The following is a 60948-nucleotide window of genomic DNA, read 5'->3' as shown; positions in this document are numbered from 1 at the left end:
GTGGCATAAAAGCCTAGTCACGAGGACGTTATTATAATATTAGCCGAGATTTCAGAGAATCAAGGTATGAAGGTTTGAACCGTAGTTCTTTTACCCCCTTCTGACAGGGAGTCTGGAAGACCCAGCATATAAAACCAGATTTATATACATAAAAACCTTGCATTTAATGTCAAAATGTTGACTTAACAAAAACTTTCATCATTTTAATCCAAACTAGACACCACAAACATGTACAATTCTTACAAAATCATAACCAAGACATTAACTACAATAGTTTACATGGTTTTTAGAACAAAAGATTATATGCGGAAGCGTTTGCTAGAGTGTTCGGTTCGAATTGTCATGCTTGATCTTCATCCTTCACTTGGGTACCTGAAAGCTAATGTGTTTAACAAGCATTAGAGTTATTAACTATGATAGAACACGTAATTGGATTAGATTCGAAAACTTATTCAAAACAAGAAATAAATTTTCTTCAACAAGGCTCCACCGTAATTTACGGTATCACCGTAAATTACGGTGGCTTCTGAACGTTTGGGGGTCTACCGTAACTCAGTAGGTATCCACCGTAACAGAGTTGCAGGTCACCGTAAATTACGGTACCACCGTAATTTACGGAAATTACGGTACCACCGTAATTTACGGTAGACTCTGCACATGACTCCTTTGTTTAAAATGCAGGATTTTGCTGGTTCATTATGTGACAAAACAGCATACTTTCGCATAAATTGTTAAATGGCTGGTCTAGTTCTTCATATCTGTATTTCGGTTATCACATTGCTCATTTATAACTTAATTGGGCATGTAACGGAAATTAACAATCACGCTAAATTACAAGATTTCTAATAGATCTTTTGTACGATGATCATGCATTCAAACCAAAACGTAGCGTCTAAAATAAGAACAAGGTTTATAAGTTTGTCTTATGGTATTCGCTACACGGCCTACACCTCATGTATTATTTGCACATTATAATAAAGTCATGCTTCATGTTTATTCTCAAAACTTGTTTGACCCGTTTAGGTGCATTGTGTAAGCACCTTACGGACACTAGACATCATGTTTATAACATGTTTAGGGCAATAGCCAATTTCATGACATAATGATAATTCTCAGTCATCATGCTTTTATTCCTCTTTAACCAACTCATAAAGCTATCGATATGCATAATGTAATGAAACGATAAATTTCATACCTTTAAAGCGCGCCTTTTCCCCGTGAATTCTCTCCGGCTTGTCCGCTTGATGATCCGGACTCTTTGCCTAATAAATTCAGTTTTTAACTTGTTTAGAATTCTTTTCACGACCATAATCACATCATTTATAAGACATGGTCAAATTCTGCGTTTTCATCAAATTTAGCATAAAAACCCTCACTTAGGCATTTCAACAAACACCTAACGGGTCAGATTTTCCTACCATCATTTCCAAGTTCATGACTTGCAATTAAACCTCAAATTTCACTTTAATTAGTAAACCTTGCACACATCTTAGCATCAATTTCACAGGAATTTCTTCCTATAATGAAGTTTATACTAGAATTATCATTCTAATCCTAGTGTTCATCATCATCTTATAAAACCCATAACCTAGCTTCCATGGATTCATGAAATTTCCTGAATTTGGGCATAAATTCACATGTAGTTGTCTAGGTTTTACTCCTAGACACTATATCATCATTAATCTAACTAATTTACTATCATGCATCAACAAATTTCAAATTTGCTTAGATCCATGAGAATTCCAAGTAGTGAATTCTCACAAAATTTTACATACCTCTTAATCCTCTTGCGATGAGGAACACAATTCTAAGCTTGGATTTCGTTTTGGTTATGATTTGAGCCTCCAATTGCAAGAAATTGTGACTTTAGGGTTTTGGAACAATGGGGGTCGCCCCTTGCCTTGCTTCTGTCGACCAGACACACTAATTTGGTGTGTTTGGTTTAATTTTGTTACAATTAACAATTAACTTTTGATTCTTGGCAAGATTAGTCCCTTAACTACCATTTCCTTTTTTTTATTTTCAAGACTTGTAAACTTTAACTAGGTTAAAGTTTCTACATGTTTATTTCTTGTTTATGAAATCCTTATATTCTTATATAAAGATTTATATTTTCGGGGTGTTACAAGTCCACCCCCCTTAAAAAGGGTTTCGTCCCCGAAACCGAATTACGTACCAAATAATGTCGGGTGTAGACGTCGCATTTCCTCTTCGGATTCCCATGTAGTGTCTGACCCTTTTCTGTGCTCCCACTTGACCTTGACTTGGGTTATCACTTTGTTCCTCAAACTTTTCTCCTTACGATCTAAAATCGCAATTGGTTTTGCTGCATAGTTGAGGCTGTTATCCACTTCGATATCGTCGTAGTGGATATGAGCAGTTTCGTCGGCCAAACATTTTCGAAGATGTGATACGTGGAATGTGCTATGAATTCCACTCAACTCTTCGGGTAATTCAAGTCGATAAGCTACCTTACCAACCCGTTCAATGATTCTAAATGGCCCAATGAATCTCGGGCTTAACTTTCCCCTTTTTCTGAATCTAATAATACCCTTCCATGGGGAAACCTTTAGCATGACCATATCGCCAACCTGAAACTCGATTGGCCTATTTCTTTTGTCTGCGTATGCCTTTTGTCGGTCTTGAGCCGCTTTCAAATGTGTCCGAACTATGTCAATTTTCACATTTGTAGCTCGGATTATATCAGTTGGTGCTAGCCCTCGCGGGCCCACCTCTCCCCAACATACCGGAGTCCGACACTTTCTGCCATATAATAGCTCATACGGGGCCATTTTAATGCTCGCGTGATAGCTATTGTTATATGCGAATTCGACCAAGGGTAAATGGACATCCCAACTACCCCCAAAGTCAATAATGCAAGCCCGTAGCATATCACCCAATGTTTGTATTGTTCTTTCGCTCTGCCCATCCGTTTGTGGATGATAAGCAGTGCTAAGGAACAATTTAGTTCCCATCTGTTCTTGGAATTCATGCCAGAATTTCGAGGTAAACCGAGTATCTCTGTCTGATATAATGGATATCGGTACCCCATGCCTTGCTATGATTTCATTGGTGTATACCTCCGACATTTTCTCAGATGTATAAGTTTCACGAATCGGAATAAAGTGGGCGCTTTTAGTTAACCTATCCACGACCACCCAAATAGCATCAAAACCACGACTTGTTTTAGGTAGTTTAGTCAATAGGTCCATCGTGATTTGCTCCCATTTCCAAACCGGAATTTCTAACGGTTGGAGTTTACCATACGGCTTTTGGTGTTCCGCCTTGACTTGTAGGCATGTCAAGCATTTTTCCACGTATTTCACAGTGTCTCGCTTCATTCCGGGCCACCAATAGTTTTGCTTCAAGTCATGATACATTTTGGTCACCCCCGGGTGAATGGAATAACGGGATTTATGAGCTTCATCAAGTAGAAGCTTCTTAACACCACATGTGTTAGGAACCCAGATTCTATTAAAACGAGTTCTTAGGCCGTGACTGCCCACTTCAAGGTCTTTAACTTGACCAATAATTCTTTCCTTTTTCCAGTTTTCCGCCTTTACAGCTTCATCTTGTGCTTCTCGAATTCGTTCTAGTAAACTTGAAGTCACAACCAGTTGCATTGATCGTACCCGTATCGGGGCATAATCTGTTTTGCGACTCAGCGCATCGGCAACTACATTGGCCTTACCGGGGTGGTAATGTATTTCGCAATCAAAGTCCTTGACGGTTTCTAACCACCGCCTTTGCCGCATGTTTAATTCCTTCTGGTCGAAGAAATATTTCAAGCTTTTATGGTCGGTAAAGATTGTAAACTTTACCCCGTACAAGTAATGTCTCCATATCTTTAAGGCAAACACCACCGCTGCCAATTCTAAGTCGTGAACCGGATATTTATTTTCATGAATCTTCAATTGCCTCGAGGCGTAGGCGATGACCTTGCCTCGTTGCATTAACACGCATCCGAGCCCCAATTGAGAAGCGTCCGAGTAAACCACCATGTCTTCAGTCCCTTCCGGTAAGGTCAGTACCGGAGCGTGGGTCAACCTTTCCTTGAGCGTTTGGAAAGCTTCCTCTTGCTTAATGCCCCACACGAACTTTTCCTCCTTACGAGTTAATTTGGTCAAGGGTAAGGCAATTTTGGAGAAATCCTGTATGAATCTCCGATAATATCCCGCAAGCCCTAAAAAGCTTCGGATTTCCGAGGGATTTCTTGGAGGGTTCCATTTCGTCACAGCTTCTATCTTTGACGGATCTACTAGTACTCCATCAGCACTAATAAGATGCCCAAGAAACTGTACTTCCCGTAACCAGAAAGCACACTTCGTGAATTTTGCATATAGCTTCTCTCGTCTAAGTGTGTCTAATATTTCCCGCAAATGACACACGTGCTCGGCTTCACTCTTTGAATATACCAGAATGTCGTCGATAAATACAATTACCGACTTATCTAGCATGGGTTTGCAAACCCGGTTCATGAGGTCCATGAAAGCCGCGGGCGCATTGGTCAATCCGAAAGGCATTACAAGGAATTCATAATGCCCGTACCTCGTACGGAAAGCCGTTTTGGGTACGTCCTCCTCCTTGACTTTCAATTGGTGATAACCGGATCGGAGATCAATTTTGGAAAACCAACTTGCTCCTTGCAGTTGGTCGAATAAATCGTCAATTCTTGGAAGTGGGTATCGATTCTTCACCGTGAGTTTGTTTAACTCCCGGTAATCGATACACATGCGCATACTGCCATCTTTCTTTTTCACGAATAAGACTGGTGCGCCCCACGGAGACACACTAGGTCGGATAAATCCCTTGTCAAGAAATTCCTGAATTTGAGACATCAATTCTTGTAACTCTGACGGTGCAAGTCGGTATGGCGCCTTGGCCACGGGTTTCGCGCCCGGAATCAACTCGATTCCGAACTCTACCTCCCGTTCTGGCGGTATCCCCGGTAGTTCTTCCGGAAACACGTCTTCATAATCTCGCACGACTGGTACATCCCCAATTTTGAGGAGTTCCTTTTCCGTTTCGCTCGCATATACCATAAAGGCCTTGCATCCATGTTTCATGAGTTTGCGAGCTTCTAGCATTGTGCATATCACCGGGTTACCTCCCTTTTCTCCATATATCGTAACTTGCTTTCCGCTAGGAGACGTTAGTTTTATTTCTTTTCGGAAACAAACCACTTTTGCGTGGTAACGGGATAGCCAATCCATTCCCACTACCACTTGGAATTCTCCCATCGACATCGGGATCAAGTCTATTGCATATTCCTCGTCATCAATATTCATCGTGCAGTTTTCACATACATCACAGACAATAAAGCTTTTATTATTACCTATCTCTACCTCTAAAGGCATAGGTAATTTTGTTAGAACAAATGAAGGGTGTCGAATAAACCCATATGAAACAAAGGATTTATTCGCACCAGTATCAAATAACACACGTGCGGGAATTGAATTTATAGTGAATATACCTGAGACCACGTCAGGTTCGACCTTTGCTTCAGCAGCGGTCAATTGAAAGGATCTTGCTTTGGCTTTTGCGGCTTCACCTTTTGAGTCTTGCCCTTCTTTCTTTCCCGCCAATTCTGGGCACTCCGATCTTTTATGACCCGTTCGGAAACAGTTGTAACAAACGGTCACTTTTTCCGGGCATGATATAGCCATATGTCCCGTTTTTCGACATATAGGACATGGCTTATCCTTGAAGCGACATTCACTTTTATGATTCTTGCCGCAGATTTTGCAACTTGGTGTACCGCTCTTTGCGTCTGATTTCTTTGTCGTTTCATTCGTCCTTGCTTTCTTGGTAGGGCTTGGATTTATATCCTGTGCCCTTCGTTCACCCCGCTCTATACTCTTCTTCAACTCAATCTCCCTTTCCCGAGCAGCATTGACAATCTCGGTAAGGGTCTCATACTTTGAAGGGGTTATGAACTCCCTATATTCTGCGCTCAGCATGTTATGGTAGTAATAGACTTTTTGTTCTTCGTTCGTGATCAGATCGTCACAGAACTTCATTTTGTCCATAAACACCCCCGTGATCTTGTCTATGGATTCACCCTTGTGTCTGAGTTGCATGAACTCTTCCTTGATCTTGTTTATAACCGCTTTGGGGCTATGGTGTTTAAGAAACGGCGTCTTAAACTCCTCCCACGTCATGGCCTTAGCCGCTTCGTTTCCAATCTCTTTCTTCTTATTATCCCACCAATCCTTCGCTTGACCTCTTAACTGACCCGTACCATAAGCTACGTAGTCATTTTCATCACAATGTGTTCTCTCGAACACTCCCTCGATATCGCCTATCCATCGCTGACACACGATTGGATCAACTTCCCCATTATATATAGGCGGTTTACAAGCTATGAATTCCTTGTATGAACAAGGTTTTCGTTCCCCGGATTTTTCCTTTGCTAGATTTGAATTATCTTCTAGCTTCTTGATTCTCTCTTCTACCACTGATAAAACCGTATTTTGGATTTTATCAATGAAGTTCGACAAGCTGTTTTCGATCGCCTTTCCAACTTCTTCGGCAATCACTATTCTCATCTGTTCGGTGACTCTTGGCACCGCATCACCGTCACCTCCGCTTGCCATCTTTGATACTGAAATGTTTACATATATTGTTAAACATTTCATTTGTAATACATGTTTTACTTGTTTTGATTTGATCAAGTTCGCAACTTGACTCAATCATTCTTGTTTCATGCTTTTCTCGTGTTTGAGTGTGCTTACACACTCTTGATTCTATTATTCTTGTTTCATGCTTTTCTTGTGTTTGAGTGTGTTTACACACTCTTTTCCATGTATATTCGTTCGTGAATTATTTCTATACTTCTAAATTTTACTTAAGCAATAACTCTTACCGGATGTTGATCAAGCTTGAACCGAACACTTATTGGCAACCTTAAGCTCTGATTACCAACTTGTAAGACACAACATATAAAACCAGATTTATATACATAAAAACCTTGCATTTAATGTCAAAATATTGACTTAACAAAAACTTTCATCATTTTAATCCAAACCAGACACCACAAACATGTACAATTCTTACAAAATCATAACCAAGACATTAACTACAATAGTTTACATGGTTTTTAGAACAAAAGATTATATGCGGAAGCGTTTGCTAGAGTGTTCGGTTCGAATTGTCATGCTTGATCTTCATCCTTCACTTGGGTACCTGAAAGCTAATGTGTTTAACAAGCATTAGAGTTATTAACTATGATAGAACACGTAATTGGATTAGATTCGAAAACTTATTCAAAACAAGAAATAAATTTTCTTCAACAAGGCTCCACCGTAATTTACGGTATCACCGTAAATTACGGTGGCTTCTGAACGTTTGGGGGTCTACCGTAACTCAGTAGGTATCCACCGTAACAGAGTTGCAGGTCACCGTAAATTACGGTACCACCGTAATTTACGGTAGACTCTACACATGACTCCTTTGTTTAAAATGCATGATTTTGCTGGTTCATTATGTGACGAAACAGCATACTTCCGCATAAATTGTTAAATGGCTGGTCTAGTTCTTCATATCTGTATTTCGGTTATCACATTGCTCATTTATAACTTAATTGGGCATGTAACGGAAATTAACAATCACGCTAAATTACAAGATTTCTAATAGATCTTTTGTACGATGATCATGCATTCAAACCAAAACGTAGCATCTAAAATAAGAACAAGGTTTATAAGTTTGTCTTATGGTATTCGCTACACGGCCTACACCTCATGTATTATTTGCACATTATAATAAAGTCATGCTTCATGTTTATTCTCAAAACTTGTTTGACCCGTTTAGGTGCATGGTGTAAGCACCTTACGGACACTAGACATCATGTTTATAACATGTTTAGGGCAATAGCCAATTTCATGACATAATGATAATTCTCGGTCATCATGCTTTTATTCCTCTTTAACCAACTCATAAAGCTATCGATATGTATAATGTAATGAAACGATAAATTTCATACCTTTAAAGCGCGCCTTTTCCCCGTGAATTCTCTCCGGCTTGTCCGCTTGATGATCCGGACTCATTGCCTAATAAATTCAGTTTTTAACTTGTTTAGAATTCTTTTCACGACCATAATCACATCATTTATAAGACATGGTCAAATTCTGCGTTTTCATCAAATTTAGCATAAAACCCTCACTTAGGCATTTCAACAAACACCTAACGGGTCAGATTTTCCTACCATCATTTCCAAGTTCATGACTTGCAATTAAACCTCAAATTTCACTTTAATTAGTAAACCTTGCACACATCTTAGCATCAATTTCACAGGAATTTCTTCCTATAATGAAGTTTATACTAGAATTATCATTCTAATCCTAGTGTTCATCATCATCTTATAAAACCCATAACCTAGCTTCCATGGATTCATGAAATTTCCTGAATTTGGGCATAAATTCACATGTAGTTGTCTAGGTTTTACTCCTAGACACTATATCATCATTAATCTAACTAATTTACTATCATGCATCAACAAATTTCAAATTTGCTTAGATCCATGAGAATTCCAAGTAGTGAATTCTCACAAAATTTTACATACCTCTTAATCCTCTTGCGATGAGGAACACAATTCTAAGCTTGGATTTCGTTTTGGTTATGATTTGAGCCTCCAATTGCAAGAAATTGTGACTTTAGGGTTTTGGAACAATGGGGGTCGCCCCTTGCCTTGCTTCTGTCGACCAGACACACTAATTTGGTGTGTTTGGTTTAATTTTGTTACAATTAACAATTAACTTTTGATTCTTGGCAAGATTAGTCCCTTAACTACCATTTCCTTTTTTTTTATTTTCAAGACTTGTAAACTTTAACTAGGTTAAAGTTTCTACATGTTTATTTCTTGTTTATGAAATCCTTATATTCTTATATAAAGATTTATATTTTCGGGGTGTTACAGAGTCATAGACCACCACTGTCTTTTGTCTTATTATGACAACAATTATGGCCCGTAGGCACTACATCACTAATGGATGTTTGATAAGGTTGGCCCGTAGGCACTACATCGCTAATGGATGTTTAATAGGGTTGGCCCGTAGGCACTACATCGCTAATGGATGTTTAACAAGTGATCACCTTTATTGGTGATTTAACCCATGATTTATTATATCATTGATTTGGGCTTTGGAATCCTTTAAAGGATTCTTGTATAAGAATGACGTGTGCGATTTTAACGAATCACATCTGCCATGATTGTTAACATGTTTACAGAGGTTAACAGGGAATCTGAATCTTTTAATTAGGTCTTACCATCTTGGCCGGATCTTAAAAGACACCTGGCTAGGTTTCACTCTTAAGATTCTTTATTTAGGCAGATCAAATTAAAAGGAATGATTTTGATTTATTTCATATATAGTAATAACAAAATGAAATTCATAACATAACTTTCCAAAACTTCAATACGATTACACGCTGCCCTAAACGGGACTTTTAAACAAGTACATACCTACATAGAGGTTAATAAAGAGACAAGTCCAAGCAGGGACTAATACAAGATAGATGTCCGCGCAGGGACTTAAAGATAAGTCCACGTAGGGACTGAAATACGATAAATGTCCACGCAGGGACTTTATTTAAGATAGACGTTACATTAGAACATATATAAAGACTAATGGTCACGTTTCTTCTTCTTGCCTTTCAACAGGTTCGCTAGACCCTTAAGAAATCCCCTGTTGTTCTTTCGTTCTTCCTCGAAATCCCGTTCCACACGAGTTAAGCGGTGGAGGATTTCTTCTTGTTCGGGCGGAGAAAAACGTGGTTGTGGCGCCGGTTGCGGAACTGGAGGTCTAGGAGGTGCTGGATACCCATGAGCTGAGTAGTCCGGTATTCCCATGTTTCCAAAAGCTCCGTCGGGATAGCGGGCATTATACCTAGCCGCTACCACATATGGGTCGCGCTCATAGTTGTAATTGTAATGTGCGTGCGGCGATGGTTCGAACGGGTTGTATGCCGTTGGACCCGTGTACGCAGGTATTGGGTGGTCATACCCAAATGGTGGCGAAGATGGTGCAACTGGTGCGGAGTTCGCCTCCTGTACTGGACTTGAAGGTCCTTCTTCTTGTAGTGGCGGGTAGTAGCTACTACTAGAGTGTCGAGGGGTGCTGAAGTGGAATTCCCCTCCTCGGGTGGACATACGAGCACCCGATCTTCTACGCCTTGGCGGATCAGGCATTACTGGTTGAACCGGTGGCGGAGGTGGTGGCGTAACTGCCACGAAGCGTGGATCCTCAGAGGGATCTTGCTGTTGTTGCTGCTCGTGTTGCGATGTCTGATGGGAGGGTGTGAAGTACCACTCGTGCTGGTTGAACAGCGCTTGAAAGCTATCTGGCCCTTGATAAGGTGTGCCATGAAAAGAAGATCCATCTGAGATCTCGATAGGATGTGTGGGCGTACCACGAGCAGGTTTGATTGGATCAGTGTCCTCATCCATATGGTCTTCTGAGAAGTGATCCTGTGGTCCTAACGGAACAAAGCCTGCAGGTTCTTGAATATAATCTGCTGGGTTAAACTGTCCTCTGAAGTAAGGAGTGGGATCGTCAAAAGCACGGTGCGATACCGAACGCTGTAGAGGTATGTAAGAGGGTTGAGGGTTATTGGGATCATTTTCGGAATCTGGCCCAAACGAGTGACGATACGATGGCGTCGAGCTGTGCGAGGTGGAATACCTCGCAGGTTCGAAAAGGTTTCTCCGTCTTTGCGGTTCTTCACTCCATGTGGTCGAAGGAGCTCGCGTATTTGAAGGTCCAGCTTCGTGATCGTGGTGAGTAACGATCTCTCCTCTGCCTCTTCTTCCCATTCCTCTTCCTTGGAAAATTACAGGTGCCATATTTCCTGCTTTTTAAAACTTTAAATAACAATAATAAAAGAAAAAGACAAACTTGGAATAACAATTTGAATTTGTCCTATGTTCTTGTCTAGACTCAAGTATGTGCAATTGTGTCACTGAGATTAAACACATTAGGATAGTGTTTAATTCACTCAATGTTGGCTCTGATACCAACCTGTCACACCCCGATTTCCACGTGTATCACCGGTGGGCCCGGTGGGGGATTACCGTGATGTAGTTGGCAACAATATAGTCAAACCACACAATTATATGAATGCACAGCGGAAGCATAAAGATAAATATAATTCAACCTTTGATTGTAATATCGAATGTATCACAAATAGTCGAATGGTATCCACAGGGGGATCAAAATAATAAAAAGTATTGTTCAACAGACAAGGCATCAAGCTTGCGAGACTTCTTAAGATGCTAAGGAGCTATTGCCAGCCGATTACGTTTAGTACCTGCAGTTTAATCTTTTTGGGAAAATACGTCAGTTTACACTGATAAATACATTCAACCGACACTTTTGTAAAATGTTTATTAAAAATTGATTTGAATGCACAAGGCACAAACCCTTTTATAACTTGGGAGAATTATTTAATATTATAATCTTGTGAACGAATTACATGTTCCTTTTGCGTTCAGTAGCCTGGATCTAGTCCGGGTTAAAGATCAATAGACACAATTGCGTAAAACCGAGGTGGGTAAACCAACGGTTACGTCTTTTATTAATATAGACATAATGCCGGGTGTACGCCTACACCCGGATGTCGAGGTCGTGGCCATTTCGTAATATGATGCCTAGGATATCCGGGACATGGTCATTAACCCCCCAAAGGCTTTTAAGTAACAAGACTGTTTAAATGAGCCGATCAAATTATTCAATTAACCACCAAACGATGGAAGATTTGATGCTCGATCAAGCGGTATTTTATATGTACCGTAACCCAAGCCCGTAATACGAAAATAAGTTAAAAGTATTTACCTTTGCAAGTATTGTCCTTAATTGATTAAATCACAGATATCTTTTACTGGGGCTCCTATTCTGGAACGAAGGTTTTAAAATAACCTATTAGAATCCTAACGGGTCTTTATATTAGCCGTAGCCTAGACCGGTCAGTTTCAAGGGATAGATACGGTTTAATCGCGTGAAAGGCGAAAACCGAGAATGGAATGTGATTCTGACCCAACAAGTTCGAAGACTTGTTTTATATGGGTTTAATATTCACACTCTGGATTTTGGGGTCAAAATAATATGGTTTGACCCGTATCGGCTAATTTATGTAAACTAGTTACATAAGCCGAACCGTGCGCGCAATAGGCGCAACGGGTAACCGTAAGAGTCCTACACTTGTTTTCCTAAGTCAATATACTTTAAAGAGGTTGTGGTATCAGTAGGATACCTTCCATAATGCCCGTAACGAGTTTTAGTTCATTATACGCCCCGTAGGGGTTTTCCGGTCATTTTAAAGACTTTTAAAGGGCTTTCTGAGTTCTACAGGAAATCTGAGTTTTCCGTTCAGTTTATAAAGTCCAAAATACTTTATTTATTATTTAAAATCAGTAGCAGTTGGAATCGGGTCAAAAGACTTTGTAGAACTCAAGTTTTGGCCGAAAAAGGGCATATTCGGTATTTACCGAACCGTAGCCATAACCGCAGGTTATGAGCAGGTTAAGATTAATTAAAAATCTTTAAAAACCCCAAAATATTATTTTACAACAGTGAGTAAAAGGTTTGGTGTCGAAATCTTGGTTTAGGTAGGCGTTATGCTAATCGCGCCGTTTATTACAAAAGTTTCCTTTAATTGCGCTATTTAGCATAACTCCTATTCTAGACCTCGGATTGGCGTGAAACTTTAGGGACATGCTTAGAATTTAGTAAGCAAGGTTATGGTCCCTTCACATGTCCGAAATACTCGTTTTATTTTGAAAAGGGCGTTACGGTCAACTTTTAAGCAATTAACGGAAAGGCGTAAAAGACTCGGACAAACAACGAACCGGTCACAGAGGGTGATGCCATCACATGACCTGGTCCTAAGAGAGTCCTAATGCATATCTACATTGCACTAGAACGGGTCAGAACTGAAGTCAAAGCAAAAGTCAAACTTTTGCGACATTCGGCTCCGAACCGGGTCAATATAGCAAATGGCCGAATCAAACAAGCTTAGACAAGTTTATATACTTAATATCATGTTTTATGAGTGTTCAAACAGGTTACATATCACCTACATTACAGATTATGCAAGAATCGCAAAAATGGCTTTCTGTTGACTTTTTAAGTATACGTTTGACTCGATATTTGGCCTAGTTAGAGTGGTGATCAGGGGGAACCCTTTTAGGGGTTTATTACCCACATAAATACCAACACATAACTACTTTTGATTTGAAAATTCACTGGACCATTCGTGATTTATCGCAAAGTCAATCGTTAGTTACGACGGATTGACTTTTAGGCTAAACTAAGCAAAAGCAAAGCCATAGAAGGTTTGGCATACTTACAGAGACTTAGTGCACGACTTAGGATTATTGAAGAACACTTGGGAGCTTCAGGAATGATCAGAAGATGTGTTTTGAGGTGTGGTGAACTTATGCACAATGTAGGCCTATTTATAGTGAAAGAATGGCCTCTAGATCATTACAACTCAGGCTACAAGTGAGTATGGATGTTCAGCAGGTGGCCCTTGATGCTAGGAGGCAAGTAGGGGGCACCCATGCTTCACTTATTGCACTTTTGATCGTTCACAACTTCAAACAACAAGTCTGTCCAAAGTTTCTGCATCTGGGTGGTTCACGCGGCCCGCATGGAAGATCAGGCAACCTTGTACGCGGGTCGCCTGAGTTCTCATATCAGAACGCGTAATTGCAGAAGGCTCGCGGCCCGCATTAACTTACCCATGACCTTTACGCGGCCCGCGTTAGGTTTAAATTTCTGGATTTTTGAATCTTTTATAATCATTGCCTAAATCTTTGTAATTAATAACGAAATCTTCGGTAATTAATAACCTGACCTTTCGGGTTTGAAGGGGTAACTTTGCGATTTGGCCCTCGATTATTTACAACTAAGGGCCTCGTGTTATTTACCCGTATTGTTAAGTCCCCGGTTAGTTTGTTAATTATACGGAAAGCTTTAACTTTTATCGTTGACACTTTAAACCCCTCACATACGAATTTGATCATAACTTTCTCGTTTTAAAACGGAACTTCGCGGAATTTATATAGTACATTCTAGTGAGCGTATTTTACTGTTACAAAGCCTCGGGTACGTCAAAGGGTCACTCAGAGGTATAATTAAACATGTTGACACAGTTAACCCCTGCAGCTTGTAATCTCTCACTTTTTTCCGCGTATCGCTTCCGTACGATCCATGATTTATTCGTTTGAAGGTACGAGCATCGTTTAGGGTTACTATACAGTATACTTACCCTTGTTTGACATTTATAACCCTCGAATTTACATACTTTCAAGGTTTGTCAACTTTAGTCCTTTATTTAATATTAAATGCCACGTGTAAACTCAAGACACGTGTCAATACATTATTGGACACAAAATTTCGAGGTGTTACAAACGCAAACCCTTGGATTTTCAAGTCGGTGATCGTGTATTACTTAAGGTCTCACCTTGGAAAGGTGTGATCAGATTTGGAAAGAAAGGAAAACTTGCACCTAGATATGTTGGACCATTCAAGATCGTCGAAAGAATCATTAAGGTAGCCTACAGACTTGAGTTACCTCCTGAACTTGGAAATGTTCATCCAACCTTTCACGTGTCCAATCTCAAGAGGTGTCTAGCTGATGAGAACCTCCACATACCGCTTGACGAAATTCGTCATGATAAAACTCTGAAATTTGTTGAGAAACTAGTGGAAATCATGGAACGTGAAGTCAAGTGGCTTAAACGCAAGCGCATTCCTTTGGTCAAGGTTCACTGGGAATCTAAACGTGGACCCGAGTTTACTTGGGAATGTGAAGATCAAATGAAGGCAAAATATCCGCATCTTTTTCCACGAGTTTCCTCTAAATAAATTTCGGGACGAAATTTCCACAAGTAGGGGAGACTGTAACATTTGTGCTTGTAATCATTGTGAACAGTTCAGTTATCAATAAAACAATGTTATTTGATCCCAATATTTGTTTGGTTGTGTTTTACATTTTTCATGTTTTGACTTTTGTTTAATTTCAAACTCTACATCGTTTTCTGGAGAATTATACGCTAACTGGTGCTTAAACGTACTCAGTTTAACGCGACAAATACTCCGGAACATCAACATATACTCAACATACCTTAAATAACCTTTACATAACTTAGAAATAAGTTTTGAAGGCTTTGGTATAGCAAAAACAAGTTAATTCGCTTACAGGGACTAAACTTGACAAACTGCGAAAGTACGCCAATTTGAACCGTAACGAACATTCCGGAACATGTCCATAAGTTAAACATACCATAAATATCCTTTACATAGATTAGAAATAGGCTTTGAGGGGTTTGGTATGCTAAAACAAACTTTTGGATCATTCAGGGACTAAAAGTGTCAAAAAGTGCACAAGTTTGCACTTTCGCGCATAACTTACGTTCTGAATACATCCGGACATCCAAAAATTTATGTAAGCATCCTAATATTATGCCTTAGTGTTTGGCATGAGAAAAATCCATTCGTCACGTCATTTGGATCGTCTTTTGCGCTTATGCGCATTCCGTCATAATTAAGCGAACATCGCGATCGTACGACCAAACGAACCGACATCCGGAATATTTTTGAGCATATTTCAAGTCCCCTACACTTTAACTTCATCTTAGAGCCTTGAAATGAGGTTAACGGGGATTAAACGTGCCAAAAATGGGCCAAATTGCATGTTTCTGAAGTGCAGGGACTAAAACTGAAAATTCTGATCTGTGACCCTCAGGCGGGGCGCGTAAGGATTGCCCAAATCCTTACGCGGGGCGCGTCAGACTCCCAGAACAGATAAGATTAGCTAGTCAGCAAATTTCAACTGGTTTAACCACAACCACATGATTTTGGCTTGCCCTTTCAGTTCACTAAGGGGCATTTTCAGTAACCACAAGTTTTCGACAAGTGTACGATCGAGATTCGATCACGTTTTTCAAGAACGATCCTAACGGTTCGGGAAATACTATAAATACCCCACCCCCATTCTTGCAAAAACCCACACAATCTGATCAAGAGCTCTAAGTTGGAACCTTTGTTTCATACCTGAGCCATTTTGATCTAGATTAACATTCGGGGACCCTCCGTAAGTATTCTTTCGCTCTTTTATTCGCTTTTCGAGTTCGAAAGTCAACGTTTTGTTGACTTTCTGCCTTGACCAGCCTATGGTCAACACGAAGTTCATTAGAACTTCATAACGTGAGCGTGATCACGATGGTTATAGTCCGTAGTGACTATACCTACTGATTACCACGTTATCTAGGCTCAGTGACGAGTCGTAGTTTCGGCCAAAATGTGCATTCTTGCATATTTTGTAACCAAACTACTCGTGAGCATCAAAGCCGTTTGTTTTGATGCCAAACCTGTTTTCTAAACTTAGTTAAGCATGTTCTAACATGCTTAGCTCGTCACTTTTAGTTTAGTGCTTATATAGGGTCGTAAGGTAAGCGATCTAAACCATCGCTTATACTTTCGAACCCGACCCATTTGGTCGATCATTAGGATCCGACCAAACACATTAGGTGACCATAGCTATCCGAGGTTATACCTTGTGGTCACGATGTTAGGCGTTCCAGACGCGTTCTACGCGAACGACGCGTAAGGTAGCATAAGCTACCTAAACGGGTCGTGATGGGCCGTAAGCACTTAGGTTAAGTTTCATTTTAGTTTGTAGGCCTCGTTAAATCATATTACACGAGTCTCCATACTCGTTTGGTTTACAAACCCGCATACTATCCGATCCTTCCGATTTTGGTCCGGTATATTAATATAGCTACCTATTAGGTGCCGTTTGATATTCCGTGATCTCTAGCATTATCTGGTTATTATACAAGGAATTCAAAGCAATCTCAGGTGAGTACATAGAACCCCATCTTTTACATGTTTTCGAGGAGTCAATGTGAGTACATTGAACCCCTCTTTTACTGTTTTCTAAACTGTTTTGGGGTGAAACACATGTGCCTATCTGTTACATTCATGCTTTCCATGTTTTCACATCATATGCCTGCTATGTTGTTAGTACATTATAGTACACGATTTCATTACATTTTATGCTATGTATGCCCATTGTGTGCGTACTTAGTGCATTGATTTACATTACATTTCTGTTGCATATGTTTACTCAGCATATGGACACATTGATTTACATGAACATTTCTGTTGCATATGTTTACTCAGCATATGGACACATTGATTTACATGAACATTTCTGTTGCATATGTTTACTCAGCATATGGACACATTGATTTACATGAACATTTCTGTTGCATATGTTTACTCAGCATATGGACACATTGATTTACATGAACATTTCTGCTGCATATGTTTACTCAGCATATGGGCACATTGATTTACATAAACATTTCTGCTTCGTATGTTTACTTAGCATACTTAGTACAATTGTTTACATCACATGCCTTCATTTTGTTATGACATTTGGTTTGTTTAACATGGAACAATACATTCATTAACATTAGCTACGCCGTTCGTTAGTAGGTGGTGGTACCATAGGAATTGACAACTTCCGTTCCTGAAATCCTGGGTTTGATAGGATTGTAAGGAATGACCGAATTCGATACACATAACTTAGATAAACCTTTAATTTGTTTAAGGGTTTATCGCCACAGTCTCAAGGCTTGGATGTATGCATATTTCACAATACCGCATAAATGTTAATATCAATAGAGCATGCATTTTTCCACAGAACATAACGTTGATTTAAACCATGTTTTACTTCAACGACTTGTTTTGTGCATTTTACATATGGTTTAAGTTGATACATTTCGCTTACCGTACATGATACATTTTGGGATACACCTTACATGATTTACATTGAACATAAACACGTTGACATTGACATACACATTTGGTGGTTTACATTGAACATAGACATTTGACATGGTTTACACAATAACACTTGACAATTGAGTTATACAAGAACAATCTTACATGGTGGATGGTTTGGGTAAATGGTTTGAGTAACGTGGAGTATGTAATATGATGCAAACATGGTGGATACGCCGCTGGTACTTCCTATATATAAATGTTTGTGTAATATTACATATCTTAGCGTTATCTAAATCATTTCAGTTTAGACATATAACATTTTATACAAATAACATACTTTTCATAAAACATTGTCTTACAAAACAACTTATCTTATTCAACTCATTTTACTAGGTTATTCCTTTAACCTTACGTTCATCTATACACATCATCGGATATTATCGTTTTTCAAATGGTTTACAAAGCGAGACAAATTACAAGGTTCATGACTGACTGTTATTAAACATTTCTTTAAAACTCAAGTCATGAATCCCACTTTCACAAAACCTATGTATCTCACAGGCATTTTTATGCTGACGTACCTACTTTCACATGTGTTTTCAGGAGCTGTTCCATAAGATGTTGATCACGATACTAGGGCGGACCTGTGCCTTAGAGACTAAAAATAAAGATAGAACTAGTATAACTATGTTTTGAATTCTGTACTTCCTTTTAAGACAATGTAACACCCGTGTTTGATAAATAAAATGTGACTTTAATTTCCATGGTTGTATAACAATTAATTCTGTCCACAACACTCCCCGACGTTTTCCGCCGCGGTTGCATGTTATACGCGGTCGGGGTGTGACATAAGATACTCTCGTCGAGAAGCGATTAACGGTATCTTACCCTTCCAGTTAGGGATGGCAATGGGTTAAAACCTTGTTCAACACTTGTTGGTTAAAACCCTTTTAAAACAGAAAGTTTAGAGGAGTAAAACCTTTGAATTTGTATATTACAACCTTGTTTTTAAGCACAGTTAATCATAGTCTTGATTAGTGGCATAAGGACATAGGAATGTATGGTTAAAACACAAGATTAAAGAATGTTTAACAAAGTTTTCTTCCAAAACAGAAGGTGACATTTAATGGAGAAAACACAAATAAACAAACACAAAATCACCCAATTATCGAGCTGGGAAAACTTTCTGGCGGAATGATGGCCTCGCGGCCTGCGACCACATGGGGGTCTCCCCGTCGCGCAGCACGATGGGTGGTGATTCCGGAAACAGCTTTCAATTTTGGCGATTTTGGTCCCTTTAGTTTGTATTAGGTATGTTTTATTGTATTTTAGGGTGTTTAATGAAATATAAGCATAGTATAAGGGATGTTTAAGTATCTTTAACATAAAAACAAGTATGGACATGTGTGATTAAGTATATGCATCGAGTATAAGTGTCGTATAAGTCTGAATCATGCATAGAAGTGTATAGTTCATGTATATCACGTACTTGCAAGTTTATCACACAATTTCAAGGATCACGAATAAAGTATCAATTGTTTTATGAATTTAACGTATAGAGATGTACAAATATGTAAAGCATGATTTGTAAGAAATACGAATTTTATTTATGATCCAAGTCTCGGATTTACAACGATACAACGAAAAGACGACTACAAGAATTACTAGATTCCAAAAATAGAAATACAAGACGATCTTTCTATTAAGGAAAGTACGAAAAAGCAAGGTGTTACATTACGGGTGAAACATCCTTAACAGGCGTATCAAATATCAAAAAGACTTTATCAAACAGAAAAAATTCACATTATATGCTATTTGTAAATATATCCACATATCATATTCGATTATCATTAATTACCGCCACAAACAAACCAGCAAGTTTTCACAACAGCAAGTTTATAACATACCGAAAAAACATCAAATGACTTTCTTAAACAGACATACCACCTACTTCCATGCGAATATCTTCTCATGCTCCTTGTCGCTGGTCTCCATCTTCTGTTGCACCGTCTCCACTGCATCCTTCAGATAGGAGTAAATCAACTGATCAGCAGAAGCCTGATCCCTCATGAGCTTTATGCCTTCGTCCCTTAATGAAGATTTTGGTTCTTGAAGTAGTTTTCCCCACACTTGTTGGTTCATCTTCTGCTGTTTAAGGACCTTCCTCTGCACATAAAAAATACACATAGTGGAGTTTACATCCGATGCAAGTTCTGTCAACGTGCGGCTGGAGATGAGTTCCTTGATTGCTGTGTTTGTGGGTTCACTCGCCATTTTTGTAACTTATTTAGGGTTGTTAATTTTTGGCAAAAATCAATTGGGTTTGTGATTATGTATGAAGAATGTAATTTATTTGGGTAGTTGGGGGAGGCTTTGGTCAGTGTAATTAAGTAAGTAACATAATTATCAGTCACGTCGACGGGGTGGCTATTTGTAGATATTATCATCATCATCATCAGTATTATTATTATTACTATTATTATTATTATTATTATTATTATTATTTTAAATCAACTTATTGTTTGTTTATTATTTTTAACAAAACATTAGTATGTCTTTCAATTCATTGCACTAATTTTTTTTATTTTGTAGAATATGCAATTTTCACTTTAAATGGGCAAAGCCGCATGTTGTGAAATGAACATGCGTTATTATTGGGAATGAGCTATAAAGAGAACATGCGTTATTATTGAAGATGCCCTATTATTGAACATGCGTAATTTATACAAATAACCGTACTGAACCAATAAAATTCCAAAAAACAGTAACAGTGACTTCTGAACCAATAATTGTCATGCTCAATAATTATAGATGTCCTTTACCTGAGTATTTCCTTTTATATTTCATTGAAAGACCATTAAATATTACCTTCAAATATGGCAGATTCTTCCAATTCATCTTCTGGATCTTGTCCATCATTTGGTATGAGTGTTGATCTTAAAAAGAGGATCGAGGAACAAATTGCTGAAGACAAGTCTTGTTAAGACTTGTTGGAGACTAACATTTCTAGGGTCAGAGAGAACATGAAGAAGAGAGAAGAAATATTCAATTTGCTGTCCGGAATGAAAGACTCCAGTGTCCGAGAGGTGGCTATGATGTTCATGGTTGATCTAGGAGAGTGCGAGGAGAAACAGTTAAAGGAGCTTGCGGATCAAGTTTTAAGATGCTCTATGGACTAAGATCAAGTGTTTAGAGTCTTTTTTTAGTGGTTCAAGCATGTGTATTTGTTTTATGATTTGTGTAGTTTAACCATGTGTCTTTGTTTTGTCTAAGTGGTTTTCTCTGTATCACATTTGTTTTGAATAAGGAAACATACCCAGTGTGTTTACATTTTTAATGTATTCTGATAATATAGTATATTGATAAAAAACAGTTCAAATACGATTATAACCAATAAAATGGATAAAATTAACCCAGTGGACTAAAATGGCAACGGTGAAACCTTTTTAGACGCACAGACGAAAAATGAAACATCTGGAGTAAACTAGCAAAATGACCCAAACCACAGGTTCAAAAATGGCATTTAACTCTATTATTAAAGAAGAGAAGATGAAGTTGTACAACATCTAATGCATTTTTTACAAGTTTATCAATTTTTTGTTCTTTATTCTATTTCGTCATTTAGTGTAAACTTTTTCATTTGCAACTCATTAGTTTAACTATTGTTTTTTTTTCTTTAACTCTAATCAAATTATTTTTCTACCCCTAAATAGTTTTTTTAACGAACACGTTAATGCCGTTTAGACATATTTTTTTTATTTTTTTTCTTTACTATAACGAGTGTGGCAAATGTTTTTTTAGTTTAATATTTTTTAACGAATACGATGATACTCTTCTGAACATATTTTTTTAACCTTTTCTCTTTGCTATAACGAGCGTGCCAAAACCGACCAAGTTTCTATCGTTTTCTTTTTCGTTTACCTTAATTTTACCTTTATTATTTACTATATCGTTTTACCTTTTATTATTATTCTGATGTTCAGAGCCGAGTTACGGCGCAAATAGCATAACCCATTAATATATCATTTTAATTAATTTTACAAATTTATTTATCTGTTGTCATGGTGTGCAATACGTTCTGAATTCCAACCGCGTTCCTGCGCAACATGCGGGTAACTACGACCCTAGTCTAAATGTAAAGTGACATGTGATTATTCAATTAATTTTCCAAAAAAATAAAAAAAAGAAATACTACAAGCTAAAATGTTTCACCAACTTGACCATAGCGACAATAGTCGCCTGTGCCTTTTTCGTGGCCCATTCGAAAAATAATAATTAAAAATGTTCTCTATAGAAATGCAAGTTCATATTGATAAAACACCTCTCTCCATGGAAGATGAACAGTCTTCCTCTTCCTAATCGAGCTTGCTTCCGGTCCTGTGTAACAATCTTGTGATTGTACGGTTTGATCCTTTCCAAACTGTGTGATACGAGCATTGTTAGCGGGGTTAGGACTTGATCGTTTTTAGGTTTTCTTTGATATGTTTCTGTTGGATTTCCTTGGCTAAGCCCAAATTTTGATTGATAGTAGGTCTGTAATTGGTCGCGGCTATCTCGATAGTTTAGCTTGATTGATACGAATCCTATTAACCTCTTAAATATCTGTTGCTCATTTGTAGCCGGGGGAATTGATGTACATCATGGGTGGGAGAGATAGGAAAAGATCGTGGCCTGAGGAGAGCTATCGGATGAGAGGATACTATGCTGATAACCATGGGAAACCAACTACAACATTCTACGTGGGTAATATGCTAGGGGGAGTTTCCAAATCTTTGCTCTGGAAAGCCTTCCAACCACATGGTATGGTAAAGGATGCATACGTTGCAAGAAAAAGGGACGCTATAGGTGTTTTTTTGGATTTGTTAGACTGGAAGGGGTAACGGACTTGGAGCGGGTTTTGGAAGGGATGAATAAGGTCACCATATATGAAGCTAGACTGACGGTATTTCCGACGAAGTTTGACAAGTTTAACCAGAGGTTTATTCAGCACGCTCAAGTGAAGAAATATGTCCCGGTGGTGCAGAAGAACCACCCGGTACCACCGAAGCAACCGAACCAGGTTTTTACTAGACATGGGGACATATTTAAAGACTCGGTGGTCGGGACCTCAGGTAAGAAAATAAAAAATCTGGAAGGTGATAAGGCGGGGAAACATCTGGAGTATAAGGGCATGACAACTATGTATTCTAACCATTGTATGATGAGGTCTATAGTAGCCGAGGTAGTTGATGTGGGAGCAATAAGGAGGATCCGGGGTACTCTGGATGAAAGCGGATACCAGAATAGTGCTATTAGCTATATCGGAGGTCTAAAACTACTGGTTACTTTCAAAGAAAACTGGTTGCTTTAGAGTTTATTAGAGATAAGGCGGAGATGTGGAAGGAGATTTTCTCTTCTATATGTCTCTGGGAGGGGCATGATTTGGATTTTGATCGATTGGCGTGGATTCGGATTACTGGTACCCCTTTACAACTCCGTGATGAAGAATTTTACAATTCTGTTGCTAGACTTTTTGGTTGGCTTGTATGTGGGTCGGATTTTTCATGGAGTTCTCCCGAAATTCACGAGTCGATATGTGGTGTTCTAACCACGTCTGGAAAACGCATTGAAGAAGTTGTTCAGATTACATGGGAGGATAGATCTTTTCTAGTTTGGCTTTCAGAAGCCTCAAAGGAGTTTGCCATTCCAAATTTGAAGGATCTCACCTCTACAAGTTTTCCAAATATATCTAAAACCTTCGATCCAGTAGCCGGTGAGAACGGAGAGGAGGAGGAAGGTGGGTTTAGACCTGAAAATCTGAACTCGCCAGAATCAAGGCCGGAAAATTTAAAACATCAGTTGGCCGGACCGTCGGTTTTTACGGTGGAAAATGAACAAGCACCGGTTGGGGTTGTGCATGGGAATTCCAAAGGTTTGCATGGGGAATCTACTGACATGGAGATCAAGGATCAGGCTAGGACACCCAGGGCGGCTACACGTGTTGAAGAAGGTGGACCCTACTTGGGGAATACACATACGGAAGATAGATCATTTCATATGAGGTGTACAAGAGAGGTGGGCCCAGCCCAAGGAACTAGGCCTAGGAAAAGACCTCGGTGTATTAGGAGCCCAATACCTTTAGATGAGGAGGAGAAAAATGACTGGGCCCAGAGATTTAATATCTCTAGTGGGCTTGATTTAAAAAACCCTAAGGGGTTAACTCTTAATGACCAAGGCCACTTAAAAGATACAGAGCAGGTTCTAGATAATAGTTCTCCAACTACGGTTGTGGTAGGACCAGAGGTTTTTAGGGCTGAAAATCCGATGACTGCGGATGAAATACGAACTGGGATGGGTGAAGATGACCATCATGCGACAGATGTATCAAGTAACCACGAGGAAGATGCCAGTTCAGGGCATATTTCGGAGCTTGATGAGACAATTAATCTGGGTTCCAAGTTAGGTTTTTGTTTAAATCAGGCGCTTAACCAAATGGAGTTGATAATCGAAGAAGAAGGCGGCCAATCAAGTAACCCATGAATTATTTATCGATAAATTTAAGGGGAGTCGGTGACTCAAGAAAGGCGGACTAGGTTAGAGGCTTGAAGACGACTCATGGGGCGCACTTTGTAGCTATTCAGGAAACTAAGTTATTATGTAATACTAATTTTATTGTAAAACGTTTTTGGGGTAGAACTATTCTGGAGTTTGAGAGTGTCGAGGCGTTGGGTAGATCGGGGGGGTTTATTGACAATCTGGGATCCCACTGTGTTTGAAAGGAGGGGTGTGGTAAAAAATAGAAATTTTCTGGCAATTGCTGGGAAAATCCGCATGTCAGGGGAGGAATTGATCATTGTGAATGTATACGCACAAATGACCCATGCGAAAGGCGTAGGCTGCGGGAGGAACTGATACAGTTAAGGATAGCCCATATGGGGATGTGGGTTTTTCTTGGTGATTTTAATGATGTGCGTCGGCCGGAAAAGAGATTAAATTCGGAATTTGTTTCTCTAAATGCACATTATTTTAATAATTTTATTGAGGAAGCAGATTTTCAGGAATACCAAATGGGGGGTAGGCAATACACTTACAGGTCAGATAACGGGAAGAAGTTAAGCAAACTGGACCGTTTTCTAGTGTGTCGAGACTTCATGGGAAGATGGCCATTGGCGTCCGTTTTGGCTCTCTCGAATTTAATATCCGACCACTTCCTTATTCTTTTATCTACGGTTTAAACGGACTATGGCAAGATCCCTTGCCGTATTTTTAACTCGTGGTTCGAGATCCCTGGGGCAACCGAATACGTCCAGCAACTAATGGAATCCTTTCATTTCGAAGGCCCCGCAGATTTAGCCTTAGATGTGAAGCTAAAATGGGCGAAGAAGCGTTTAAAGGACTGGGTCCAGGTTAGAAAAGCAGATATGGATAGTTGCTATAACATGAATGTAAAGAAATTAGAAGATTTTGAATCTTTGGCTGAATAAAGAAATTTAAATCAGGAGGAATTGGAAGATAGAGCGGAGTGCAGAGTGTTTATTTCAGAAGTTAATAAAATAAAGGCTATGTTCATCAAACAAAAATCAAGGGTGCGTTGGGAGAAGGAGGGTGACGAGAACATGAAATATTTTCATGGGGTTATGAATGCTAATACAAGCAATAACAGGATACATGGGCTGCACATAGATGGGGCTTGGGAGACTTCGCCCCCGTTGGTGAAGGACTATGTTTTTTCCTTTTTTGCAGAAAAATTCAAAGAACCTATCGCGTCTAGACCCAATTTAGAGTGCCCGTTTCTTCCGACTGTATCACCAGAAGATGCCGAGTCTTTGGTAATCCCATTTACTATCTCTGAAATAAAGTGTGCGGTGTGGGATTGTGAAGGGGATCGGGTTCCCGGCCGGATGGGATAAATTTAAGTTTTATTAAGAAGTTTTGGGATAGATTAGAAGGCGATTTTGGGAGGATGTTTGAGCAATTTTATTTGGGGGAACAACTGAATAATGGATGTATGTCAACTTTCGTGGCCCTTATACCGAAACGAACGGACCTCGGGGGTTTACATAAATACAGTCCGGTTAGCCTAATCGGATGCATTAATAAGGTCGTGTCCAAAGTACTAGTTAATATATTGAAGCCAGTCATCCAAAAGCTAGTCTCAGAAGAACAAACAACATTTTTGGCGAATACGAGTATCCTTGACGGGTTCATAATCGTAAATGAGGTAATTCCATGGTTAAAAAGAAATAAAAATGAGGGGATGATTATTAAAGTTGATGTCGAACAGGCATATGACTCTCTAAGTTGGGATTTTTTAAATTCCATTCTTTCTCAAATGAACTTTCCCTCAAAGTGGCGTAAGTGGATGATGACAATTGTGACATCGGCTCGGGCGTCGGTTCTTGTGAATGGTTCTCCTACACGAGAGTTTATGTGCTCAAGGGGTTTGAGGCAAGGTGATCCATTGTCCCCGTTTATTTTTGTCCTCGCTATGGAAGCTTTGACCGGGGTAATGAAGAAAGCTTGTGAGATTGGGGCTTTCAAAAGTTTGTCTTTTTCTCAAATCGGCTCTTCTTTATCTCATTTCCTTTATGCGGATGATGTCGTCTTTGTGGGGGAGTGGTCTTTCACCAACGTGATGAATCTAAAGCATCTTCTTAGATGTTTTTTTCTTGTCTCGGGACTGAAAGTTAATATGAATAAAAGTAGCCTTTACGGGGTAGGGGTGGAGGATATGCAAGTCCAACTAATGGCAAATGTTATGGGATGTACAAGAGGGTCCTTTCCATTTAAATATCTGGGTCTTCAGGTTAGGGCGAACATGAATTTGATTAAGAATTGGGACCCGGTTGTAGAGACGTTTAGGAAGAGGTTATCTCTCTGGAAGGCAACTACCCTTTCTTTTGGCGGACGTATAACTTTGATTCGCTCCGTTCTCAATGCACTTCCTACGTATTATTTCTCCTTATATAAGGCACCGATGGGGGTTATCAAGAAACTAGAAAAGCTTCGAAAATATTTTCTTTGGGGCTCAAATCCAGAGAAGGAAAAGATGAATTGGGTCGCTTGGAAAAGTTTGATGACTCCAAAGGATTGTGGGGGGGGGGGGTGGGGTTCGGATCTCTTCGGGTGGCAAATCTATCCATGCTTTCCAAATGATGGTGGAGGTTCAAGGTTGAAAAGGAAGTTTATGGAAGAAAGTGGTGTGGGGTTTACATAATAATTCTAGATCGTGGAGCTTTATACCGGCAAAGGTGTCATTAGCGGGTCCCTGGAAACAAATACATAACTTATCAAGTGATTTTGGTGAGCTAGGTATCAATTTGGAATCACTGTTCGGGGCTTCACTGGGTCATGAAAAGGAGATTTTATTCTACAAAGAAAAGTGGCTATTTGACGGACCATTATGCAAAAATTTTCCTAATTTGTTTCAGTTGGAGTGCAATAAAAATGCCTTATTAGGGACCAGGTGGTGGGTGGACATGGAACCGTGGGTTGGGAGGCATCTTTCTCATGGATCCGGACGCCGTCAAGTGTGGAAGAGAGAGCTGAGCTCAGCCACATCTCAACAGCAGTGCTGGGTTATAGGTTTGGACTGGGACCAGACACATGGGGTTGGGCTTTGGAAGGGTCTGGATGTTTTTCAGTAAGAAGCATTCGAGATAAGGCACAACACTCTATGTTTCCAGACCTTGGAATTGATCTAGAATGGAATAATTCGACTCCTGTTAAAGTACATTTTTTAATGTGGTGGCTAATTCAGGACAAACTTCCAACTACTACCCTCGAGAGACGCAATGTGGTGATTCAAAACTGCGAGTGCAAAATGTGTAGAGAGATGGACGAGAATGCACTTCATTTATTCGCCTCTTGTTGCATTGCGGATCAAATATGGGAGTTTGTCTCACGTTGGTGTAAGATTCGCCCGATTATATTTTAGAACTGAAAGATCTTGTCAGCATTCATAAACAAAATAGAGGTTCTATAAGATGGAAAAAAGTGATATCCTTGATAGTCCAAACGGCTATTTGGGTCATATGGAGGAACCGGAATGAGGTGGTTTTCAACGTTAAATACCTAAATGTGAACAGGATGAAGGAAGAAATAAAAATGTTCGGGTACATGTGGTTAAAGAGTAGAGCCAAACATGCAAAGCTCTCGTGGGAAAATTGGTGTAATTTTGAGTTATCTAGCTTTGATATATGATTTGTATCAACTGTATCAAACTGGATGTAAAATTTGGTGCCTTTCTGGTTAACAGCTTATGTTACCCAAAATTGTGAAATAAAATTTGGTTGGCCTTTCAAAAAAAAAAGTTCTCTGTAAATCCGAACAAAATAAAAGGCCTATTGGGTAAAGGCCTAATGAGAATGTGACCAGAATTTATTTAATTTTATCTTAATATGTCTAAAACTAGTTTTTGCCACTAAGTCGAATATTTCTCTCTTATAACATGTAGGTTTGTGCTTCGGTTACTTGTACATACTACTCATAACACGACTTAAAAAAATTACATCACGTCAACCAATTAAAACAAAATACTACCATAGTTTTGTTAAAAAAACTAAAACGATAAAACGATGGAAACGCTATAATTTTAAACCGGGGGCAAAATTGTAATTTTTTAGGACAAATGAGCGTGTGCCAGACAGCTATAACAACCCTCCAAAATTTATTCCCGACAACCCCTAATATATTTAAAATGTCCCTATATATCTTAAAACATACCCCGTATACGAAAACCGGGCCCTAAATACCTTATATAATTTAAAATTATATAAAAACAAAAATCTGGGGTCGCTCGCGGGCCGCGTAAGCCCTTGGTGTGGCCTTCGCGGGGCGCGACAGCCGGTCACCAGGGCGAGCCCCCAGGCTGCCACGTGTCACCATCCGTGTCGAACCTATATCGATGAATCAGCAACCCTAGAGTCTACACCCCTACGTCGCGGGGCGCGAGATCCCTTAAGGATCCTTCGCGGGCCGTGAGAGACGGCCAGATCAGCACTATAAATAGATGGCATCGGCCATTCATTCGAAATCGTTCACACACAAATTCTCTTTCTAATTTCTATATAGTATAAGCTATACTCGGGCATTATACCCCCCCCCCCTAAATAACGAAGTTCTGCCTCGTTGTAAGTATCATAACCCCCGGTTACGTATTAGATACGCTGCATGATTGTTCTAAGGTTCCGTAATGGCTGTCGTGGTTCTGCCAGACGTAGTCGTTGGAATGCCGTCTCGGGAGGGCATTACTAATGTAAATATTGGGTTATTATACTAACGCATGTGCATTTGTGTAACTAATAGATAATCACCAGGAAATTCTAAAAGACAACCCTAAGACAGCAATGTGAGTAATCCTCCTTTTTGCAAACTGTTTTTACAAAACCTCAATTGTTTTAATTTATATTTAACAGTGATTGAGTATTTGTATTCTACAATTATCGTCGGTATGTTGGGGTTTTGCATACAAAATTTGTTACTATATTATGAGTAGTTAACATGACCACAAGTGGGGTTGACAGTACCGTGGGTGGTAATTAAAGTAGATGGAAACAAATGTAATTGCGCGACCACCCTCAATACTGTAAAACGGTTTTACCTGTCTTGATTAAACTGGGATTCACTCACCAGTATTTCCCACTGATAAAATGTTTTTAAACGCGTTTCAGGTAACAAAATGTGAAAGCCAAATAGAAGCCAGCTGGACAGCACTGAAGGGTTGGAAAAGTGGCTATAAAAGTTACCTAAATAAAGAGATGTTTTATTCAAATAAAATAGGGTTTATCCCTATAAAATATGTGTACTTGAAACTTGGGATTTTCCCATGTATTCAATATTATAAAAGCATGGTATTTTACTCTGATAAAATATTTCCTAACTACGGTCCTGATGTAAATTCCGCTGCCAAAATGATAAACACCGATACCACCGAAACTGGTCGCGGCCGCCCGTTCCTGGGTAATTAGGGGACGGGGGATGCGACAGAAGGTGGTATCAGAGCTAAGCCACTGATTCAGCCACAGAAGTGTTCTGCAGACAACAAAATTTATTCCATATGTTAGGAAATTAATTACGGAACAACGTGCATATCTGTCTATTATTATTATTATTATGTGTTATTTGACTATTTGTTAGTTTACAGTATGAGCAACCAAGGACCTTCCGACGCCTACCGTCAGTTGTCCAGCTCACCTAGAAACGAAGGCACCTCTTCACAGCCTATCCTCTCAGGGTATCAGCTGACAATGAAGACGGGATATTCGTGTTCAAGGCTCAATCTGAAGAGCCATTCCCTCCTAAGAAGAGAGGATGGTTCAGCAGAGGTGCATATGAACGTAGGAAGAGGATGAAAAAGTTACAACAACAGTGAGTTTTAGCAGTCGCTAAGAGAGAAACAAATGCTCACACCCAGGATATGCTCAATAGAAGTCTAGCAAATTTCCATATCCTAATAACCACAGCTGCAGACCCTAATCTAGAGCAACTCATAGCACCCCAGCCCTTACCACTGTTTCCCACACAGTCAATGGAAATTGAAAATAACCCAGAAAACCAAATCCCAATGCCTGATCTTGACCCAGCTGAGATACCTAGAATACCAGCACCCAATCCCTTAGACCCAGACTACGACTCTTGGTTTGACGACCATAGGGATTACTAGCAACGCTACCCAATATCAGAAGACGAACCCATGCCAAACCTAGCATCCTACCCCGACTTGGACCCTCTAGACCCCTACTATGATAACGACCAATACATCAGGGAAATTCTAGAGAACCCGTACCCTTACCAAGAACCCATACCCCAGTTCCTAAACCTAGTACCAGCCCCTGCACCACCAATGAGCGCAGAAATGTGCAAGAACTCCGAACCTTTGGTGAGGAGATTTTAGAAGGAAGCGAGAGGATGAGGCAGATAGGAGAACGACTCGTCTGGAAGTATGATGAGCGTAATATGGAGTTCTGGATGAACCCATACCAGTGATAGTAATAATAATAATAATAATAGTAATAATAATAATAATAAGAGTAAATTACAAGTTTTATCCTTTATGTTTACATCAAATTGCAGGCGCTGTCCTTTAGCGCAAAAGTTGACAGGTTTTGTACTTAATGTTCCAAAATCTTGCACTTTATGTTCTTTAGGCCAAACCCAGTTAGATATTTTTGTTAAATATGGTCACGTGCAAGACACATGAGAGTGTTCTTGTCATTTTATATTCCCAAGGACCATTGAGTAAATAATTTATGAGAAGGGAGTTTTGTATAAAATATAAATAATAAAAACCTTTAATCTCTCTCTCTAAACTCATTTATCTCTATGTTCTATCCCTTTCTCCTCTTTCTGTGTGGCTGTGAAAAGAATCTGAACTTAATCACAAAAACAAAACAGATACATTGATTCCACTGAAATCCAAATCTACAGTAACAACACAAGATATAATATTTAAAAGAAAAAAATTGAAGGAGTGGAAGAGACTAGGGGTACCCGGATCCGACTCGATTGGACTAAATGGGTGGTGGGTTTTATCTCATCGCTCCTATATGATTTTACCTGAATCTTTTTTTTTACCCAATTTCATATAAGGAGTCCAGATTTAGCAAACTAGACCTAAATCGAGCAACAATGAGTTAATTGAAAGGTTTTCGAGATTGGAATTGGGATTTCAAGGGGAAGATGATGTACAACATCTTGAAAGGATTTATCTTCTGGATCTGGTCCTCTAGGTGAATAATACATTATTTTTTTGGTGCACTGTAACTACAATTTGCTTCTACGCCCCTGAAAATTGATGATCTTTTTTGAAACTAGATCTCTTTCTAATGAAGAATTGTAGTACTCAAGTCAAATTTGCAGATAATCAAAGGATCCATGGTGAACACGATTTCCAGCTGCACTCAAATTCTTAGCTATATGTATAGTAAATTGCCCAAGAACAAATTTATACAATTGCTACAAATAATGGTCTGGCATTGTTTGCAGATGCCAAAGTGATTTGAATCATTCATTCCATTCAAGAGGGTACATCGTCACTCATCATCACCACAACGATGGATACGTCGTCTTCTTCGTTTAACCTCACCGGAACCCTCTTCAGAAAGCTTGATAGAGAGAGAGAGAAGAGAGAGATGGAGGTTGCATCTAGAGAGAGAGATGCAGGTTCACACGAGAGAGAGAGAGAGAGAAAGAAAGAAATAGTTTTTATATTTTTTTTATTTTTTAGTTTTGTACAAATAGCCATTGAATAATAACTCTTTACAAAATAGCCTCTAGAAATATGAAATGACAAAAATACCCTCATGTGCAAGGCACATGACCATACTTAATCAAAAAATATAACTGAGTTAGGGCTAAAGGACATAACGTGCAAGATTTTGGAACATTAAGTACAAAACTTGTCAACTTTTGCGCTAAAGGACAGCGCCTGTAATTTGATGTAAACATAAAGGACAAAACTTGTAATTTACTCTAATAATAATAATAATAATAATAATAATAATAATAATAATAATAATAAAATAATAATAATAATATATAATATGTGTGTATGTTTGAAAAAAAAAACCTAGACGATAGCTACAGATGGCTAATAGTATTGTGATTTTAATTTCAGTTGTATTGTAAAATATAGGGATATCATAATATAAAATAGAGTAAGTCGCAATGTTCTACGATTTTAACCAATATGCGTGTTTTTTGCATTAAATATTATTTTGTGATATTAATACGTGGTAAATGTTTAAAATTCAGATGGACAACGAAGTGAACTAGGAAAACCCGAATAACGATAACCTGAATAACAATAACAATGGAAATCAAGTGGATAACAGTGCCATCCAACACATAGTGGCACAAGGAATCATAGACGCTATGCCATATATTATTAAAACAGTTAGGGAAGCAGATAACAAAAGTAATCATAGTAGTAAACGACCTACTGAACCTGAACACAGCGTAAACAATGGACCCATACTTCAAGTGCCCATTTCCAAAAGAAGAAGAACTATGTCTTATGGTTGTTCTTATAAGGAATTCTGGTCTTGTAAACCAATGGAATTCTCAGGCACTGAAGGGGCCGTTGTAGCCCTACGCTGGATAGAAAAGACTGAGGCAGTCTTAAAAATAAGCAAGTGCACGGAAGAGGATAAGATAATGTTTGCCTCCAATCTGTTTAAGAACTCAGCTTTAGAATGGTGGAACACTATCCTCCAGTCTAGGGGAAGTGACAGGGTTCACAATATGGAATGGGAGGAATTTAAGAACATGGTGGAAGGGAAATTCCGCCCTCCCAATGAAAAAGAACAGATATAAAATAAATTCTTAAACCTTAGAATGACTGGAGTGGATAGTAAGGGTTACACTACTTTATTTTTTGAATATGCTAGAATAGTGCCAACCCTTGCATCACCTGAACTAGTATTAATCTCCCGTTACATCTGGGGATTAATCAGTGAGATTAGGCATGTAGTCAAGGCGGCTAGACATCAAACTATAGAAGAAGCCATAGAACTAACAAACACCTTGACTGATGAATTAGTGCGTACACGAAAAGAGGACCAGAGGCGGAACTTAGCTCAAAGGCTTACCCAAGAATTTCATTATGGAAATTCCAATCGTGGGAAAAATGTAGGTTCTACCTCTGCACCTTATTGTAAGGCCTGCAAGAAGAAGCATTCAGGAAAATGCTCCACCTACTATAATTTCTGCAAAATACCGGGACACAAGGAAGAAGATTGTAGGAAGAAACCTAATAATGGAATGTTCTTCAACTGTGGAGAAAAGGGTAACATCAAACCGAACTATCCGAAACTAGCTCCAGCCACGAACAACATGAATACTAAAAATGCTAGGGTATTTGTTCTGACTGCAGAAGAAGCAAAGATGACCCCGGACGTGATAGCCGGTACGTTTTTAGTTAATAATGACTCTGGTGCGAACCAGAGTTTTATTAATACTTCATTTTGCAAATTTCCCAATCAACCATTAACTAAACTCCCACAAGAATGTCTAGTAGAGACAACAATTAGGGAAACCATTAAGATTTCTGAAGTCTTGCAGGGAGCAAGAATAGAGTTTTTAAATCAAAAGTTTATTGCAAAACCTTTATCCAATGAATCTGGCAGGATTTGATATTGTGTTAGGAATGGATTGGTTAATAGCCAATAAAGCCAGTATTTTATGTGATCAAAAGTCAATCCAAGTAAATTCACCAAGGGGTGAAAAGATCACAATTAAAGGAGATAAATCATCTAGATCCACAAAATTCATCTCTATGATGAAAACAACAAGTTATATAAGAAAAGGATCATTAGAGTATTTGATTTCCATAATCACTAATACTAAAGGAAAAGAATTGAAAGATATTCCAGTAGTATCCCAGTTTCCAGAAGAATTGCCAGGACTACCTCCAGACAGAGAAGTTGAATTCAGAATCCACCAGCTACCAGGGACAGCACCGATTGCCAAAACACTTTACCATTTGGCACCCGCAGAAATGCAGGAACTGAAGAAACAGTTAGACGAATTGTTGGAGAAAGGATTCATACAGCCAAGCTCATCGCCATGGGGAGCGCCGATCTTATTCGTTAAAAAGAAGGACAAATCAATGCGTATGTGCATTGATTACCGTGAATTGAACAAAGTCACGATCAAAAATCGGTATCCATTGCCAAGAATCGATGATTTATTTGATCAATTGCAAGGAGCTCGATTTTTCTCTAAGATCGATCTACGTTCAGGATATCATCAATTAAAGGTACAGGAAGAGGACATTCCTAAGACCGCTTTTAGAACAAGGTATGACCATTATGAATTTACTGTCATGCCATTTGGTCTAACCAATGCCCCAGCTGCATTTATAGACATGATGAACCGAATATGTAAGTCATATTTGGATAAATCCATAATTGTCTTTATAGATGATATTCTCAATTACTCTAAGAGTAAAGAGGAACATGCAGCGCATCTGCACGCACTTCTAAGTTTATTGAGAAAAGAAAAGCTTTATGCAAAGTTTTCGAAGTGCGAGTTTTGGTTAGAACAAGTACAGTTTCTTGGACATTTAGTCAATCATGAAGGAATTCATGTGGATCCCACCAAGATCGAGGCGATTACCAAATGGAAAACCCCTGAGTCACCAACCAAGGTTGGAAGTTTCTTAGGATTGGCCGGTTATTATAGAAGATTTATTCGAGATTTTTATAGAATAGCCATTCCCTTAACTAAGTTAACCTGTAAATCTGTTAAGTTTGAATGGGGACCAAAACAAGAAGAAGCCTTTAGAATCCTTAAGCAAAGATTGACCAACGCACCCATACTAGCGTTACCCGAAGGAACTGAAGACTTTATAGTCTATTGTGACGCTTCTAAGTTAGGTTATGGATGTGTGTTGATACAACTCAAAAGGTTATAGCTTACGCCTCTAGACAACTTAAGAATCATGAAGAAAATTATTCAACCCATGATTTAGAATTAGGAGCTATAATTTTTGCCCTTAAGATTTGGAGACATTACCTTTACGGTAGTAAGTTTACCATTTTCACTGATCATAAGAGTTTAAGGTACGTTTTCGGGCAAAAGGAATTGAATATGAGACAAAGACGCTGGATGGAGATACTTAGTGATTATGATTGTAATATCCAGTATCATGCAGGAAAGGCAAATGTAGTAGTAGATGCTTTAAGTCGAAAGTATCACGAAAAACCAAAAAGAGTAATCAAGGATGATACTGAAAAGTTGAAAGGAATGATTAAGGAAGGCACAAGAATGAACAGATCAGGAAGGCACAAGAATCAGTAATCAAGGATGATACTGAAAAGTTGAAAGGAATGATTAAGGAACTAGAACAAGGAACAGATGGAATTTGGAGATTCAATAAGAAAAGAATGTGGATACCCAAATTAGGAAACCTACGCCACCGTATATTAGAAGAAGCTCATAAGTCTAAATATACGATGCATCCTGGAAGTGATAAGATGTATCAGGACTTAAGAAAGAATATTTGGTGGATAGGAATGAAGAAAGATATAACAACTTATGTTTCTAAGTGTATAACCTGTTCACAAGTTAAAGCTGAACATCAGAAACCCTCAGGTTTGTTAGAGCAGTTAGAAATGCCAGTGTGGAAGTGGGAATTGATAACAATGGATTTTGTTACCAAATTACCCAAAACAAGGAAAGGTAATGATACAATCTGGGTGATTGTAGACAGGCTAACTAAGTCAGCTCATTTCCTACCAATGAAGGAAACTTTCAGTATGGAACAATTAGCTAAGTTATATGTAAATGAAATAGTTTCATTACATGGAATTCCTTTATCAGTTGTTTCTGATAGAGATAGCTGTTTTACCTCACATTTTTGGACAAGTTTCCAAAAAGCAATGGGAACCAAGTTGAATCTTAGCACAACTTATCATCCTCAAATGGATGGACAAAGCGAAAGGACAATTCAGACAATGGAAGATATGCTTAGAGCTTGTGTAATTGATTTCAGAGGTAATTGGGACGATCACTTACCGTTAATAGAATTCTCTTACAATAATAGTTATCACACACGTATCAATGCTGCACCATTCGAAGCACTTTACGGAAGAAATTGCTGAACTCCGGTCTGTTTGGCAGAAATTGGAGAAAAGCAACTATCCGAACCTGAGATAGTGCAAGAAACAACCGACAAAATCATTCAAGTGAAGGAACGATTGAAAGCAGCACGTGATCGACAGAAAAGTTACTCTGATAACAGACGAAAGCCACTGGAATTTTAGGCAAGGTGTTATTGAAAGTCTCTCCTTAGAAAGGAGTGGTAAGATTCATAAAAAGGGGAAAGCTAAGCCCCAGGTATGTTGGACCTTTTGAGATCATTAGAAGACTAGGACCTGTAGCCAATCAGCTACAACTGCCAGAGGAAATGGCAGGAATACATGATGTATTTCATGTATCTAACTTCAAGAAATGCTTAGCCGATGAATCACTGGTAGTGCCTCTTAAGGATATAGAGGTAAATGAAAAGCTTAAGTTTGTTGAAAAGCCTCTACAGATTGAAGACATGAAAGTCAAGAATCTCAAACACAAGAGATTAGTTCTGGTCAAAGTAAAATGGGGTTCCAAAAGAGGACCAGAATACACTTAGGAGCTTGAATCAGAGATGCAAAGGAAATATCCACACCTATTCCCGTAGACCTCGAGGACGAGTTCTAAAACAAGGTGGGGAGGATATAACAACCCTCCAAAATTTATTCCCGACACCCTTAATATATTTAAAATGTCCCTATATGTCATAAAACATACCCCGTATACGAAAACCGGGCCCTAAATACCTTATATAATTAAAAATTAAATAAAAACAAAAATCTGGGGTCGCTCGCGGGCCGCATAAGCCCTTGGTGTGGCCTTCGCGGGGCGCGACAGCCGGTCACCAGGGCGAGCTCCTAGGCTGCCACGTGTCACCATCCGTGTCAAACCTATATTGACGAATCAGCAACCCTAGAGTCTACACCCGTACCTCGGGGGGCGTGAAGCGAGAGACTGCGAGATCAGCACTGTAAATAGATGGCATCGGCTGTTCATTCGAAATCGTTCACACACAAATTCTCTCTCTAATTTCTATATAGTATAAGCTATACTCAGGCATTATACCCCCCAAATAACGAAGTTCTGCCTCGTTGTAAGTATCATAACCCCAGGTTACGTATTAGATACGCTGCCCGATTGATCTAAGGTTCCGTAACGGCTGTCGTGGTTCTGCCCGACGTAGTCGTTGGAATGCCATCTCGGGGAGGGTATTACTAATGTAAACATTGGGTTATTATACTAACGCGTGTGCATTTGTGTAACTAATAGATAATCACCAGGAAATTCTAAAAGCCAACCCTAAGACAACAATGTGAGTAATCCTCCTTTTTGCAAACTGTTTTTACAAAACCTCAATTGTTTTAATTTATATTTAACAGTGATTGAGCATTTGAATTCTACAATTATCGTCGGTATATTGGGGTTTTGTACACAAAATTTGTTACTACATTGTGAGTAGTAACATGACCACAAGTCGGGTTGACAATACCGTGAGTGGTAATTAAAGTAGATGGAAACAAATGTAATTGCGCGACCGGCCTCAATACTGTAAAACGGTTTTACCTGTCTTGATTAAACTGGGACTCACTTACCAGTATTTCCCACTGACAAAATGTTTTTAAACGCGTTTCAGGTAACAAAATGTGAAAGCCAAATAGAAACCAGCTGGACAACACTAAAGGCTTGGAAAAGTGGCTATAAAAATTACCTAAATAAAGAGATGTTTTATTCAAATAAAATACGGTTTATCCCTATAAAATATGTGTACTTGAAACTTGGGATTTTCCCATGTATTCAATATTATAAAAGCGTGGTATTTTACTCTGATAAAATATTTACTAACTACAGTCCTGGTGTAAATTCCGCTGCCAAAATGATAAACACCGATACCACCGAAACTGGTCGCGGCCGCCCGTTCCCGGGTAATTTGGGGACGGGGGTTGCGACAACAGCCGATTGGCACGAATAAAAATTACACCGATTCAACCAATTAAAACAAAACACTACCATAAATTTAAAAAAAAAATCTAAAACGATGGCATGACTATAATTTTACACTGGGGTTAAATCGTAATTACATAGAGGGAAAAAAAGAAAAAGGATGGCAAAAATGTAAATTTGAGCTGAGGGCAAAATCGTAATTTGGCTGGGGAAGAAAAAAAAAACAAACCCAATCGTAAAACTGTAAATTTAACGGGCAAATTCGTAATTTACCTTTACCAATGGTGATTGTTATTATAGATAATTCTATTTACATTTACTTATTGTTTATTGTTGTAATGGAATTCATATACTAATTATCAAATGTTACCTTTCACGTTTAGGGGGTAGGGGCGCCCATCACTCATCACTCACAACTCCCAATCAAGTTCCGCCATGTCATCAAGCATTTTCTTGTTTTTAAATTACAAATTAACAATAAAAACACTAAAGTTATAAGTTTTAAATTTCATTTTATTAATCCTAAATTATAAACTAAAAAAAAATAAACATTGCAAATAAGAAAAACCTAAAAAATTTAAGGCATCCCCCACCCCCACTTTTCACATATCTCGCGTTTGCGTTGAAGTACAATTGACTTAAACGGTTCGTCGAGATTGTTGTGCGGTTATAACAAGACGTTTAAATCACTATTTTTTTCGTTTTCGCTCAAGTGTTGAATATACACCACCTCACGTTTAAGTTTTGCTGCCACAAGTTTTTCTCTTATATCATTGGCTTTGGTCATTTCCACCAATTTAGCCTCTTTGATTTCGGAGATTGACTCTGCCACCGATTCCTTTCATTTACTTGCCGAATCCCCACTTTTCTTGCGGCGCGGCCTTGTCGGTGTATCGTCTTAATTGAGTTCATCTACGGGTTGGTCGTTCAAATTCATTTGGGGCATGTTACCCGACTCGGAAGTAGTGTAGTTTCCGGACTCGGAGGCTTTTGATCTTTTGGGACCTCCTCTTCTTCTTGGAGCCGTCGGCCCACCCATGTCGACCAAGTCAACCGGTACCCACTTCGGGTGATATCTCGCAACCTCTCATGCCGCCAAGTGTGGAAAACTTTTATGCATGTATACCCGGCAATAGTCCTCCATGGCGTTTTTCATGATAGTCGCCTCGCTCGCTCCACTTTCTGGATTTCGGGTCTACAAAAATTAAAAAAAATTATAAAACAGTTTTCTATTTTTTGAAAACTGTTTTTCTGTTTTCTGTTTTCATAAAACTCTTTTTAAAATTAAAAAAAAACAGTTTTCTGTTTTTAAAATTAAAAAACAGTTTTCTGTTTTTAAAATTAAAAAAAACAGTTTTTCTGTTTTTAAAAATAAAAAAACAGATTTACGTTTTTAAAAAGAGTAAATTACGTTTTGGCCCCTGTGGTTATATCACTTTTACTGTATTAGCCCAAATTAAGAATTTTTAACATATCTGCCCCCATGATTTCTATAACTAACCATTTTGGCCTCTAAATCTAGAGATCATGGGGGCCAAAATGGTTAGTTATAGAGACCATGGGGGCTAAAATGGTTAGACTTAGGGGCCAAAATGGTTAGTTATAGAGACCATATGGGCAATTATGATAAAAAAATTCTTGTTTTGGGCTAATATAGTAAAAGTAATATAACCACAGGGGCCAAAAACGTAATTTACTCTTTTAAAAATAAAAGAAAAAATAGTTTTTCTGTTTTTAAAAGAGTAAATTACGTTTTTGGCCCCTGTGGTTATATCACTTTTACTATATTAGCCCAAAATAAGAATTTTTAACATATCTGCTCCCATGGTCTTTATAACTAACCATTCTGGCCCCTAAGTTTAGAGATCATGGGGGCCAAAATGGTTAGTTATAGAGACCATGGGGGCCAAAATGGTTAGTTATAGAGACCATGGGGGCAGATATGTTAAAAATTCTTATTTTGGGCTAATATAGTAAAAGTGATATAACCACAGGGGCCAAAAACATAATTTACTCATTTTTAAAATTAAAAAAAAACACAGTTTTGTTTTTATAAAAAAGGGTACCAACTGAATGAAGCAACCGTTAAATTTACTCATTTTCCGCTTCAAATCGCCCCACTTCGAAGTCATTTGATCCGCGTTTCGTTCCGTTGAACCATGAAGTTTGCCAAAACGAGCTATGACTCGTCTCCAAAGCAAGTCTCTTCTTTGCTCATTCGAATGTATCTTGTTTTCGGAGGTGTGCAAGTATGCCTTGACCAAGGCGACCTCCTCCTCGTTCCTCCATGCTCTCCGAGCGGATGTTGGGACAACTTCAAGTTCTTGATCGTCTCCTTCTTCTTCAAAGTCATCGTCATATTCATCGTCATCGTCATCAAGATGTTGTTTTGGTTCGTGGTACGCACGGGCAAATTGGTGAATAAGGTTGTTATCTTCTAGTGGGTCGACATTGAATTAGTAGGTTTGAAACAGTTGTGTTTAAATTGTTGAGGTTGAAATGGTGGAACGAACAGTTGGTTTTGATACGGTTGTGTTTGAAAGGGTGGAAACGGTTGGGTTTGAAAGGGTGGAAACGGTTGGGTTTGAAATGGTGGGATTGGGTCGGGTTCGTCTTGCAACCGAAATCTCGCCGGCTCGACAAGATTCGCTCAAACCTTCGGTCGTACGGGTTTTTTCTTCGAACCCGAACCTCGTTTGCTTGAACCTTCCATCTTTGAATTGAATTTTTTGAACTTAAAGTTTGTATTTTTTTGTGTTTGAAAGAATGTTTGGATTGAAAGAATGTTTGGTAATTTACAAAATTTTTATTGTGTGTGTATATATATTAATTCTTTAAACAGGTCATGTGGGTAACGGTCATGTGGGTCCAACGTTCATTTTATGAATTTTTAACGCGTATATATAATGCGTTTTCACTTCCACACGTTTTCAAGATTGATGGCGGCAGTGTGCGTGATGGATCCACGCGTGGTGGATGGGGTATACCCCGTCTCCCTTATAAGCAAAGAATTACAAAAAATTAGTGGATTATATATTATAATATATGATATAAGAGAATGTTGCAGGGATGATCTAGTGCGCCTGTGAGGTGAGAGATATGTGAACATAGAAAACCTATTAGAATGATTATCCGGTTTAATATGTCATATGTTTGGTTGCATATATATTTTCGCATGTTGCAAGCTTTTCCCAGTATCATGTAACACGCTTGATCTAGTTACCGGAGACCTCTACCAAAACAGCCTCAAACAAGGTGGCCATACAAATTTAGTATATACTTAGCCATGGTTTGGTTCTTATTGAGATCACATAGCCATGGTAAGGGATCTAATAGCCCATCGGTATCTACTTTAAAGGTGTTGGAAGAAATCAAAACAACCTTCGTAGAAGTCAAGAATAGAGCGAAAATTCCTGCTTTTGAATGGTCGCTTTAACGTAACTTTAAATTTTCAAATTTCCCTTTGTAACTATAATCCTTATATGCTTAATGCTTCTAGCTAGCTGCTTAAATTTTGTTATAAAATTGGTTGTCGTTCAAAAATAAATAAAGGGACAATGGAGAGGGGGAAAGCAATGGAGAGGGGGAAAGCATGTTCAGTCAAAGAAGTGGAAGAAAAAATAGAAGAAACTAGGGTTGTTTACTGTCTTGGTTCCACCTATAAGAAATTGATCAACCATACTTTGTCTATTACAATAAGACACATAAATACAAGGAGAGGAAGCTAATTCTAAGGAATACATTTAATTACAAATATATGCAATGCTATAATGTGGGAGACAATCACTCAAACGATTTTGACTGATTAATGTGATGGACTTGATTTTCTCTTTGGTCATCTTGAGTTAGTCATTTTCCTTAATATGCTCCCACAAGATGGACGACCGTAGGATAAGTCCAATCTTGGTTAACAGTGGATGAGTGTGGTATTTAAGAAAGAGAAGAAGTTGATGAAATTGAAGATGTAAATGGAGATGAAGTAGATGAAACAAAAGAAGATATATTTTGTGGTTTTTTTATAGGGTGAATGAAACAAAAGATGGAAGATTAAAGGTGGAGTTCACCCGAAGAATGATGGTTGCGGCAGTGATAGGATTGTAGGTTTTGCAAAACCTAACTGATATTGATGGAGAAGTTGTGTTTGAAAATGTAACCATGTGTAATGGTGATGTAGGTCGATGGTTTTTTTTAACCTTTTTTTTTGGTTTTGTTTTGTTTTGTTTTTTTTTTTTTTTGAGAAACATATGGATGGAAAATTGATTGTAGGTGACAGAGGGTGGTGGAGTTTGAGGAGAACAGACAGTTATGGCAACAACGAGAGTGAAGGTAGCGTTAGGTATTCTATTCTGATGGTTATGGCCGTGTGTGGCGGAGAGGAGTAATATTGTGATTGTAAGAGATATTACTTGAATATAGAAAGAAGAAAAGAGATTTTGAAATCTACGGAAGAAGAGAAGGGTCGGGATGTTGAAGTGAGAATGGAGGAGAAGTCATTGCTAATTGTAGACTTGTTTAGGAGTGTTGGCTAAAGAAATAATGGTTGCAGGATCAAGAGCTTCTCGGTGGAGATAAGTGCTCTGATACCATATAAGAAATTGATCAACCATATTTTGTCTATTACAATAAGACACATAAATACAAGGAGAGAAAGCTAATTCTAAGGAATACATTTAATTACAAATATATGCAAGGCTATAATGTGGGAGATAATCACTCAAACGATTTTGACTGATTAATGTGATGGACTTGATTTTCTCTTTGATCATCTTGAGTTAGTCATTTTCCTTAATGCCACCTATTTTAATAGAATTTTACTACGATTCGCTAACTATGGTTTTATGAAGAAAAAAGCAAGTCAGTTAAGTTGTCTAAACCGACCAAAATGTCTGGGTTTGACAGTTTGGACCGATGTTTTAAATCGTTTGGTTTACAGTAAATTTTTAGAAATGGTAAGGTGGATCACGAAGTTTATATATAAATCCCGCATATTCCACAAATATTTATGATAAAGGTTGAGCAGTTGGTTCCAATATCCAAACCTTCAATTGAATCATTGAACACAATTTTTCAAACCGAAGCATATAAATCTTAAACCGATCGACCTATTTACTGTGATTTGGATTTGTAGACCAGCTTCAATGATTTATAAACACCATTAGATAGCAATGGAAACGTCCCCTTTTTATATAAGATAAGGGTAGGCTAAACCTAAGAGCCAGGCTTGGACGAGCACTAACGTAAATGATCAGGTCCGTTAGAAAATGTCCCTAAAGAGAGAAAAAAGACATAAGTCACAAATTATTCTAGGCTTGGACGAGCACTAGCGTAAATGACCGGGTCCATTAGCAAATGCCCTTAAAAAAGAAAAAAAAGAAATAAATCACAAATAATACTGGCATAATATTTGCACTCACAACATATAATATAGTTTTAATAATTTCAAAATAAAATTAGTACTTAGTTACGGATTTATATGTAGTGCTTGTCACACTTTAAAACGTTTGATCCTTATAGCTAATATATGTCAATTTTTTTTGTTATCTATATGAAATGATCATTTTACTTATGCGTATTAAACCAAAAAAAATTATCTCATTATTTGTTTGCCCCTCACTTTCGACCCATTTCCTATCACGCCTTTCAGTACCACCCACAATGAATCATCCAAGCGAGTCCTACGTTTATTATCTTTTGGAATGTTCACCTGAATTGGTATTGGTGTGTGGCGTTGAAGTGATAATATCATAATATAATCATCGTTTGTTTCGTATACACATGTTGTAACCAGCATGAATTTTTGTTTGAAAAATAATAATTTGGTTTGTGGGTTTTGAAATTTATAATTTGTATTATGTGGAGTGACTTCAAAAAATGGATTAAGTGGCAATCGAGATTTGAGAAATTGTAGAGCTAGCTCTCCTCCGGTCCAATTGTGGGGAGTAGCATAAACCAAATACTTTAGACAGTCACCCACTAATCAAATCATTTTTGTTAACTCAAACATTTTTCTTAAAAATTTCACTAATCACAATAGAAGTTCGTTGTGTGATGAACAAATTCAAAAAAAATTTAAAATAAGAAAACAATCAAATCTGTAAAATATGATTCGTGCACTTAACTTTGAATATGCATGAGGTATAATAATAAAGTTGATTTTGATAATGAAATCATAGATGGATTGAAGCAAATGAAGTGATCTGATTTGATTTGACGATTAGATAGTTTGTATTTACATGCAAAAAGTAACATAAGCTTTATTGTTATTATTATAGAATAATAGATGACAAAAATGAATCACAAGGCAGCTACATTAACAAAATTACAATTGTATCCCTCAATCACTTAAAATTACAGCTTTAAAGTTGTTATCAGTATCAGGTAATATTCAAGAGTGACTTCACATCACAGACACCTTCCACCATATCCTGCGTTCCTAAATAACGCTTGCTTAATATCATCCGTGTTTAACATCAGTCTTTGCTCCATTTCCTGTAATTTAAATTATAATTATAAAATCAATTAACTAGTTGTTTGTTGTTATTTTTTTTTTTTTTTTTGAAGCACAATGTTAAAATTAATAAAAATAAAAAATTGTTGTTAATTTTATTATTATATTAATAAATAAATTACCTCTGAGCAAGAAGCATGCATGGTGAAATCATTGAAGCAGCTTATGACGCATTGGTGAATCTGGAGGCCCAATGCTTCGAGTGTTGACATTGTGGATATCAATAGTTCTGGTTTACCACTGCAGCATACTTGCACACGTGTATCTGTGTCTCGCCTCTCTACGTCAAACTATATCATCAACCAATACAAATAATTTACATTTCTTTTCTTTTTAACTAAATATTAAAAAACTGATAGCTACTAGCTAGAATTATTATTATTATTATTATTATTATTATTATTATTATTATTATTATTATTATTATTATTATTATTATTATTATTATTATACAAACAGTACCTTTGGTGAATTTCTGATGAATATTTCTTTGGGGGAAGTATCCACATTCACATTCATATCCATATCCATTTGTTGTTGCATATGTTTAATCTTCTGAATCAACTCCTTCATGTAGTCTATTGTGTCGGCGAGTATTGAGGTTCTGTCCATCTTAAATAATAACATTTCAAAAAGTTAGATTCGGTTCAACCTGAACTTAGGGTGTGGCTAAACGTATCCCTTCTCAAACTAACTTTTATGTATGTCAAAGGAAATTATTTTTTAACGGTGGGTCCTCATATGTGTTTTGTGAGAGAGAGAACGGGGGTACGTTTAGCAAATACTGTTATAATTTATCAACAAAGGATGTATACCTTGCTGATCTTGGGTACAACCGATCGAAGCATGGATAGTCTATCGTTCAACCTCTTTCTCCTCCTTCTCTCAGCCATTAGATTTTTTGAAGGTTGCCCTTCAACTTTACCATTCTTGCCCATGTTAAACCTGGTTGGTTTCTCGGGTTCTGGATCCGTACCCATAGCCCCTTGCGGGTAGGGCATTTCCAGGTTACTCATATCATGCACAAAATGGCAGTTTTGTGCATCATCCAACATTGAAAACATAGAATAGTAATCTTGATCATACAATGGTGAAGATTCAAGCTTGATGTTAGTAGGAGACATGTGGTGAAGAGTAGAGGCAGATAATAACTCATTGTCAACAAAAGGGTTAATGAAATGTTGACCATATGAAGTACAATTTAGGGTTTGTGGGTCAAAGGAAAATGGTAAGGAAAAGTCTTCAAAAGAAGAAGAGGTTTGAGAGGTGATGGAAAGGGGTGAGCTTTCAACAAAAGTGGTAGGGGTTGCAAGAAGGGCATTTTGGTCAAATTGAGCATCAAGATCATTGATTCCAAAACCAATGTTTGGATCATACATTTCTTCAAAGAGTCCATGGCCATGGTGTTGGTGGAACTCCATCACTCAGCTTTCTTAATCTAGAACTCTCTAGGATCAATGGGTAGTAGCATATGATGAACATGAAACTTGCACCAAGTGGAGGATGGTGAATGAATATATAGGGGGTATAAGAGAAGGTGGCCCTTCACTCTTAGATTGCTACAACTTTTAAAATATTCATATTTAAAAAAAAATGTACCCTTTTTCAATATATGGCTGTCTTATAATAAAATACATATATATTTCTATTATGTTTTAGAGCAATATATATCGGGTGAGTTCAAACCAGAGCTAATACATTTTGTGATGACTAAGTTTAATGAAAAACAATTTAATTCCAATTTTTTATATTTATCATTATTATTAAAATATTAATTTGTACTTTTAAATTACATGTATTAATAAATAAAAAAATTACACTTGTGTAAATTATTTATTAAAAGTGATTTTAAGAGTAGAGATGAATTACGAAACATATGATACGTATAAACGTTTATTCCTCTGGTCTAAAATACTTGTATTTTGATGACTTTTTACCTTTTCACAAATTGAATATAAGACTTTTTATAGGAACTACCCATATTTATATACACACTTGAAATATAAAAGGACTGAAGGAAAAAGAGGGAATCAACTATTATGTAACAAGTACATAAAATATATACAACTTCAAATACAAAAGGTATACTTCAATTATTAATGTTTAAAGTACTATATATATGATTGTTGAAAAAAAATTTAAGCAATAATAATGCTGCATGTTCTTGGGTTTAATATACTTTGTATTAGATTTTTTATTACACGACAAATTGATAAAAACATTTATTTAATAATTAAATTAATAGAATATATAATTAGTTATTAATTTCATTATGAAGTATCTAAATCAATAATAATTAATCTTTAGGTAACTAAGAAAAAAGATAGGAGATAAAACACATCATACAATAAAATGATTGGACGCTCGCTCTATATAAAAATTATTTATGTATTCTGTATACAAACAAAAACTCAAAACACTTCTGTCATGTTGGCAAGTAAATTAATGGTTCTAAATTCTAAACAATGTTATTATAAAATATTTAGTATCACTTCAAAGTAAAAAGTAACATGAGAACATGAAATAACATATATAATATCAAGTACATATGGCTTTTTTAAGCTGTTTAATCTATCAAGTCCATTAATTTTATTTATAAATAAAGTATATCAAATTTTAAATAACACTAATCTAGTTTTGGTACTAAAATTATATACATAAAATTAAAAAAAAAAGATAAGTAATCTCTTTTTTTCTAACTCAAACACCTACTAAACGTACTTATAAATCTACACTAAAGTAATTCATGAGACTAGCCGTCTCTACTACTTGGAAATAAACACTTTAGAGTCTTTACTCTTTGATACCTCTAGATTGCATGTAGCAATCTCTGAATAAAAAAGATTGTTAGATCAAGTGACTCATGTCACAACGAATGATCTCTAGATCAAGTGGTGGAGAACTTGCATTTCTCTTGAGAGATACAGGTTCGACTTCCATTTGGTGTAAAGTGAGGCACTGGTGGGCAGTGATAGGAGACCCAGGGAAACCTGGGTTGGATCCTTGAGCCAAACGGGTTTTATTGGTAATTTCACCGTCGTGCCTACGGGCGGGTGGGTTACCGGGTTTTCCCCAAGAATTGGTGGTGGACTCGGGTTACTCTCGGAGTACTCCGTTTGTCCAGTGGGTGCCCCGAAAATGCTCGGGATTGAGTTTGTTGGCCGTTAAAAAAAAAGTGACTCATGTCACAATAAGAGTTTAATTATAACTTTTTTAATAATAACTCATGTCAAAAATTGTTGAAATATTATTTATTTACATTTACATTTACATTTAGTTTAATTTGTAACTTCTGTTTATCATATATATATATATATATATATATATATATATATATATATATATATATATATATATATATATATAACTTAGACTGTTTGTTTGCATAGATGATTTATCATTCATGTCCTTTTCAGAAAAAGCTGGTGTAAAAAACAAAATACACAAACGACTCTCAAAAGTCTGAAATTTGACCCCCACTTTGTGTTCCAATTGAAAATGATCAATAAGCTTTCTGGGTTTGTATTTGCTAAGCAAACAATATAGACTTGACATTTTCTTTCTTTCTTTTCTTTTTCGTAAAAATTAATGTTTTTTTTCCTTTTGGCTATTTTGATAATGATAGATCCCAAAGTAAGCTGGTTATGGAGTAGGAACAAATCGGAACTTTTTTTTAACTTGGTTGAGATTTTGTTGAAATATATTAAAATTTACCATGGATTACTACAAATCTAAACTTGTGATGTATATATCTTGTTTATGCTGAATTTTATCACTTAGAGCGTGTAAAAATTGCTGATTATATACAAGTGGAAAGTTGATAGCTGAGTTAGTATGTTTGCAACAAAAGAAACAGTGGTTTGTATTTGTGTCTGCAGTCTCTGTAGGTCTAACTTTGAATACATACGCGTGAAAAGTTATTAATTTGTAAAAATAAATTATAATAACTCTAATTTCAAAGTTTAACATATATAGTTTATATTTGTGCGTGTAAATCTATCTCATGTGTTTGACGGAATGACGCATGCGGTACCTTTAGGACCCAAAAAAAAGACATTGCTTAATATATAACACTTAATTTACTCGGTAAATTACTAAACAACAAATCAACAGTTTGAACTTATGTCTTTTGTTTTCATTTGTATGTCTTTTTATTGTATGATTATAAATTAAACTATAAAGTTAAATTTTTTATATAGTCTTATATAACAAAAGGCAAAGTGACCTTTAACTGCTAACTAATGATCCAAACTGTTCATAATACATTATATAGCTCTAAAGGAATACTTATATGTAGGAACACCATATATGGATAATTCAATAATAATAATAATATTAATAGATAATAATAATTAAACTAATTGACACCTAACCATCAATCACCTAATGATGATTATTCAAAGCTTTTTTAACCATAACCTAAGAGCAATTATTATAAATAATAATAGTAACAACAACAATAATAATAATAATAACAATAACAATATTTTAAATATTATTCTTTTATGAAAGTGCATGTGTTTATATATTTCTTTAATGTATATGTTTACTTTATCAATTATTATTTACACATTTCAAGTGACTTTTAGCAAACTTTCCCTCAAATAGTCAAATTACATACTTATTTTATTTATCTTTAATAGTAGGATGCAGTTAAAATTAAAAAGAAAAGGAATAATGCCCTTGTATAGAAATAAAATTATATTTGCTTAAACGTTTTTATGGTCATTTTAAACTTATCAATATTTATATGGTCGTTTTATGGTCATTTAAAAAAGCAAATGTCATTTTCCTTTCCCATTTTTGTATCATTCTCTTTACGCTTGTCTACAATTTTCAGTTAGGTTTGCCATTTTAAATTCAAAATTAGCTTGCCGTTCATATTTTCAATTTATTTTGCCATTTTATATTTGAATGATATTTGCGAAAGCATTATATCTCCGCATGTAATATATCTTATAAACTTTTAGTTATGTTCTTGTATAATTGTGGATATGCTCACATGATATTATGATCATGTATCTACTATGGCTCATATAGCCCTCTTACTATAATTACATTGGGAGTGTTCATACGTGTTGATGTTATGAGATATTTGTCAAATCTCATAAGGATTAGTGACACATCATATTTACTTTTAAACTCTATTGACACATTGTGTTGACTTTTAAACTCCATACCAACTCGCCAACTTTTAGTAACGTTGTTCTTTGGTCTGTTTCATCTTTTACTAAAATGTTCGATCTTGTAATAGTTAGCGCAACAATTAAACTTCATACACACACACAAAGACATTGAGCCCTTTTGAAGCTTCCTTAACCAACACGTGATGAAGAAGTGACCAAGTGTCATTAAAACTTCAATAATGATGTGCTTGAGCAACTTAGGTGGCCATGCACTAACCTTTTATGTATGGTGAGTGCATTTCCACTTGTGCTAACTAATCATGTACTTTGAAACAGTCTTCTTATGGTTAGTATATCAAAGTACTTGAACAGATCCTTTGTCTTTCACAGATTAACAAATAACCTACCACAAACCTCAAAAGGCCGAGTTAGCGTGAACAAATAAGTTTCAATGGTGTAAATTTCTTAGTATAATTAATTATGAAATCAGCTAGAATGTAAGTCTTTTGTATTGATAAACTAACATAGGTAAACACTTATATTACGAAATATAACATACAATTCTGAGACAAACATATATTGCATCTAGCTAAGGATTTCGTATCTTTTGCACTTGTTATGAGGTTCCATGCTAAAAGTATTGTGTCCTTGCGTGCGTTTGATACCTTAATATTTCTCTTTTGGGGAGTATTTCATCTGCATTTAATGTGGCGTCATTGCTTTGGGCGTACATTTGTAATTGGTGCAGGTGTGCTAATATAGTGGCTTTCTCCTTTAAGGATTTGATTGAGTTCCACAATCATTCTGGCTTTGAAGGGAAGAAGAAAGATGTGCTCAAAGGTCTCATTAGAATCGGTTGTTGGGTGGTTTGGAGAGCTAGGAACGAATCAAGATTCAAGAATTCTGAGGTTAACTTGAATCACATCTTTGGTGAAGTTAAGAGGGTGGGCTTTTTGTGGTTTTCGTCTAGGAAAAAAGGTGTGTCTACGTCTTGGAGTGATTGGTGTAAATTTGTAAATTTGTAATGTTGCTTTTGGTCGTCTCGGTTTGAGTCGGCTTGTGTTTTAATGAAATTTACCTTTCAGAAAAAAAAATAAACCAAGAACACCCTCCATAAAGTCTAGCTACACAACCTTGACAAGACTACTCACCTAAACACATGTATAGCCACATAAAGCATACATGTTCCGATGACTATAAAACGATGTAATATACATTGTTCCAGACTTGAGTTCAAAAGTTTCCTTGCGGGTATCATGTATACATAATTATGATCTTGTATTGTTAAAAATCGGCTTGGAATTCTTATCAACTGAAATTAGACTTTAGACTAACTTGAAATATCAACTACACTTATACTAACTCAAAATGATATCTAACCAAAGTATAATATTACCAATTTCAAATTTCCAACATCAAAATATTATGTATTATATTTTTAAAAAATATAATAGTATATTAATATATACATTCATTTTGGATGTGGGGAAACTAGTATAGGAGTACCTGAATGCTTTTGGAACTTTTCTTAATCCTGTGACTTACTTTCATATTAAAGTATTTCGATGGTAGCCATGAACTTTTTTTTAGTACTTATGTTATAACCATGTTGACTTTGATCATGTGCTTAAATCTATTTATACGCGTTATTTTCAATATAGTAAAATTGTTGAGATATTAGCTGGCACCTTATATAACTTTGACATTTTAATAAGAAACAATTGTAAAAATATGAAACAGAGACAGGGGTGTCCTTGTTAGGAAAGATAACAAACCCATTTTTTCTTAAACTCAATGATTAAGGAAATTAATTAAATAAATTATAACAGTAACGAAAAGAGCCCGTGCATGTACCTTAATATAAAACACAGCTGGATTACTTGGTTAACCATCATTTAGTTAATTTTGATTTCTTCTCCTTTTTGGGGATGTGTATCCCTACAACTTTATATATATATTTTTTATGTAGAGCTAGTCTTAAGTCCCCATCGTTACCGTGCTATAAGCGTGCGTGAGTGTAGTGGCGGACTCAGGAATTTTTTTATGGGGGTGTGGAACATTTTTAAAATTTTTAGGCCCCAAGGTATATAAGTAAAAAAAATTGGTTCGTATCGAGTCGGTTCGAGTCGGGTCAGGTCATGTAAAACAAAAGAATATCAAACTAACTTTATCTCGTTAAAACGGTTCCCAAATTCTTGAATTTGAAAATCCACATCAACGAATTCGGAAGATGTATCAACTTTCCTCTTTAGAAATCGCGCCATAACGTCCCTACTCATGGTTCCTATCGGCTATCACAAACAAATTGATCTATAAGTTCATGGCTCCATAACATATTACATAATGTATCAAGTATTCAAAGCCTAGAAATCATAATGTAAATCACACTAAAAATCATCTAAACATCATATACACCATTAAAAAAAAAAAAAAAAACCCCAAACATCAGGTCTGATCGTATATAACCCACCACAAAAAGACAATATCATCATCATCACTAACAAAATATAAATATATAACCTACCACAAAATCAAATATCATCACTAACAAGAAGCACATGTCTCCCGTCATCGAAAAATCACTTCCGGTGGCTACCGGTTCCGTCCCACCCCACCAAAAATCAACCAAAATCATCAAAAAAATCAACCAAAAATCATCAAAAATAACAAAGAAACTTACCCGTGTTCGATCGGCAGTGATATGATGACTGATTACGGTGGTATGCGGCTGTTGTTGTCGCTGATGTTCTGATCGCTGGCGTGCGTGCAGGGAGGATAGAGAGCGGGAGAGAATATGTAAGGGTTTTGGGCTTGTTTATTCTATTTTAGTTTGAAATATTGTTGATTTGTTGGGTTTGTTTATTGGGCTAAGACTTAGTAGTGAGCTAATTAAAGGTATTTGGGTTTAGTTATTTAGGTATTAAAAGGTATATAATTTAGGTAGTGTTTTAAAAAAAATAAGAATTTATTAAAAAAAATTTAAAATATAAATTGATAACACTTTTTATCTAAGGGGTGCGGACGAAAAATTCCAATGGGTGCAGACAGAAAATTCCATGGGGTGCGGACAAAAAATTTCAAGGGGTGCGGACAGGATTTTCGACAGAACTTAGCACTAATTTTTTTTTCCCGGGGGTGCGCCCGCCTACCTTGAGCCAAGTATTTGTCACTCGACTCCTTTCGGTGACTGTGGTCATATCACTGTTGGGTCCGTTCACCCACAAGTGACGTCAATCACTATTAGGTCCGTTCACCTAAAAGTGACGTTTCATGAATTAGGTACGCTCACCTAAACTGATAACACTAGTAATGTGCACAATACCCCCACATACCGGCTGTAATTTGGTGATTACAAGGACTTAATCCCTGTAATTATAACTTTGGGAAAATAATTTGGAGTATTGTAAAACAGTCGATAAAAAGAGAATGACTCACATTGCAGATTTAACGAGCAAAGTATAAGCCTACTGATTTGCCTTGATTAACCTAATAAAAATAACAATGCACACACAAACGGTTAGTAACTAATACAGCAGTTACGTCAATTCACGAGATTAAACCCTCACAACAATTAGTAAAGTGTAATACTTAATAATTCAACGGATTCACAACGAATAACAGAGCATAGTCCGAATTCGAACAGCACTCAAATATTCAAGTTGAAATCACGATGAATAACAAAGTATAAGCTCAACTTGAGCAGCACTTAAACAATCGTTGGATAGTTATAATCGATCGGACGTTGAATCGTAATAGCGATCGAGTTATTACCCTGATTGTGGCAGCACTTCGTGAATTAGTGTGTGTTGTGGACTGATTCTACTATAACTCGACGTACACAGAGAATTTTTACGTCGTTTCAATCACAGAATGCAAGTGCCAATGTCGGCTATTTATACTGATTTTTGGACACGCTTACGGACCGTAAGCCACTTCCCTTACGGTCCGTAAGGGAAGCAGTCTATTTATAGGCTAGCCAGGTTCGGGACTAGCTATGCTGAGTTGACAGTTTTCAATTTTTTAAAATTTGACAACGAGATTTATTGATAATCGTTACTAGGATTTTACCCCCCCCCCCCCCCCGAGTTTTAGGGGCTCTGATCCTGATTCCAATTGTTCTGGAAATTTTAGGGTTTATGCAGAATCACTCGGGTTTCTCAATTAGGGTTTCCTTTTTTGATTAATTATCATCCTCTATTACTTTTAGTGAGAGTTGTTACATCCTCCCCACCTTAAGAAAAATCTCGTCCTCGAGATTTACTGGAATAAATGAGGATATTTGCGCTTCATTTCTGATTCTAGCTCCCAAGTGTATTTCGGTCCTCTTTTTGAATTCCATTTAACCTTGACCAGCACTAGTCGTTTGTGCTTGAGAAACTTAACTTTTCTATCTTCGATTTCTAGTGGTTTCTCTACGAATTTCAGCTTTTCGTTTACCTCTATATCTTGAAGAGGTACTACCAGGGATTCATCTGATAAGCATTTCTTGAGGTTGGATACATGAAATACATCATGTACTCCAGCTAGTTCTTCTGGTAGTTGTAAGCGATAAGCAACTGGTCATATTCGTTGTATTACTGAAAATGGTCCTACATACCTTGGACTCAGTTTTCCTTTCTTACCGAATCGTACTACTCCTTTCCAAGGAGAAACTTTCAATAGTACTTTGTTTCCGACTTGAAATTCTAATGGTTTGCGACGATTGTCTGCATAGCTTTTCTGACGATCTCGAGCCCTTTTCAGTCTTTCCTTGATTTGAGTTATCTTGTCAGTAGTTTCTTGTACAATCTCAGGACCTGATAATTGACTTTCTCCTCTTTCTGCCCAACAAACTGGAGTTCTGCACTTGCGTCCATACAGTGCTTCGAATGGAGCAGTTTCAATGCTTGAATGATAACTATTGTTATAGGAGAATTCAATTAAAGGTAAATGGTTATCCCAATTACCACCAAAATCCATTACACATGCTCTGAGCATGTCTTCCAAAGTTTGTATTGTCCTTTCACTTTGTCCGTCGGTTTGTGGATGATATGCAGTACTCAGATTTAGTCGGGTTCCCATTGCTTTCTGAAAACTAGTCCAGAAATGGGAAGTGAAACGACTATCCCTATCTGAGATAATGGAAAGTGGAACTCCCTGTAAGGATACTACTTCATCTACGTACAACTTGGCCAATCTTTCCATGCTAAAGGTTTCTTTCATTGGTAGAAAGTGAGCTGATTTGGTTAATCGATCCACAATTACCCAAATCGCATCATTACCTTTTCTGGTTCTGGGTAACTTAGTAACAAAATCCATTGTTATGAGTTCCCATTTCCATAATGGCATTTCTAATTGTTGTAGTAGTCCTGAAGGTTTCTGATGTTCGGCTTTAACTTGTGAACAGGTTAGACACTTAGATACGTATTTGGCTATATCCTTTTTCATTCCTATCCACCAAAAATTATTCCTTAAAGCTTGGTACATCTTATTGTTTCCTGGATGTACAGTATACCTAGAATTATGAGATTCTTCTAAAATCTTATTTCTTAATTCTCCCTGCTTAGGTACCCAAATTCGTTTCTTATGGAATTTCCAAATTCCATCATTTCCTTGTTCCAATTCTTTTATGTAACCTTTCATTCCTTCAGCAATGTCCTTGATTGTTGTTTCCTGAATTTCCTTCAATTGCTCCATTAAATCTACTTGTAGATTTAATCTAAGAGCACGGAATCGCTTTTGCTTCTCATGATATTTACGACTTAAGGCATCTGCGACTACGTTCGCCTTTCCTTCATGATATTGAATATCACAGTCGTAATCACTCAGGATTTCCATCCATCTTCTTTGCCTCATATTTAACTCTTTTTGCCCAAATATGTATCTTAAACTTTTATGGTCTGTATAAACAGTAAACTTACTTCCATACAGATAATGTCTCCAAATTTTAAGGGCAAAATTTATGGATCCTAATTCTAAATCATGAGTCGTATAATTCTCTTCATGCTTTTTCAATTGCCTAGAGGCATACGCAATTACCTTCTTTCGTTGCATTAGCACACATCCAAATCCTAACTTTGAGGCATCACAATATACTTCAAAATCTTCTATTCCTTCGGGTAAGGCTAAAATTGGAGCATTCGTCAATCGGTGTTTTAAAATCTTAAAAGCTTCTTCTTGTCTAGATCCCCATTCAAACTTAATGGCTTTACAGGTCAACTTAGTCAAGGGTACAGCTATCTTAGAGAAATCCTTAATAAATCTTCTGTAGTATCCAGCTAAGCCTAGAAAACTTCTAATTTCCATAGCTGTTTGTGGGACCTTCCATTTGGTGATTGCTTCTATTTTAGCAGGATCTACATGAATTCCTTCGTGATTTACCACATGACCTAAGAATTGCACTTCTTGCAGCCAAAATTCACATTTCGAGAATTTGGCATAGAGCTTTTCTTTTCTTAACAAAGTTAAGAGTACATGTAGGTGCTCACAATGTTCCTTTTGGCTTTTGGAGTAAATAAGTATATCGTCGATGAAAACGATCACAAATTTATCCAAGTATGGTTTACAGATCCTATTCATCATGTCCATGAATGCTGCGGGTGCATTCGTTAATCCAAAGGGCATGACTGTAAACTCATAATGACCATACCTAGTTCTGAAAGCAGTTTTAGGTATGTCCTCCTCTTGTACCTTCAGTTGGTGATATCCAGATCTTAAGTCTATTTTGGAAAAATATCTAGCGCCTTGAAGTTGATCAAAAAGATCATCAATCCTAGGTAATGGGTATCGATTCTTAATTGTAACTTTATTCAGCTCTCTATAATCAATACACATCCTCATCGATCCATCTTTCTTTTTTTTTTCACAAACAACGTTGGTGCTCCCCAAGGGGATGAGCTAGGTTGTATAAACCCTTTGCTTAGTAATTCGTCTAATTGCTTTTTCAATTCTAGCATTTCGGTGGGTGCTAATCGATAAGGTGCTTTGGCTATTGGTGTAGTTCCTGGAATTAGATGAATTCTAAACTCTACTTCTCTACCGGGTGGTAACCCAGGTAATTCTTCTGGAAAAACATCTGTATATTCTGAGACTACAGGGATGTCTTGAAGTTCCTTACTTTTAGTGTTAATGATTACAAAAATCATATACACCATTTCTTGTTTTCTCGAATAACTAGCCAATTTCATCACTGAGATGAATTTCAATGGTTTTCGAGGTCTATCTCCTGTAATTAAAATCACCTCTCCTGTGGGGGTACGAATTTCTACGGAATTCTTATCACATAGGATTCGAGCATGGTTGGCTACTAACCAATCCATTCCTAATACTACATCGAATCCAGCTAATTTCATAGGTAACAGATTTGCAGAAAACTTATGGCCTAATAGTTCTATCTTTCCTTCTTGCCAAACTTTATCTATGTTAACAGAATTTCCCGTGGTAGGAATCCCGTGGTATCTAATTTAGGTGACAGTAGAAGTCTTTTAATACAGGATCTTTTAATACTAAAAATGCCCGTTTAATATATTATATAAAGTTCTAGGGATAAAATCCCATAATTTACAATAAGATGATTTCACAGGGAAATCTTTATTTCTCAAAACATGTTTCTTTATTTATTCACATTGAGCCACTTCTCTGAGCTTGTAGTGCTTCACGACACTTTTCTTGGATCACAACAGATCACCTGAAACATGTTTGAAAAAGGTTTTGTCAGCGGGGAAATACTGAGTGAATCATTCTTGTTTATGTAAAATCATAGTTAGTTATAATTTACAGTATTAAGAGCGATTACAATGTTTCTGATATCAACCAACTACCCACGGTATTTGTCACTCGACTCGTTTCGGTGACTGTGGTCATATCACTGTTGGGTCCGTTCACCCACAAGTGACGTCAATCACTATTAGGTCCGTTCACCTAAAAGTGACGTTTCATGAATTAGGTACGCTCACCTAAACTGATAACACTAGTAATGTGCACATACCCCACATACCGCTGTAATTTGGTGATTACAAGGACTTAATCCCTGTAATTATAACTTTGGGAAAATAATTTGGAGTATTGTAAAACAGTTGATAAAAAGAGAATGACTCACATTGCAGATTTAACGAGCAAAGTATAAGCCTACTGATTTGCCTTGATTAACCTAATTTAAATAACAATGCACACACAAACGGTTAGTAACTAATACAGCAGTTACGTCAATTCACGAGATTAAACCCTCACAACAATTAGTAAAGTGTAATGCTTAATAATTCAACGGATTCACAACGAATAACAGAGCATAGTCCGAATTCGAACAGCACTCAAATATTCAAGTTGAAATCACGATGAATAACAAAGTATAAGCTCAATTTGAGCAACACTTAAACAATCGTTGGATAGTTATAATCGATCGGACGTTGAATCGTAATAGCGATCGAGTTATTACCCTGATTGTGGCAGCACTTCGTGAATTAGTGTGTGTTGTGGACTGATTCTACTATAACTCGACGTACACAGAGAATTTTTACGTCGTTTCAATCACAGAATGCAAGTGCCAATGTCAGCTATTTATACTGATTTTTGGACACGCTTACGGACCGTAAGCCACTTCCCTTACGGTCCGTAAGGGAAGCAGTCTATTTATAGGCTAGCCAGGTTCGGGACTAGCTATGCTGAGTTGACAGTTTTCATTTTTTTAAAATTTGACAACGAGATTTATTGATAATCGTTACTAGGATTTTACCCCCCTCCCCCCCGAGTTTTAGGGGCTCTGATCCTGATTCCAATTGTTTTGGAAATTTTAGGGTTTATGCAGAATCACTCGGGTTTCTCAATTAGGGTTTCCTTTTTTGATTAATTATCATCCTAAGTATTACTTTTAGTGAGAGTTGTTACGATTAACCATCCCCCTCTTTTAACATTATTTCACGAAATTAATAAAATAACGTTAAAATTAGTGCACTTTCACTTTTGCCCCCTTTTTAACGTTATTCTTAATGAACGAACATGAACAGAAAATCTTATTCGGTAAGTATTCATGAACAGTTCGTGAACACGTTTGTTTCTTTAACAAACAAATATAAACAAAGCCTTGTTCGTATTCATTAGGTTCGTTTGTAGTCCTAGCGCCGTTGATGGCTTCGCCACCCCATTAAAGCGTGCTAATGGAACGGCGACCAAAAAGTGAAAAAATGTAAAACAAAAACATGAACTTTTAAACACCAAGTGACTCATATGATGTAAAATGTCGATGAAGTTGAATTTATAACGACAACTTTGATGAAGATTAGGGTTGTATGATAACCTTATTATTAAAGTTTAAAGGTAGAAAAGTTAATTGGTTAAAGGAAAAGAAAAAGAACAAAATACTACTAATTAATGATCTTTGTAGGTTTACCATATTACCCTTATAGTAACATTAAATAAAGTAAAATAAAGCATTCTTATTGGTTGAAATTTCTTCTTTTTTCTTCTTACAAAAAAAAATATATATATAGATATATATATATATATATATAGTGGAGAGTTCAAATGAGAAGAAACTTTTTATAAGAAGAAAAAAGAAGAAATTTCAACCAATTAGAATGCTTTATTTTACTTCATTTAATATAAGTATTTAATGTTACTATAAGGGTACATTGGTAAATATACATAGGTAATTAATTTGTTGTTTTCCTCTTTAATAGCTAACTACATTAATTTTTTTGTAACTTATCTTCAAAATATATATTTTTTTCAAAAAAAAAATAATTTAAAGTGTAGGATAAATTACGAGTTGTGTAGGATAAATTACGAGTTATGTAGGATAAATTTCAACGTGTAGGATGAATTTCGAAATATGTAAGATAACTTTTGATGTGTGTAGGAAAAAAAGTTAGTGTGGAGGATACTAGTCTTTATAATTAATTTATTAGTCAAAGATGATAATAAATGAGATAAGTGAAAAAACTATTTAATGTTTTACAAAATTACCCTTTGTTCTTTTTATTCTCAATTAAATTTTCTTCTCAAATGAACCTTCCCCTATATATATATATATATATATATATATATATATATATAGGCTAATTATAATGAGAAAACTCAATCCAGTTGACTAAACCCTGAAAACTCTAACATGTGGCTAGGATTGATCCACGTGTAAATTGTTATTTGAAAGGAGCAAGGGCATGATAGTAATTTTCTATGTTACATTTTTGACATGTAGTGATGGTTGGTGATGTCTGCACACGCAGCCTTTCTCATAGTTTCAAACCTTCCTTCTTGTCATCCTTTTTAATTAATGCTTGTAGTACTTGTTAGACTTTCTTCTTCTCTCACTTCTTACTCTCACAACCTTCCAATATCTCATTGCCCATCTCATCAGCTTTTTCACTTCATTTATTCACACCATAGAGAAGAGTTAAAGAGAGAATCCTTACTCACCATTGAAGAGTATTTGCATTTAACATGGTTGATTCGAACAGCCAACAACATCGAACTGTTGCCGGTGGTACGGAGTTACCCAACCTCAATGATGATCCTGGTTCACCCTTAAATGTTGTCCCACATAATCTTTCACTTCATTTTGCATTTAATGAAGATGAAGATGCTTTGGGTGAGGGTAGAGTTTCACCAGATCCTGAACCTATTTCTTCAGAGATTCCACGTGAGTGATTTTTTTTTCTGTTTCATTAAATGTACAGCTTTAAATGCTTGTGTAGATTTTCGTTCGATTCATTTTGGTTCATTTTTTTTTCTGTTGTGTAAATTAAGGATTTCTTTGTTTAGATGTTCATTGGATTCTTCTTGCTTATTTTTTTTTGTTTTTTTATGTGTAGCCTCACTTCTGAATCAAAATGGACCAAATGATGATGAAGATGGTGTTCAAGATTGTACTTTTACGCAGTTGCTATCCACAGGTCATTGTTTTATGTGAAACCATGAATTTTTATCTATAGGTTTATTGTAACACCCCATTTTTTTAATGTTTGTAGTTTATTATTATTATTATTTTTATTATTATTATTATTATTATTATTATTATTATTATTTTATTATTGTTATTATTATTATTATTATT

At 36.9% G+C, this 60948-nt stretch overlaps 3 protein-coding genes and 1 long non-coding RNA gene across 4 annotated transcripts in view; 2 read left to right on the top strand and 2 right to left on the bottom strand.

Moving 5' to 3' along the window:
- Positions 1-202: 202 nt before the first annotated feature.
- On the bottom strand, positions 203-1916 carry LOC110880517. The gene is made up of 3 exons (XR_002559364.2): positions 1776-1916; positions 1196-1262; positions 203-379 (listed from the first exon to the last, which is right to left on the bottom strand). It is a non-coding gene; the product is annotated as an uncharacterized LOC110880517 (long non-coding RNA).
- A 22787-nt stretch (positions 1917-24703) lies between these two features.
- LOC110887046 lies at positions 24704-25681 on the top strand. Its single transcript, XM_022134953.1, has 3 exons — positions 24704-24907; positions 25022-25177; positions 25271-25681. Exons 1-3 carry the CDS (start codon positions 24704-24706, stop codon positions 25679-25681), a joined length of 771 nt encoding a protein of 256 aa, XP_021990645.1.
- An 18832-nt stretch (positions 25682-44513) lies between these two features.
- On the bottom strand, positions 44514-46308 carry LOC110883765 (transcription factor bHLH93). The gene is made up of 4 exons (XM_022131408.2): positions 45609-46308; positions 45256-45405; positions 44916-45083; positions 44514-44774 (listed from the first exon to the last, which is right to left on the bottom strand). Exons 1-4 carry the CDS (start codon positions 46212-46214, stop codon positions 44688-44690), a joined length of 1011 nt encoding a protein of 336 aa, XP_021987100.1. The 5' UTR covers positions 46215-46308; the 3' UTR covers positions 44514-44687.
- A 14027-nt stretch (positions 46309-60335) lies between these two features.
- Positions 60336-60948, top strand: part of LOC110887044 (protein FAR1-RELATED SEQUENCE 5-like) — a 3894-nt gene continuing 3281 nt past the window's right edge. The window contains exons 1-2 of the mRNA XM_022134952.2: positions 60336-60534; positions 60707-60787. Of these exons, the coding sequence (XP_021990644.2) occupies positions 60336-60534; positions 60707-60787 (280 nt within the window). The remainder of the gene's footprint in view (positions 60535-60706; positions 60788-60948) is intronic.

The sequence above is a fragment of the Helianthus annuus genome, chromosome 10 (assembly GCF_002127325.2).
Source record: "Helianthus annuus cultivar XRQ/B chromosome 10, HanXRQr2.0-SUNRISE, whole genome shotgun sequence".
In the NCBI taxonomy this organism is placed as follows: domain Eukaryota; kingdom Viridiplantae; phylum Streptophyta; class Magnoliopsida; order Asterales; family Asteraceae; genus Helianthus; species Helianthus annuus.
Note: the sequence above shows the minus strand (reverse complement) of the source record. Positions and strands in the feature narration are given on the sequence as shown.

What these genes read in the sequence shown, in the direction of transcription:
- LOC110887046 (XM_022134953.1), top strand. Translation starts at nt 24,704, where the DNA reads ATGGGGATGTGGGTTTTTCTTGGTGATTTTAATGATGTGCGTCGGCCG. An exon ending in GCAAACTGGACCGTTTTCTA is followed by an intron (nt 24,908 to 25,021) that starts GTGTGTCGAGAC and finishes GACTATGGCAAG; the next exon opens with ATCCCTTGCCGTATTTTTAA. An exon ending in GTTTAAAGGACTGGGTCCAG is followed by an intron (nt 25,178 to 25,270) that starts GTTAGAAAAGCA and finishes AATTTAAATCAG; the next exon opens with GAGGAATTGGAAGATAGAGC.
- LOC110883765 (XM_022131408.2), bottom strand. Translation starts at nt 46,214, where the DNA reads ATGGAGTTCCACCAACACCATGGCCATGGACTCTTTGAAGAAATGTAT. An exon ending in TTGTACCCAAGATCAGCAAG is followed by an intron (nt 45,406 to 45,608) that starts GTATACATCCTT and finishes TTATTATTTAAG; the next exon opens with ATGGACAGAACCTCAATACT. An exon ending in TCATCAGAAATTCACCAAAG is followed by an intron (nt 45,084 to 45,255) that starts GTACTGTTTGTA and finishes TTGATGATATAG; the next exon opens with TTTGACGTAGAGAGGCGAGA.